The following is a 72089-nucleotide window of genomic DNA, read 5'->3' as shown; positions in this document are numbered from 1 at the left end:
GGGTGGGGGGGACGAAGATCCAACAAGCTGCGCAGTGTGGCCAAAATAAAAGTGCTAACACAGATTTTAAAAACAAAACCCAAGAGATAATCACTGCTAATATTTTGATGTAAAACCTTTCACTTTTGTCTCTTCGTATATCTATATTATGATAATAGCTAACATTTATTGGACACATGATGTGTACTATTTTAAAGCCCTTGGCCAGTGATGGAGCTGAGATGTGAACCAGCCAGCCTGGTTCTCCTTCAGCCCCCCTCTCTTTCACACAAACACATTATATTTAGGTTTTCTTTTATTACTGTTAATATACATGTACAGATAAACATGCATGCACAATAGATTTTCTTTCTTAATATATCTTTTTTCCCACTTAACCGTGTATCATGAACATCTTTCCTCTGAATAGCTTAAATATTGTCAGTTTCAAACTGCAAGGCTCCTAGAGATCATCAGGACTTACTTTAGATTATTAAAGATCCTCACACTATAGTCTAAAGTTATTTCATTATTAGATGCTTTCCTGCGACTCCTAAATTTTAACTTTATTCTACTTTGTTCATTCATTCAACAACTATTTATTGAGCACTTATTAGATGTACCAAACACCAGAGCAACAGTTTATGTCTTCAGAGATTATACATCAAGTGGGGATGACAGATAGTTAATGTATAATTGTGTAATTAATTATTTTATTATCATTGTCCTGAGTGCTCAGAGGGAAAAAAATGCCGTGGAGCATATAACTAGTCTGTTGGTGTCTGACTAGTCTATTAGGGTTAGGAAAGGCTCCCCTGAGGATATGAATTTAAGCAGAAATCTGAAGGAAGGGTAGAAGTTATAAAGATGAGGAGTACAAGAGAGAACAGCCTGAGTGAGGGCCCTAAGGTAGGAAGTAGTATGATTCTTACAAGAAACAAAAATAAGGTCAATGTGACTAGAATACAGAGTGCTAGCAAAAACAATGAGGCTGGTGACAAAGGCAGATCTATTTTATATTTTTAAGAACTATTTCACACTTGGCAGGTAATGCTTATAAAGGGCTTTCTGGGAGACCACATATATTTGAAACTTATCCAAAATAACAAGACCCCGTTTTTCTAGTATGCATTGAGTATTGTCCTTAAGAAGTGTTTGTTTTGCCTTGTGAAGATAAATTGCACACCTTTAATTACATTGATAAATAATCTCACCAGGAACTGTGAGAAATTTACAGCAGAAACTGTTATTCCCCTATAGCTATTTCTCCCTTTCTTCCATGTTAATAGAACCCCTAATCTTCTACTGAGTGTATGTCTACTCTGAATTAAAAAATCTACATTTCCCAGCCTCCCTTGCAAGCATAGATGTAGTCATGTGACTAAGTGCTGGCCAATGAAATGTAAGCAAATGTGTCTTGCAGCAGCTTTGCTCTCTTCCTTAAAGATAGCTGGTGGGCACTCTTTGCCCCTTACTCCATCCTTTCTCCAGGAGAGTGGATGTTATGGTCACTATCTTAGAACACTAGCATTTAGAGGGCCTAGACTTAGGAATGATGGAGTAGTCAGCTGGAAGGAGTCTGGGTTTTTGATAACTTTGTGGACCAGCGCTCCTAGTCCCTGCACTTCCTACTTAGGGATTTTTACAAGAGAGAAGTAAACTTTTATCTTGTTTAACTCAGTGTTACTTTGAGCCTCTTTTCTAATAGTGGAACCTAATCCTCACTGAAATGACAGAATGAAAATAGTTCAAATCACAAATGATTCAAGAAAAATATATCTAAAGGATTAGTACTGATTAAAATGTAAGGGCCTTGGACTTCCCTGGTTGCACAGTGGTTAAGAATCTGCCTGCCAATGCAGGGGACACGGGTTCAAGCCCTGGTCTGGGAAGATCCCACACGCTGCGGAGTAACTAAGCCCATGCACCACAACTACTGAGCCTGTGCTCTAGAGCCCGTGAGCCACAACTACTGAACTCGTATGCCACAACTACTGAAGCCCAAGTGCCTATAGCCTGTGCTCCACAACAAGAGAAGCCACTGCAATGAGAAGCCTGCACACCGCAACCAAGAGTCGCCCCTGGGCAGCAACAAAGACACAACATAGCCAAAAATAAATGAATAAATAAATAAATTTATTTAAAAAAAAGTTGTTTCCTGAAGATGGAAATTTCTTCTTAAAAAAATTAAAAAAATAAAGTAAAATAAAATGTAAGGTCCTCCATAACACTGAACATAATACGGAGCACAAGTTATAAACGGCTTTTCCTTCAAAAGCTCTCTTATGAATGCTCCAAGTGGTTTTTACATTTATGTCTTCTCTACCCATAAGATCTTGGGCTTCCTGCATGTAGGTGAACCTTATTTTCCAACTATAGAGCTCACATGTATAGCATAATGTTAAGGAGGCAGTAGAGTGCAGAGGTTAACAAGTAGATTCTGAGAATCTCTGCCTAAATTTGAATCTTGATTCCATGACTTCCTAGCTATGATATTTGGGGAAATTTATTTTCTTAATATTTTTTAGTCTCAGTTTACTCTTCATAAAAGGGGGAATAATAATTATATTCCCTACTTTATAGAATTATTGGGTAAATAACAGAAGGTAAGTAAAATGCTTTGCAAAGTACCTGACATGTAGTAAGCACTCAATCAATACTAGCAATAATTGTATCTTGTAGGTGCTTAATAAATATTTGTATAATAAATTTTTATGAACATCTGACCCAAAGAGGTTACTTATTTCTTTGGCATTAAAATATATATTTTGACTGTCAGGAATAATCTACTGAATGTAATTAAAAATGAATAAATGGACTTAGTCTAAAATGGACAATAATTATTTCTAGCTTTAAGTTGGCATATCACTTAGTCTCAGAGGAAAGCAAATGACATACTCAAACTGGTATCATTCCAGGAGCAGTAGTGGTATAACCTGGGCTTAGTACCACTGGCTGTTCCTTCCAGGCCAGAAGGGACAAAGAGAGGGAGCAGTAACTGGATCCCAGGAGAGAATCCTGTAGTTGGCTACCTTGAGGAGAGCAGTCATCTGTTGAAGGGCGTAGCCAGCCTGAGGTGACCTTGCCAGGAGCAACCCAGGGTAATAATTAATCTGACTTCCCTATCCTTTCCTTCTCTAATCTCCTGCAAGGGCTTCTCATTGGCCCAAACCAAACAGAAACCAGAGGTGAAGGAACCCCCTCCATATAGTGTAGTCTATTCGAGTCTGCTTCCTGGGCAGAGAGCAGAGTGGACAAGATGAAGAGTGGATTTGGAGGAACAAAAGGGAGGTTCCTGGCACCATGGCAGAATAAGTGTCCTTAGGACGCCTTTGGTATTCTGACTGTAAAGCCAGAGATTGGTTTAGTAATCCAATTGGATGTTATTTAAATATAAACAGCCCATACTGATAGAAAGTGAAAAGAATTCTGAATAGCTTCCAGCAGTAAATACCTTTATTGAATATGTTGATAAATCAAATAAGTGAAACAGCTTGGGTAGGAGGTTAGAAACTCAAATCACACTGAAGATTTGGTAAAATGTATAACGTGAATTTAGGTGACATGGGTGGTGAGACCACTCCATTTGGAGAGTGTGGACTGGAATTCCTATTGGCACAGCAACCATAAAAGAGGGCTCTGTTTCTCCTTTCAGGTCATATAGAAGACTGCACTTCCAGACCTCACCCTCACAACCAACCTGGAAGGCACCCCAAACTGCTTGCGTAAGTTACCCCAGGTTACTTGGGGGTTACTTGTTTCCTTGGGTGTAAGTGACTTTTAGCTCCATAAAGATTTTGAATTAAATGTAGAAATGATGATGTAAATCAAACCCACCTAGTAATATTATTTTCCAGTTAGCATTGAGAATATAACACACAAACATGTGTATTCTATGTTTACATTTAAGTATTTAGAATATATAAGAGAATTTGGACTGTTAACTTTGCTGTTAGATAGCTTTTTGATTCTAATTTTTAAAAACTTTTTATTACAGAAAATTTCAAACACATACAAATTAGAAAGAAAAGTATAATAAACCACCATGTACCCCTCATTCAGCTTCAACAATTGTCAGCTTATGGGCAATTTTGTTTCATCTATACTCCCACCATTGGGGACTTCCCTGGTGGTGCAGTGGATAAGAATCCGCCTGCCAATGCAGGGGACATGGGGTCGAGCCCTGGTCCGGGAAGATCCCACATGCCGTAGAGCAACTAAGCCCGTGTGCCACAACTACGAAGACCATGCTCTAGAGCCCGCGAGCCACAACTACTGAGCCCGTGTGCCACAACTACTGAAGCCCGTGCGCCTATAGCCTGTGCTCCACAACAAGAGAAGCCACCGCAGTGAGAGGCACGCGCGCCGCAACCAAGAGTAGACTCTGCTTGCCACAAGTAGAGAAAGCCCGCGTGCAGCAACAAAGACCCAACACAGCCAAAAATAAATAAATAAGTGAATTTATACTCCCACCATGTTCCTTCTCCTATATCATTTTGAAGCAAATTTCAAGTAGCCTATTATTTCATCTATAAATATCCCAGTAAGAAATGCTAAAAGATAAGGCCTCCTTTCTTCAAACATAACCACAATATTACACAACTTAAAAAAAAAGATGATGATTATTTAACATCATTAAATATCCAGTCAACATGCAACTTTCCAAATGGCTCATGAATGTCATATTTTCTATTTAGTTTGCTTGTTTGAATCAGATCCAAATTAGATCCACACCTTTCGTTTGCTTAATAACATTTTTAAGTCTCTTTAACTTATAAGTTCCTTCTCCATTTGTCTTTCTCTTTTTTCCTTGTACTTATTTGTTAAAGAAACCAGGTGTTTTTCCTGTAGAGATTCTGACAATCTGGGCTTTGCTGAGTACATTCTGGAGCAAACTTTAACATGTTCCTAAGTCCCTTGTGTTTTCTGTAAGTTGTGATTCCAATTTGAACTTGTCATTAGGTGACTGATTTAGGCTTATGATTCTGTGTTGAAGGGTGTGAAAGAATTATATTGTTTGGAAGCAGTATTACAATACTTAATAGAAGACTCACTGTATTAGAATTTTTTTTCATTTATAAGAATTATTTAGGTGCTTGGGAATGTTTGTCAAAATTGAAGGGCTGGAAAATAAAATTGAATATGTTAAATTTACAAGTGCAATTTAAAATGTTTAAACGTAGGTAATTTACTTTTATGAAAAATTCCCTTAACAGAGTTTTATTTTAGTTGCTAGTCTTATAAACAGAATAATAAGATTTGTAAACTGAATTTGAAAGCTTAAGGAAAAACTAGACTTTACTGTCACTACAGTAAATTGAATGTTAATTAAAAACTAATCTGTGAAATATCTCCTTGTGCAGGAAAACTGCCTCAAAGACACCAAAAATACTCTTGTCAGCATAAAGATGTTTTTGCCCTCCTCTCTCAAAAATTATACTCAAACAACAATGAGAACAAGATGGGAAAGTCAAGAGATGCAGGAATGGCTCCTGACTTAGCAGAGCAGAGGAAAGTTAAGCATGCAGGTTGTACCAAGGCTCAAGTAATTGGTAGCACCATATATTCAGGAAGAGGGAGTGAGGAAGGGGCTGAAAACTGATGGAATATTTGAAGGTCAGTATAAGGTGCAGTTAGACCCAAGACTCCCATACACGCCAGCCCATCCTGGTCAGAAATGGGAATCTGAATCTGAGAAGCTGTAGACTCAGGAACACATACCTGGAGGAGGGTAAGGGAGAAGCGTCCAACAGGAAACTGACCAGGCAAGTCCCCGGGCTCCCTTCCTTGCCCACCTCCAGAATGCCAGCATCCTCTGGTCTGCAGCCTTCCCTGTGACCATATGAAACACCTGATGTCCTCCCAATAAATTCTGTATCTGTTAGTCCGAATCAGCTTCTATGCCTGCACCCAGGAACCCTGACTAAAATAACATTTCACACTTACCTTGTATTAATGTCATTAATATATATTTGCATCCATTCTCTCCCAGGGTAATTCCTTGTCTGGTTTGGCTCATCATTTTCCCTGCAGAAACTAATATTGTGCCTAGCACTTAGCAGGCTTTTACTAACTGTTTATTGAATAACTGAGTGAATAAAACCTTCCCTGTGTCTTACGTATACTCTTCACTGTATCTTATGTGGTATCTCAATTACAGAACTTATCACATCAAATATATTAATTTGTTTAAATGTCTGTCTCCCCTATAAGAACATAAGTTCAAGATCAAAGATCCTATCTTGCTCATTTAAAAAAAACATCTCCTAGGGAAGGTCTAGTACATAATAGGTAGAGAATGAAGGAAGGCAGGAAGGAGGGGATATGTGCTAAGCATTATGTTACCGCTGGACACACAGCAAATAAGAATATGGGTGGATAAAAAGGCAACATGACATCAGTGACAAGGCAACAAGATGTGAAAATGATGATGTTAGAGAGAGAATATGTATGATGGATCACGGGATATTCAAAGCAACGATGAGATTGTCCATATTGCGGGCTGAGGTTGCCTTTGGGGAACTGGGATAGAAAGTAAGCAGTAGTTTAAGAAAATGTCAGGTGGTTTTGTGATTAGAAGGTGAGAGGAGTAAGTTTTCTAATTGGTGAATTTAAAATAATGAGCTGGGTCCTCTCAGCCTTGTCTCCTTCCCTCCTTTCTCTTTCTCCCCTCCCTCCCTTTTCCCTCTCTTTTCCTTTCTCCCTTCTATTTCTTTCTCTCCTTCTTCCTTCCTTCCTTTTTTTTTTTTTTTAAAGCAGTCTGTCTTCTGCTCTCATGCATGCGCATCTGCTCTGTCTTGGCTTAAGGGGCCTGCAGTTGTCTGGCTGTGCTAAGTGACTGGGTGGCTGTGCTTGCAACTGGGGAGCTGGTGGGAGGACTATTAATAAGCCCAAATGACTGCCCACTTAGAACTGTTTTCTCCAATCAGCTTTATTGGTAATGAAGGCAACATTTTGGTCTCCATCTCTTTCAACTGGTTATAATTTCAGGAGTGGAAATTGGGTGTTATTTATTGGCCTCCTCAAAACCCAGCAATCTGGAATACTGAACACGTGGGCCAACTTAAACTCCAACTATCTGGAATATCTAACACTTGGATCAAGAGAATTAGAACAGACAGGAGGAAAGATATGGGTATTGGGCCAAAAGGAATTAGAAAAACAGGAACAAGAAATATAAGTCCACAAATATGTATAAAATAGATAACTAATAAGAACCTGCTGTATAAAAAATAAATAAAATAGGGCTTCCCTGGTGGTGCAGTGGTTGAGAGTCCGCCTGCTGATGCAGGGGACATGCGTTCGTGCCCCAGTCTGGGAGGATCCCACATGCCGTGGAGCAGCTGGGCCCGTGAGCCATGGCCGCTGGGCCTGCGCGTCCGGAGCCTGTGCTCCGCAATGGGAGAGGCCACACAGTGAGAGGCCCGCGTACCACAAAAAAATAAAATAAAATTTAAAAAATAAATAAAATAAAATTCAAAAAAATATAAAAGAAATGTATAAGTCGAGGTTGCTCTTGGAACCGTTTTGTTTTCTTGATCAGATCAGATAATATGGGACAGTGACTCTCAAGCTTTGAACCCTTCAGTGGTGCGGGGGGTGGGGAGCTTGTTAAAATCACAGATGCATAGGGCCTGCGACTTGCATACGGAAGATCTTGGGTGGGGCTCCTGCAGCTGTATGTTTAACCAGCCTAGGAGGTGGTTAGCACTCCAAAGTTTGAAAACCTCTGCTTCAGAGTATACCAGATCCCAAATCATTGTACTCAGAAGCAAAACAAAGTTTTCAAAACATTTCTAATCACATTGGAAGCAGGTGGGCAGTTTTCTGCAGAAAGCAAGAGACACAAGTGAGAAGCATATGAGAAATCAGTAGGACTGGAGAGAGATTGGTGATGGTGGGGAGGAAGAAACGTGATGGGAGTGTACTGACAAGAAGCTTGGGCGGGGACAACAGGCGGGAAGAAGTGGGGGAACAGTTTAGGCTGGATAGGCTGAGTAAGCACTTCACAGGTGGAGTCACAGAGCGACTGGAGCCCAAGGACATGGAATGTAAACAGTTCTCTTGGGAACCTGAAAGGGTGACACACAGAGGCATGGGAAAGAGCCTTGCTTTCAGAGTTCCTGTTCCATCTAGGCTTCTGGCCAAGCCTTGAGTCACCATCCTCTGGAATCCTGTTTCCACTGGGAACTGGCACAAAGAGAGGAGTACCCCCCTTCCTCTACCTTTATAGAAACATCGCAGAATCAGTGATGGGTTTTGCAGAATGCCTCCAGTGGTGCATGCACTTAAAGCTCTCTGTGGATGAGATAACATTCAAAAATGCTTTGTACAGCATGAAGCGCTAAACACAGGTCAGCCTTATTACTCCAGTTCTCTTGGGTGTCTTCTTTCCAGAGTCCTTCCACTTTGAGATAGTGCTCCTATGACCCTGGATGACCCCGCTCAGATCCTTCTCATGGGCTGGCATTGTGTTGGTTAACCGTTTGTAAGTACTCAGCTATTTATGTTGAAGTCATGAATATGAGGCAGCAGGTGTTTTTCAGTTTTTTTTTTCTTTTTAAAAATCAGTGTGCAGCCTTTTCATCCTCCCCACCCACTTCGAGTCAGTGTTCAGGAACCCTCTTCTCACAGATACTTCTGCTTGATAGCCCACGAAAGTTTTCCTATGCTGCAAGAAACAATATGGGTATTGCAAACAAATACATCTCCATGAAGACTATTGCTCATAATGGAAACAGGACCTCTATTAAAGGTGACTGATCTATCATTTTCCAAACTATTCTATTTTGTCTCTGCAAAGTATGAGAGAGTTTGTGAAAAAAGCTCTGTTGTCTTCCAGGAAGTCAAGTTGAAAAGTTTAGGAATGAACATAAACATCCTGTGTTTCACTTATGGATCATGAATTTAAGGCAACCATTCTCCAACAGGTGTTTATCTTCATCCTGCACTCATGCATTCATTCCCTTGACCAGTACTTTTTGAGAGCTCTTATGTTGTAGGCCTTGAGCTAGCCCCCAGGGATCCAGGGGTGCCCAAGATGGAAGAGATCCATGGCTCTGAGGAGCTCAGGTATAAATGTCTTAAGACACTACCTGCAGGGTAAACAGTACTTATACATCTGCTATTATAGGGCCAAAGTAGTGAAACTGAAATATTTGTGGGTAGGGGGTGGGGAAGGAACAGGAGGCACTAAATATTATTCTGGGGAGTAAGATTTGCATAGATCAGGATTCCTCTAATTTCTTCAACACAGTGTTCTTGGGCCCTCTTTCTTATATTATAATGCAAAGGCACTTGGAGTTTGAGTCCTGAAGGAAGCAGAGCCTGGAAAAAAAATCATGGCCAAGAATGAGGCCTGATGAAGAGCCAAAAAAAGATTAGCCAGGGGACTTCCCTGGTGGCGCAGTGGTTGAGAGTCTGCCTGCTGATGCAGGGGACACGGGTTCGTGCCCCGGTCTGGGAAGATCCCACATGCCGCGAAGCGGCTGGGCCCGTGAGCCATGGCCACTGAGCCTGCGCGTCCAGAGCCTGTGCTCCGCAACGGGAGAGGCCACAACAGTGAGAGGCCCGCGTACCGCAAAAAAAAAAAAAAAAGATTAACTAGCTAAGAGTTCTGCCTAGCACTGTTCAGTTTAGTGAAGCTATTTGGTCACTCTTATTTATTCCATACCATGGACGAGAATCTTTTGAATTTTGAGTATATGATATAATTCTTTTTCTTTTTTTAAATTATTTTTTCTTTTTTTCCCCTTTAGTTGTATGATATCATTCTTGATCAGCATGTAAAGAGCATTGAACACCTTTTAGATTAGACTGTTGAAATTAGTGAATTGGATTATTTTATGTTTTGAATAGGTAACACATTCGTATAGCTCAACATCCAAAAGGTACAAGAGTATAAAGTAAAAAGTCTGTTTTACCTCTATTCTTCAGCTGTCTAACATCTCTGCCTTGAAGGAATTAGTTTTGTGGATATCTTTATTTTAACCATATTTTATGGGTATAGTAAGTAGGATTCTTAACCAGCTTTCTAACCTGAGAATAAACCCTGCATCTCAGCCATGTGGCAACATGTCCTTCTAGAATATATCCTGTTCTACAGGACTTACATGAATCAGAAGTTCGGATTTTATTTTCCAGATGCGTATAGTGTGAGTTGTTCTCAAGGGGGAAAAGAATGGGAAAGGACATGGGAGAACTGGACAGGTACATGTAAAAGTATGAGATTAGATCACTCCCTAACACCATACACAAAAATAAGCTCAAAATGGATTAAAGACCTAAATGTAAGGCCAGAAACTATCAAACTATTAAGAGGAAAACATAGGCAGAACACTCTATGACATAAATCACAGCAAGATCCTTTCTGACCCACCTCCTAGAGTAATGGAAATAAAAACAAAAATAAACAAATGGGACCTAATGAAACTTCAAAGCTTTTGCACAGCAAAGGAAACCATAAACAAGACCAAAAGACAACCCTCAGAATGGGAGAAAATATTTGCAAATGAAGCAACCGACAAAGGATTAATCTCCAAAATTTACAAGCAGCTCATGCAGCTCAATAACAAAAAAACAAACAACCCAATCCAAAAATGGGCAGAAGACCTAAATAGACATTTCTCCAAAGAAGATATACAGACTGCCAACAAACACATGAAAGAATGCTCAACATCATTAATCATTAGAGAAATGCAAATCAAAACTACAATGAGATATCATCTCACACCAGTCAGAATGGCCATCATCAAAAAATCTAGAAACAATAAATGCTGGAGAGGGTGTGGAGAAAAGGGAACACTCTTGCACTGCCGGTGGGAATGTGAATTGGTTCAGCCACTATGGAGAACAGTATGGAGGTTCCTTAAAAAACTACAAATAGAACTACCATATGACCCAGCAATCCCACTACTGGGCACATACTCTGAGAAAACCATAATTCAAAAAGAGTCATGTACCAAAATGTTCATTGCAGCTCTATTTACAATAGCCCGGAGATGGAAACAACCTAAGTGCCCATCATCGGATGAATGGATAAAGATGTGGCACATATATACAATGGAATATTACTCAGCCATAAAAAGAAACGAAATTGAGCTATTTGTAATGAGGTGGATAGACCTAGAGTCTGTCATACAGAGTGAAGTAAGTCAGAAAGAAAAAGACAAATACCGTATGCTAACACATATATATGGAATTTAAGAAAAAAAAAGTCATGAAGAACCTAGGGGTAAGGCAGGAATAAAGACGCAGACCTTCTAGAGAACGGACTTGAGGTTATGGGGAGGGGGAAGGGTGAGCTGTGACAGGGCGAGAGAGAGTCATGGACATATACACACTAACAAACGTAGTAAGGTAGATAGCTAGTGGGAAGCAGCCGCATGGCACAGGGATATTGGCTCGGTGCTTTGTGACAGCCTGGAGGGGTGGGATAGGGAGGGTGGGAGGGAGGGAGACGCAAGAGGGAAGACATATGGGAACATATGTTTATGTATGACTGATTCACTTTGTTATAAAGCAGAAACTAACACACCATTGTAAAGCAATTATACCCCAATAAAGATGTTAAAAAAAAAAAAAGAATGGGAAAGGACATTAAAAATTATGTATTTATCTAAGAGAATTTCATGCCATCAAATGAATCTCTGCGAAACAAGGTTATACTGTCAAATTTTAAAAATCTGGTTTCCTAAAGAAAACTATACCTGGTTCTTATCAAGATTACAAAAATAATACCCCCTCTAAGTACTTAATATATATTGAAACTTCACAACAAGAACATGAAGTACATTTTATAGGTGAAAAAAACGAAGGTCAGACAAGTTAAGCAAATTCTAAGTTTTCAAATCCAGGCAGGGCTTCAGGGCCCTCACTCTTAATCTGCAGGATACTCACTATCTATTCCAATAGAGAATAGCCAAAAGAAGGCACATGGCAACAATTTTTGTTGTTTATTCAAAATCTTTTGTTCTCAAATTTTAGGATCTATCAAAATTACCTGTGATGTTTACATGCAGAGTCCCAGGCCTCAGCAATAAACTAGAATATTAGAATCTCTGGGAAGGGCTCCAGGAATGCTTATTTTAACCAGCATTGCAGGTGACTGTAAGCATGGTGGCTTGTAAGCATACTGTGATAAATATACCTGTGGCAGTTGGTGTTTTTCGAAGTTGGTCACAACTGTATCTTGTATCACACATACCCAGCTAGTTTCCAGAATCTTGGACTCTTCTTTCAAGAGAGGGGGTCCATGTCCCCTACTTTTCAAACTGGGTGGGCTTTTGTGATGAGTCAACCAATAGATTATGGTGGGAGTGATGCTACGTGACTTCCAAGATTGGGTCGAAAGAGGTGACAGCTTCCACTTTTGCCTGCTAGAACACTCGTTCTTGGAACCCAGCCACCATGCAGTGAGGAAGCCCAAGTAGCTCCAGGGAGAGGCCCACTCGGAGAGGAACTAACAGTCTGTACCAACTTGCCTGCTATGTGAGCCATCCTAGAAGTGGTTCTGGTCCCAGTCAAGCTGCCCAGGCTGACACAGCACGGAGCAGAGATGTGTCTTTCCTGCCAAGCCCTGCCTACATTGCAGATTCAAGAGCTAAACAAATGATTATTGTTCTTTTAAGCACTAAATTTGAGCTGAATTGTTATGCAAGAGCTAACTGGACTAGTACCCTTCTAACCCCATATTCCCTCTGCCTTTCTTTCTATCAGGGCGGGTTCCAGACCCTCTCTAAAATATTCTGGAAGTATCTTTCTCCAATGTCATTTACTTTCCCAAATTCTTCTAAATACAGAAGAACCACTCATTTCAGACTTCTGGTTATTTGAAGTTCTCATTATTGCCTCTGAGTCTTGGTTTCTCATCTAAAAAGCAATAGTAATAAGAAAGCCTACCTTATATACTTTATCATTAAATGAGATAATCCATGTAATTATTTAGCATCGTGCTAATGATAATGTTTTCTCTTATTACTCTTACTAGGTTTCTTGCATTCATATTCTCCATTTCTTTAATGCACTTTTTTTTTTTTTTCTTATAGCTCAATGCCATTTCACAGTCTTTTTTCTAGGCCTGGCATGCTCCCCCAACCAGGTCAGTTAGATTCTTACTCATCCTTTAGGATGCCACTTCTCATTTGAGAAGCCTTCTCTGACTTCTCAAGCAAATAATGCCTCCCTTGTGCTCAAATAGCACCTTGGAGGAATCTCTATTACGGCCCTTAACACACCGGATTGTAATTATTGTTCACTAGTCTCTCTTCTCCGATGGACTCTAAGTTCCTGGAAGGCAGGGTCAGCCTCTTTTTTGTTTTGAGTTTTGGCCACCTGGCGCGGATTGCGGGATCTTAATGCCCCGACCAGCGATTGGACCCGGCCGCAGCAATGAAAGCCCCGAGACCTAACCACTTGACCGCCAGGGAATTCCCTAGGGTCAGCCTCTTTGTATTCTCATCCACTAACATAGCATCTGGCACATCCTTATTCACCATCTACTGTCTGTGCTACTGTGCTAGGAAACACCGTGGCTAAGGAGTTAAGGGGTCCACGTTTTGGCAGACCTGCGTGGGAACAAAACAGCTCCATTTCCCTCATAACCTTGGAAAGAGTGAATGTCTCCGAGCCTCATTTGTAAAGTGGAGGAAGCACTTTAAGATTGCTATGACGATAAAGTAAAATAATTCTCGCAAAAAGCCCATTACAGAGCAAGCAATCAATCATCAGGATGTTAGGAAATGCCTTCCCCAACAATCCCATTTCCGGGCACCCTCACTCTAATCCTCCTTTAGGGCCCCGCACTCTAAAGGTAATCCCTCTTTTAGGGGTTACGCTGGGATCTCTAATCCTCTCCTGGGTCATTCCTCCAGCTCTCCAATCCGCGAGTCAACCACTAGGGCCAGGCGTTCAGAGGCCATTCTTCTTCCCCGCCCCCCAACTCTCTCCAAACCCTTTTAGCTTTTCCTGGTCTAAGGGGTGTGTCAAAGACACCCGATTTATGCGAAATTTAAACATCAGAATTCTGGCTAGGCTTTTCCTGGATAACTTTCGAGACGCACAGTTGGGAGCTTTGCTACTGACTTTCGGTCTTCCCCTACTTGTGAGGAAGGAGCTCGCGGATCAACTTGACCTCAGGCGTTCGGCCAGCGCCAGCCCCGACCGCGCACCCTGCAGTAGTGTTGAATGAACGAACGAACGAATGGGCTACCTCTACGGCCAGGCCTCTGTTACGTCGCCCATTGGCGCGGGCGTGGCCGCGGATAAGAGGCCTGCTGGTCGCAGACCTCAGTCCCACCAGCGCGCACCAGGACCAGCCACTAGCGACGGGGCTCTGTGGGGCTCCGCGCCGCTCCGCGCCGCCCCGCACTACCTCTCCCAAATCCCTGCCCCGCCGCGGCGCGTCACTTCCGCCACCCCCAGGCCGCGGCTGGGGCGGGGAGCGCGGGGGAGGGGGCCAGGTCCGAGGGAAGTCCGCCCGCGCCCGAGCAGGGACTACATTTCCCGGGGGGCCTCGGCGCGGCAGCGGCGGGCGCGGCAACGTTCCCCGGAAGTGGAGCCCGGGACTTCCACTCGTGCGTGAGGCGAGCGGAGCCGGAGACGAGACCAGAGGCCGAACTCGGGATCTGACAAGATGGCCGGGCTGCCCCGCAGGATTATCAAGGTAACCGCTCGGGCCCGCTTCCGGCTACCCGCTCTGCTCTTGCCCTCTCGGCGGACCGGGCGGAGCGGTCCCTCGCTTCCTCCGGCCCGCGGCCCGCGCTGGGAGGCCCGAGGCAGCACGGAGAGGGTCTGGCCGCGGCGGCGAGGGAAGTCGGGCGCTGGGGAGGGGGCGCCGGGGAGACTTCCGGCCGCAGTGGGGCAGCCCGGCAGCGGGGATCGGGGGCTCCCAGGCGGTCGGCCCGCGAGCGGGGAAGGCCTGGCCCGCGCCCTGGCAGAGGGTGGGGCCGCGGGCTTGCGGGGCTCTGGTCTTGGGAGCGGGCCTCCGCGGTCTCTAAGACCACCCCCGAGCGGAGGCCGCGGGCGCGCGGGAATCGCGGCGGGGCCCGGACTCCAGGCGGGGGCTGTGGCCCGACATGGTCCCTCGGCCTCGGATCCGTGTCTCGGCCCGGGCGGGAGCGCGGGGGTGCGGCAGCTGCAGGTTCAGAATGAATGAACCGGGAGGGTGAGGCCGGGCGGGGCCCTGTGCCACGGGAGGCGGCTCCGGGAGGGCCGCGCATCCTGCAGCCGCCGGCACATGCTCGCCCCTGGCTGCCGGGGTTCGGGGGACGTGGGGGCTCCGCGCCCCGCCACTCTCGCTTCCGTGATCTCCTCTTTAAATGCGTTTCCGCTCGTTATCTTCGCGAAGTGAGTTTACTCTAGTTGGCAAACTCTTTTAGGACTGTTTCTGTTTAGAGGAAATAGTTCTAACACGAGACCGAGCGGGGATTGGGGGAGGGGGTGCAGTACAGGTACGGGGGACCTTGTGAAACCTTTTGCCTCTCGATTTTGTGCGCTTTAAATTATCAATACCGTTTTTTAGCTCTTCATGAATATGTTCTTTGACAAGTATCAATGGAACCATGAAAAATTCATCTTGGTTTTGTAAACTCTTTACATAAATATCAAGTCCTCAGACGTGAAATATTTCTTGCAGTCCACGAAGACAAAACCTTTAGGTTTTTTTGGTCAATTTTAGTGAAGGAAATTAGTTGAACCTCTGTGTTGCTCAGTATGCGAGTTAAAGTGTCTAAATTGCAGCATCATTTTGTTTGCTGTAACTCTGAACGTGTATTTAATCTAGTTTGTCCTTTAAGTTTGGGGGGAGATGCATGCTAAGTGATTGAAGGATGGTGTATTGTGTAGTGCGATTGCAATGAAATATATCTGAGATGGGGGTGTCTCTGACCTAAAGGTGCTTAATTTAGAGAAATAAGACGTGTTTTGTAAAGTAGCAAGTTTTAGCAAGTGGAGAAGTAGAACAGATTGTCATTGTGCGCTGGAGTCTAATGATGTGAACCTTCATAGTGTTGTGTAAAACAAAATCTTCATTTGTTGTGTTAAAGATTTGTCTTCGACTCCGTCCAAGGCAGTTTAATGGCTGTGTGTTGGAGGGTACTTAACAATGTGGTTGTAATACAATCACATGGCCCCAGTGGTCATGTTTATTGAGGCCCCACTTGAAAATGAGGGGTGGAAGATAGAGCTGTGTACATCAGATATCCTTGGATTTTTATTTACTGTTATTCAGGTTATCGACTAAGTACCTAGTACACATTGACATTCAAGATAATTCTCCAAAATACATAATGAATGAAAGACTTTACATATTTTTTTCATTTTTGCTTAATGCTGGAGATATTCTGCAATAATATGAAAGTCTTAGATGGAAAAATAAATTCTGTGGGACCTTGTATATAAACTTATAGATATGACTTGAAGCAATAAGTTGAAGTCCTCATAACTCAGTTCATTTGGCATACAATAATTTAGTTTACACCAGGCTTTTGCATTTTGCTATTTAAAACAAGACAGTGATAAGTCATATATACTCTTAATTTAAAGTCTTGTTGATAACATCTCTCTAATGAAAGGTCCCTTGGTTTGGGTATTATCTTGTAAGAGTTCGGTGGTTTTACTTTAATGCCATTTATAGCAAAAAGAACCGTTTTCTCCAATCCCTAGGAAGGATTAAAAGATTATACTATTTTCTTTCTAGTGCCCATGCTTATATTATGTAGGCTTTTTCATAATCTGTGAAAATGTTTATTTTTTATATCAGAATTTAAAAAAAGAAGCTTGTCTCTTCTATGTCAACTACAATACAAGGTTCTGTGTGGAATATAATGGTGGCAGTGGAATATAATGGGGTAGCACTACTGTCCTGAATGATGGGAATGTACCATCTCTCATTGGACAGTGTGATGCTTTCTACCTCAAAATGGGCATTATTTACATTTGCAAAATTCTTCAACCACTTGGTACTTGCAGAAGTCTTGTGAAGTAGACAATACATTATATAGGCTAGAAACCCATTCAAAGGACTTTCCTAGGGTCTTAAAACTGGCAGGAGGCAGAACTTGGATCTTGACCCAGTGTGACCTTCCCCTGCCCCTTGTTATTATGAAATGACGTAATATATGTCAAAGTACCTTAACAACTGTAACCGTACACATAAAGGTGATTTTTTGAATTACTATTCACCCAGTTGCTGTCCCACTCAGATTCCCATTTCTAATCCAGTAGCAAATTCTGTGGGCTCTATTTTTCAAATTATATCCTGAATCAGACACATTTCCCTATCTCTCTGAAACCACTGTTCAGTTCCATCATTTGTTACCTGGCCTACTGTATTGATCTCCTTTTAAACAGCAGCTAGTGTTACTTTTAAAAACATAGATCTTGTTACTTCCCTGCTCAGAACTCCACAGAGGTTCTGCAGCACACTTAAAATCTTGACTTTTTTTCCCTCCTAGCTACAAGGCCCTCCATCCATCTGGGATCTGCCTACCTCTGAGATCATCTCCCACACTTCTCCCCTTGGGTCACTCCATTGCAGCCACACTGTTGCTCTGCTGTACCCTGAACAATAAGAGGCTACGCGTGTTCCATTCACAGGGCTTTCCTCCTGTTTATTGCGTTGCTTGCTTTGTCATAATGTTCAGTTCTTGGCTCACATGTCATATTCTCAGAGAGGATTACCTTAACTGTCCTAAAACACAGTCCTCCCTCCTCCCCCATGGTTGCTCTTTAGCCCCTATTTCGTCTCTTCTGTATAGCACATATCATCACTCAAAGTTATATTATTTACTGTTTATCTCTACTCCCACTAAAGCTCCATGAAAGCAGGAATTCTTGGATGACTTGGGCATTGTTGAAATGCCTAGAACACATAACCTGCAAATCTAATGTCTCGGCTCTGAAATACTGATTGAATGAATGAATGAGCTTCAGTCTCTTTGAAAGAAAGTTTCAGGAGAGTTATTCTATATAATTTGACATTGTTACTGCTCAGTAGATTCTATCTGAATCTGTGCCTGAGCTAAAAGTTTCTAATTCTACCCATAAATTCATTAAAAACAAAACAAATCAATCTTTTATTTTGTTGACTGGGAAATACATAGAGCACCTTTGAAAGGTTCTAAAGGGTACATAGAGGAAAATTAAGACTCATCTGTCCTTCAGCATTCCAGTTTCCCTCCCCAGACAGCCACAACTTTTATTGTATATTCTTCCCAAAAGACCAGAGAGACTTAGTGCATATATGTTAGGCCTATTCCCCTCCTCCCCAAGTAAATGCTGTACCTGATTCCTCCCCTTGCCCCCACCTATGTCTTCGAGGTGACTAGTTTTCTAAAGAGCTGTTTTGTGGAACCTTGTGGTTAGGCCTTAATTTAACTAATTGCATATTGATAACTATTAGATTGTTCCCCATATTTTGCTATACAAACAGTGCTGTAATGAATGGTCTTATATATAGTGATATTTTGCACATGTATGAGTTACACTGAATCTTGGCAGTTACGTGTTTAGCTACAATTATAGGATTTTTTTTTCTCTTTTCCTGGGCAAAACCTCTTTTAGTCTCTAAAAGTGACAGAGCAATTAAAGCTTAAAGTCACATAAGTTGAAAGCCACCTAAAATAAGAGATCCTCCTTAATCTATCTGTCATAAAGAACCGGAGTATTTTGCGAACAAATAAATGAAATCTGTAGTTGTGGCTTGGTCAAAAACAAATTTATTTCAGCTTTACGTGTTACACTGACAGAATGACATTCCTTTAATTTTCTTCTCAAAATTAATCATGAAGTCAATAAAATATAGGCTTAGGAAACAGTTAACTTACTCAAGCAGTTGACTTATTTGATTAAAACCTAGCAAACCAACCTTCTGAAATTAGAATTTCACCAGTCTTCCCTACAATTTATTTTCTCTTTGGTGAGGTTTAGTTTCAAACTCTTAAAAACCTGTTATGAGCTGACTGAGTCTTGAGTTCTGTTTTTTACTTTAATAATTTTTATTTTAAAAAATACAGATTTTTAAAATTATAGTTTATAATAAATTTATTTTATTTATTTATCTTTGGCTGCGTTGGGTCTTTGTTGCTGCACGCAGGCTCTCTCTAGTTGTGGCGAGCGGGGGCTACTCTGTTGCGGTGCGCAGGCTTCTCATTGTGGTGGCTTCTCTTGTTGCAGAGCACGGGCTATAGGTGTGCGGGCTTCAGTAGTTGTGGTGCATGGGCTTAATTGCTCCGCGGCATGTGGGATCTTCCTGGACCAGGGTTCGAGCCCGTGTTCCCTGCGTTGGCAGGAGGATTCCTAACCACTGCGCCACCAGGGAAGTCCCTCTTATCACCATTTAAAAGCCACTCATTTGATATGTATTTTAGTATATAAGGTAGTTTTTAGTAAGAAAAACGATTCAGAAAACTGACCCTTTTTTTAAGCCCTGAGAATCTTTGGCTCATAATGTTTTTTCCCATTTAAAAAAAAAAAAGGCATGAAAACTTACCATGATGAAGATGGACTTGTTATAAATCGTAATTAAAACATTCTTAGGAAGCAGATAAACTCATATAGTAAAAACTTGAGTAGAGGACTTCCCTGGTGGCGCAGTGGTTGAGAGTCTGCCTGCTGATGCAGGGGACGTGGGTTCGTGCCCCGGTCCGGGAAGATCCCACATGCCGCGGAGTGGCTGGGCCCGTGAGCCATGGCCGCTGAGCCTGTGCGTCCGGAGACTGTGCTCCGCAACGGGAGAGGCCACAACAGTGAGAGGCCCGCGTACCGCAAAAAAAAAAAAAAAAAACTTGAGTAGAAACAGTGTAGTTTTTAGCTCTTTTGGTTGTTGTCCCAATTTAAGAGTTTTCTGACCTTCTTCCTAGTACAATAAACCATACTTTTTGCATATGACTCCTGGGGATTCAGATTCTTGACAAGCTTATTCGTGAATCCCCTCGATCTCCACGGATTCCAGGTTAAGAATCCCTGAACTACTTTTGGTAGTGATTAAACTTTCAGGCTATATGGATATTATTTAATATACTACCTAATGTTTTGATTATGGAATGTAGGCATAACTGAAAGTAGGTTAAAAATCAAGTGTTGTTTTTTAAGCTTTTCTTTGTCAAGCACTTTCTTCAGTCCAGATTGATCAGCTCTCACACAATAGAAATTGAGAGTTGTCAAATTATTAAGTACTTCCTGAGTATCCAGCATGCTAAATAATGATATCAGAAATATTATGCATTTGCTTTGTAGTAATTGAGTTTTTTCCCACACTTGTGATGACTTACAGCCATATACAGTAGAGAACACTATCCTTTTCCTTCTCTGATGAGGAGACTGTAGGCCAAAGAAATTGGATGACTGAGATTCCTGGCCTGCAAGTCAGTATCTTTGCTTTTTTCCCTATGCTGTATCTAGTGTTTCGGTTTACCTATGTGTAAATGGATTTAAGAAGAAAATAACTTACGCACCTCAGATTCAAGTAGTATGGATTCTGAACATACATTTGAATGTGCTATCATGAACATTGATGCATAAGCACTGTAGAAATAAATAGCAGAACCAAGGAAATGAGGATGGCATGCAGCAGGAGCTTTGGACATTATGGTTGTAGTCATCACAGTTCTAATGTGGGTGCCTAATTACTATATTATATAATTTTACTTTCTAAAAATGAAATAGATCTGAAAGGCATAATATATGTAGCAATGTTACATCAAGAAATAAAAATTCTTTTTTTCCTATATGAAAGAAATGTAATGTATGAAGGACATCAGCATGGATATACAAATTAGGAGATGAATAATAGGGAATCAGTTAACTTCAGCTAAAATCTTAGCAACTTTTAAAAATGCTTCCCAAGTTTTTTTTATTTTAAATACTAAGTAGTCATCTTCAATTTGTAGATTAAATAGGATGTGGGATCACCATAGTCTGAGAGTGAGATCTGTGGCCCTGGCATCTCTGGTGACAGAAACCGTGTGTGATCGGAAGAAATGGGTAGGTAACTGGTTAAGAGCCCTCAGAGAATCAACAGAAAGCATTCTTTATTATCCATTTTTCCAAGAGCTACACCACACCATTCAGGGCATTGTATGTTTGTTAAAATCCTGGATGTAGCTATTCTAAAATCCCCTAGGGATACTTAGGCATAGAAATTTTTATAGTTCTGAGTTGACCTGTAACTCAGATGTTTCTGAATAATTAAGATTAGGCTATAATTTGAAGTACTTCTAGGCATTGGTTTCAGAATCTAATGTTGACATATTTTTCTTTTTCTTTTTCTTTTTTTTTTTTTTTTGCGGTACACAGGCCTCTCACTGTTGTGGCCTCTCCCGTTGCGGAGCACAGGCTCCGGACGCGCAGGCTCAGCGGCCATGGCTCATGGGCCCAGCCGCTCCGTGGCATGTGGGATCTTCCCGGACCGGGGCACGAACCCGTGTCCCCTGCATCGGCAGGCGGACTCTAAACCACTGCGCCACCAGGGAAGCCCTGCTTTTTTTTTTTTTAATTGTCTATTTCCTCTTCATATTTTCAAACTCCTTTAGTTTTCAGTACCATCACAATATGTCACTGTCAGAGGTTTGGTCTGTTTTGGGCAAATCAGTTTTTATTTTTAAAGTCTACAATCCAGTGACTGAAGGCACTGTAGTGGAGAAAATACTAGAAAGAAATCTAACAAATGTTATCTTTGTGTCTTGAGACTATGGGTGCTTTTTATTTCTTTAGAGCTTTCTAAGATTTCTTTATAGTTTATACTAAGGAAAATGCTATTGCTGTAAAGTCACTGTGTTTTTAGTGACCTTTAAGGACCATTGGGATTACCATCCCCTTTACCCCCTTACTATGGAGCAGGGGCAAAAGTGGCTTTAGTAAGCTAGTAAGAGCCCAAGGCCAAATTTCAATCTTCCATAACATTGCGATTTGTCTGCCTTTTTATTATCCATTCATAAAACATGTTTCAGTTCAATTAAATGGACATTTATTGAATACACAGTATGTATTCACTAAGCCAGTAAAAAAAGATAGGCATCGCTGTCTGGTGAAAAATGGAGCTGTGAAACAAGAAATTACAGTGAGGTGTGTTATAAAAGAAGGAATATCTGGGATTTACCATAGTCTGAGAAAAGGTATCAATATCTGTTGAGGAGTGTTTTTAAACTTGAAGAGCAGTGGGGAGAGTGGACACAGGGAATAGTAGATATGAAAGCTGGAAGGAGAGAGAGGGAGAGAGAAAGAGGGAGAGAGGGAGAGAGGGAGAGAGGGAGAGAAAGCAAGCATGAATGCATTATATATACCAGAGATCCATTATGTGTGGTGGATAGTGTCTTATTGTAGTTTAATTACAGGCTTTTGCGTGAGTGCTGTTTAGTAATATAGTTTACCTTAAGATGGACTGCCTCTCTGGGGTGGCATATTCCTCTCCTGCTCTCCTGGGTCCCTGGATTTGGGGAAGTTCGGGGTTCCAGTGAGAAGGAACTAAAGAGCAGGTGGAAAATACATTTGAGGTATCACTGCATCAGACCATAACCACTCTAATGTGAGTTTTAAACAAGACGTTTTTCATTCAGTAAGCCTAAAGATAGAATTATCTTACACTTGTTTATATATTAATTTGAATTTCGTGTTTTCCACTAAGTGGAGGGTATTTGTACCTACTTAATTTCCTCACTTGTATTTAGAGAGAATAAGGAAAAGTGCTTTCCAGTAAAATTCCCCCTACGTTTGCACTGCAGTTCTTGCTTTGGCTTTTTTTAAAAAGTCATTTCTTTTCACAGTTGGAGGCACAGTGATTTACAGCTATAAAGCTTGAAGTTTCTTACCTTTAGCTGTAAAAGAGCTATTCCCATTAAGTAAATTTTTTTTTCCCCCTGAACGAAGTACTCTGTCTACCCTGTCTTTATTGTTGTGGTTCAGATAAGGGTTAAACTAAAAGTGCTGCAATCTCCGTTCAGGTTCCTGCCACTGACTGTGATTAGAGGTCAGTAAACACTTGGCCAAACCTTGCCTATTTCTTATCAGAATCTTCCCTTAGTTTAATTGGGTGGGCTGCTGATGTCTTGAGTGGTAGGAAGTAGAAGATATTTTCTGTGAATATTGGTCTGTAATCTGAGCAGTTTATGGTAGTGCATCAGAATTACCTGGGTGTTTATAAATTTAACAGTTGCCAGCCCCAGAATTTTTTTTGTTATGTTTTGTCTTAAGATCTCCAGATGATTTTAGTGTGCACCTTGCAGAAACAATGGCCTAGTATATGCTTGGCTTCAATGCAAAGTTGGGTAGAATGTGGTAGAACTAAAATCATACATAAAGCCAGTAGTTTCTCATATAGAAAACAAAAGCATCAGTGGGAACACCGAAGATGTGACATTCTGGATGGGGAAACCCTCCAAGTTTGGTTTAGGGAAAGAAGTTTTTAGGGGGGTGACATTTGAGCTGAATTTTGAAAGATAAGTAGAAAAACGGGGTCGGGGGAGAAGAATGTCATTCCAGGTTAGACATATCAAACTCTAGGAAGATATTTGAGCAGTGCTAAAACTGTAACGTGAGTCAGCACTTCTTCGCTTGGACCACAGACACTTCAAATGCAGTCTTTAATTTGAAAGAGTTTTTTTTCCTTTAGAAGTGTAATTCATGGATATATAGTCATTACTAAAAAGTCAGTATACAAACTGTTACAAACTAAAAATAATCCAGTAATACAGATGATTTCCCCTTCACTTTCTTTTGCTATTCCAGTCTCCACTTCATAGAAAAAATGCTAAAATCTTACTGAATATGAAAGGAAAACCAAAATGCTTCATATTTTTGAGATACAAATCACATATAAAATTCACCTTTTCAAATGTACAATTCAGTGGTTTTAACATTCACGAAGTTGTGCAACTATCACCGCTTTCTAATTCCAGAACTTTTTCATCATCCGAAGAAGAAACCCTCTACCCTTTAGCAGTCCCTCTCTGTCCCTACTCCCTCAACCCCTGGCACCCGTGCAGCTACTTTCTCTATGGATTCACCTATTCTGGACATTTCATATAAATGGAATCATACAATACAGCTTTTGGTGTCAGACTTCTTTCACTTAGCATGTTTTCAAAGTTCACCCATATTGTAGTATGTATCAGTACTTCATTCCTTTTTAAATTTTTTTAGTTGAAATTTTTCTAAGTAAATACTTTTAAGAAATTACAATGCTGAATGAAGCAAAGCAGAAGTTTTAGCAGGTAAAAATCTGTATTGGTTCCCATAAAACTAATCACATTTGCAACCTGCATTTCTTTCTAACGTTTAAGAAGTATCCTTTAGCCTTGTGAGCCGTTGTTATTATTTTTTAAATTGTCAGCAGCCAGTAAATTTTTATCGTTAAAGATTGGATTTGGGGAATTCTTCGGCAGTCCAGCGGGCACTTTCACCACCGGGCCTGGGTTCAATCATTGGTCAGGGAATTAATATCTTGCAAGCTGCACAGCACGGCCAAAAAAAAAAAAAAAAAGATTGGTTTTGATTGCTGGAGAATGAAAAACTTGAGCCAATTCTGGTGAATAATGGGTAGGAACAGCACTGACTTTTATTTTTGTCTTAAGTATTAAGAAACTTTGTGACCTTGGCCAACTCACTTTTCCTGGGCCTCCATTATTTCTAGTTCCTTTTTAAAAAGTTCTCGTTGAGACAAAGCCATGATCATTTAATCCTGGAACTGACTTTCCTTTTTGGCTTTTAAATTGGACTTTAAGCAATTCTCAAAAAAACAAAAAAACAACCCAGGACAAATGCTGAGTAGTAGCAATATTCTGAAATTTTGAATAGCTTTCCAGTATAGCTAATATGAAGGCCTGTATCCTATCTGCTATGATAGTTTTAAAGCCTTTAAATGTTCATGTTCTCTTGGGGTTCAGACCTTGGACCTTTTCTCATTATATATTCTCCTGAACACATTTATTCATTTTCTTGGCTGCAGTCAGCATTGATCAGTGATTCCAAAATCTAATGGTGAGTCTCAGGTCTCTCCAAGTGCCTACTTTTTATCTCCACTTAGATGTCTTGCACACATTTTAAAATCAACTTTATTTTACAGTGGAATGTATTCATTTTGCTGTCTCCCCCTCCCTTGCATTAGTACCTTTGGTGTTTCTTTTCTTTATTAATTACATTAACATTACCCAGTTGCCTACAATTTACTTCTGTTTCCTCTTCTCTCCTCCCCGCTCTTCTCTCTTAGACATTCAGTCATAAGCCGACTGAACCTTAGAAATGCCTGTCCTTCTTCTAACCCATTCCTGTCTCCCATCCTCTCAGGTTCTTACCCTCTCCTGCATGTTTTTGCAGTAATCGGAGAACAAATCTTTTTGTCTTCACACACACACACACACACACACACACACACACACACACACACACACACACACACACACACACACACACACACACACACACACACGTGCTGTTTCTCTCTCTTCATTTTCCACATTGCCACATTATTCTAAAAACACCCAATGTGATCACGTTACTCTCTACTGTGTTCAGGCTAGAGTTCAGATTCCTAAACTTGGCATGCAAGGCTTTTTCACAACCTGGTCTTTTCATCTTAATTCATTGCCATCTCCTTCCCTGTCTCCCCTCTCCTATACAACGTCTGATACTGATGGTGTTTACCAGTTAAAATGATGTATTTTCCAACTTTTGAATTATGCCATGTTGGCAAGGGAACATCCTTTGTATGAAATGTGACTGCCCAGCACTCTGTGTTGGTTGGGATTGGGTTTTTTTTCTCCTTCTGAGACAATCTTGACTGTAGTCATCTTGCTTATATTCCTAGTATGAAGTATATTGTGGTACAGAAACTAGAAATACTATTTTCTGCGTGAAAAGAAAATCAGGGATAAAATTTAAGTCATTTGCTTTATTTTCTGAAATCCTGTAAAGGCACTCTAGGAAACAAATGTTGGACGTATTGTTAATTGAGTCATCATAGTGAAAAAAACTTTTTTTAATTTTTGACAAATAAAAATTGTGTGTATTTAAGGTGTACAAGGTGATGTTTTGATATATGTATACATTGTGAAATGATTACCACAAACTAACATTATCTGTCACTTTCCTTACTTACTTACCTTTGTTGTTTTTGTTCTGGTGGTCAGAGAGATCTCTTAGCAAATTTCAAGTATATAATACATTACTATTAACTATGGTCAGCATGCTATACATTAGGTCTTTCATCTTCTAACTGAAAGTTTGTATCCTTTGATCAATATCTTCCCTTTCCCTCCACCTTCCAGACTCTGGTAACCACCTTTCTAATCTGTTATTTTGAGTTTGACTTTTTTTTTTTAAGGTTCTGCACATAAGTGACATGCCTATTTGTCTTTGTGTCTGGCATATCTCACTTAGCATTATGTCTTTTGGGTTCATCCACATTGTCACAAATGGCAAGATTTCATTCTTTTTTAAAAACTGGTGAAAAGATATTTTAATTTGCTCTTTGTAGCCATCAGAAAAATAAAATATTTGACACTCCTTGGGTCAGGGTTTTGAGCGCCATGTATACTTTTTTAAAAAGCCTGTATACCCTTGCCCTCATGGTTCTCATACATACACACTAGCCTTTTGTTTTCTACTGCTTAATTGATAATAGTGGGTTAGTTGTAACAGGGCCATAAACATAGGAGTTGGAGAAGACCAATGTCATCTCCATTTGTTGTAGGGATTGCACTAGCAGATTTTACTGTATTAGTATGCAATGGGACTCTGATAGCCAAGAACTCAGTCCTACTCAGCAGGCTTTCAGTCCCTAAGCCCCTCAGGTGTGGATATAAAAATGCAGATATTTAGGTCCACTATAATGAAAAAAGAAAGTAGGTCTTGCATATGTTCCCTCTTATGAGTAATCAAGTTATAGCAATTTTAATATTTTAAGAGTGCACAAGTTACAGCAATTTTAATATTTTAAGAGTGCACACATACACTTCTTTACTGCAAAGTGCTACTTTATTTTTTTCTTTTTTTATAAATTAATTTAATTTATTTATTTTGGCTGCATTGGGTCTTCGTTGCTGCGCGTAGGCTTTCTCTAGTTGCGGCGAGCGGGGGCTATTCTTCGTTGCAGTGCGCGGGCTTCTCATTGCAGTGGCTTCTCTTGTTGCGGAGCACGGGCTCTAGGTGCGTGGGCTTCAGTGGTTGTGGCACACGGGCTCAGTAGTTGTGGCTCGAGGACTCTAGAGCGCAGCCTCAGTAGTTGTGGCGCACGGGCTTAGTTGCTCCACGGCATGTGGGATCTTCCTGGACCAGGGCTCGAACCCGTATCCCCTGCATTGGCAGGCGGATTCTTGACCACTGCGCCACCAGGGAAGTCCTGCTACTTTATTTCTTTGGTTGAATCATTAAGCCAATTGGGGTTATGTATTTATGTAAATAAATTATGACCAATGTATGTTAATTTTTAAATTTATTTTTATTTATTTTTATTTTTTTGCGGTACGCAGGCCTCTCACTGTTGTGGCCTCTCCCGTTGTGGAGCACAGGCTCCGAGCGCAGGCTCAACAGCCGTGGCTCATGGGCCTAGCCGCTCCGCCGTATGTGGGATCTTCCTGGACCGGGGCACGAACCCGTGTACCCTGCATTGGCAGGCGGACTCTCAACCACTGAGCCACCAGGGAAGCCCTGTATGTTAACATTTTAAACATTACGAGTATTAGTGAGTACACTGAATATCTACTGTGTTCCTTGTACTGATTGTTGACAGGTCCCTCTATTGTTTATGGCAGACTAAAACAAATACTCAAGATAATTTTTTCTGCTTGGTACATATCAGCTACTTCATTTTGCCATTAGCTGGCATGTGTAGTAGAATGATTGAATTCAAATATTTGACTTTAGTAAAATGAAAGCCAGTGTATGGCTGGAGCAGGAGGAGAGGGGTAGTATAGAAACACACTAACATTCATTAAAAAAAAAAAAAGAAGATTGTATTTTTTAAAGCCCCAAATGTTGCAGTCCAAGTCCAAAGATTCACCTTATAATTATAAAATTGTAGGTGTTTACATTATCATACTAGTTAGTCTCTCTTATTTATATCACAGAGTTAATCATATAACTTCTGTTGGAAAACAGAAAAATGTGATTGCGAACTACAGAAATATTGCCCATTTTGCTCAGTATCAAGAGTCTTATTGTTCTTACATCTACTGAAAAGCTTTATAATGGAAGTGAGAAAGACTGAGAAAGGTTATTTATATCCTCTGGCAGGAAGATCACTTTCCTTAATCTTGATTTGTGCAGCTTACCTTTTTCTTTAGATTCATTTGATGCCCAAATATGTGAAATTGTTGCCTCAAAGTATTACCAAGCTGTGTGCAGAATTGCTGGACTTTAAATATTTATTTTTAAATAAATTTATTTATTTATTTTTGGCTGTGTTGGGTCTTCGTTTCTGTGCGAGGGCTTTCTCTAGTTGCAGCGAGCTGGGACCACTCTTCATCGTGGTGCACGGCCCTCTCTTGTTGCAGAGCACAGGCTCCAGACGCGCAGGCTCAGCAGTTGTGGCTCACGGGCCCAGTTGCTCCGCGGCATGTGGGATCTTCCCAGACCAGGGCTCGAACCGATGTCCCCTGCACTGGCAGGCAGATTCTCAACCACTGCACCACCAGGGAAGCCCGGGACTTTAAATCTTTTATCAGGGTACTGGAGAAGTATGGTTGGGGAGAAGTTGGTTGGATAGTGATTGGGAGTCTCAGAATTCTCCCACGTTTGTGAAATTCTGTTTGGGTCATTCACACTTGGGTGAGGCTTACTTAGAACACATTATCAGATTGTTCTCTAAAGAGCATCTAGCTGAGGTCCTCTGCTTTGAAAGACGAGGAAAGGTGGCTTTTAGTTAGTATAGGGTTGGTCCTGACTTCTGTGAAACTCACTTTGATACCAATAAATCACCTTTGAATCCCGAATTTGATTATTTTCTAGTTGTTGGATATGGGCACTGTGGCTTCTGCCTGTGTCAAGTGGAAAGGCTCCCAGACATCTGTGGGCCAAGGTGCTTGTGTGGGCTCCCTCTAGACTTGTCATTTCCTTAACTGGCACAGCTGCCCTCTTGCTTCCCAGCTGTCCTTTGTGTCTTTTGCTGAGTAGAGGGCCAGAGGGGTGGGGTGGTACTAGGTGGAGTGCAGGCGGCTGGGCTGATCCTTACTCTGTCAGTCTGTGAACACCTGGGAGCTGTCACATATGTCAAGTTGTTACTTAGGTGACTGAAAGATGAAAAGAGAACTTTAAGGTATTGTGGAGCTAGCAGCTATAGGAAGCAGCTACATCTCCTAAGTCTGGGGGGAGAAATGAAGAGAAAAAGTTGAAGTTATTAAAATTTAGAAACTTGAGAGAAGGAGCCCTAGCTGGGATCCAGACCTCTGAAGAGAGTCTCGCCTTCTTGTGGGGGAGCCTGTGGGGCCGTGCAGGGAGAGGTGCTGTGACAAACTGGCTCTCTCAGTGTGGGATAAACTGCGAATTGGATGAATTGCTGCAGGGATGTTGGGTGATGCTCACAGGCACTTCAGGTGGACAAGAAGCCTGGAAGAGGCAAGTCCCCTCTAGCAGCTTTAGCACTGCCCACCTCATTTGCTGAGTTTAACAGGGAGCCCCTGGCAGAGCAGAAATGTGGTTTGCAGAGTCCCACCTCCAGAATCACAAAGTATAGAAGGATAAGTGAGAGATACTTACTTTACATCTGGCACAGATATAAATTTCCCAGTGTAGAGGGTTTTGGTTTCTTTTTTAATTTTTAAAAATTTATTTATTTATTTATTGGCTGTGTTGGGTCTTAGTTGCTCCGTGTGGACTTTCTCTAGTTGGGGCGAGCGGGGACTAATCTTCATTGAGGTGCGCGGGCTTCTCATTGCAGTGACTTCTCTTGTTGTGGAGCACAGGCTCTAGGTGCACGGGCTTCAGTAGTTGCAGCACATAGGCTCAGTAGCTGTGGTGCACGGGCTTAGTTTCTCCACGGCATGTGGAGTCTTCCCGGACCAGGGCTTGAACCCGTGTCCCCTGCATTGGCAGGCAGATTCCTAACCACTGCACCACCAGGGAAGTCCCCAGTATAGACGTTTTAAACATAGAAAGCTGCCTGACCTTCTGGTCCAGCCCATGACAGGGAAGGGCAAGAAGCTCTTGAGATATGGCAGTATTTGGCTTGACTTCAGTCCTACAGTATTAGGAATTTATAGTTTTTTAAAATGTGTGTATTTGTTTTGATTTTTTTTGTAAGTATTATATACTACAGAGAAATGCCTTTGTACCAAATCACTGGAATCCCCCACTTTTTTTGGCCAGCCCTCAAATCTCAGGAAAGACAGAACTGCATACCTTCAAGTGGGGATTAAAGAGAGAAAATGCCAAGGGGGACAAGTTCCGCCTGCCTTTGACTCTGCATTAGCCCTAAGGACAGGGCTTCATATACTACCAGAGCAAGTTAAGAGACGTATTTTCTCTTTACACCTTTTAGTTATAATTTTCTCTTTACACCTTTTAGTTATAAACTCTTTGTCATTCACCTAACGTGAAGGCAGAGGTGTGAAGCACTGCTGGATGCTGAGGATTCCAGGCTCTAATTGTGATGTGTGAAAAGAACCCTTGGCTCTAGAGTGGACTTCTACTGGATAGGCTTCTGTGTGCATTTATGAGAATTAAATGAAACAATGTATGTGAACATCCAACTCAATTTTAGGGATTAATCCAGTTGTCAGTCCCTGCACATTGGAGTTTTAACTAAATTTATCTAGCTCTCCAGTTCTTTAAGCTCTGAAAGTCTAATGTCCTGCCCAAAGTTTGGCCATTTATTAGTAGTTTAAGGTCTTGAAGTTTCCTTTTTTTCTGTGTGGTTCTGGGATTTTACATGCTATTAACTGAGACAAGAATCCATTAGTTGCAAGCGTTTTGCAAGTTTAGTGATTTTTATTGAGTTAGGAGTTTAGCAGCAAATGGTGTAACTCACCTTGTTGGCTCTCGGTTTTCTCTTTTCTCATTTCTCTCCACTTGCATTGCTCCGCTGCTTAGATTCTCTAATGCCTGGTCAAACTGTGCAGCTCCTGCCCCCAAATCCTGGCAAGTACGCAGGTGAATGAAGAACCCTGTTTCCCTAAATTAGGACCCAGTTCCTTCCCTCAGTAAGCTTAAGGCACGGTACATACTGTACTTTTTTTTCTTTTAAATCAACTTTATTAAGGTGCAATTTGCATACAGTTACACACACTCATTTTAAGTGTACAATTTGAGTTTTGACAAATGTATACAGCTGTGAAGCCCATCTCAGTTAAGATTTAGAACATTCCATCACCCCAGCACAGCACTTAAATTAAAAGATCATACTGTTTTGAAGTGTGTTTTCACTTTATATAGAAGGAATATTTTTCTACACTGTTACATTACAGTATCTTTTTTCTTTGTTGTGATCGTTATTTCTGGAGGTGTACTTTTGAGCACATCCACAGTTTTTCTTTAGGATAGGTTCCAAGAGGTGGAATTCTTAGAGGTTGGCCAGCGTGTAGTCCCACCAGCCAAGTATATGAGATCCAGTTTTCTCCACAGCACTAAATAGCATTGTTTTTTTAAATCTTTGACTATTCTGAGTTTTAAGGATTGTCTTGATAATGAGACATTGTTACTTTCAAAATAGGGTTACTCAAAATGCACAATTTCTTTAGATGATTTTATTTTAAAACTTTTTTTTTTTTGGTCTTGCACATGTTACAGAATTCAACAAAGGGGGGTACTCATTGAAAAGTGTCTCCACTTTCAGGTAATTCCTTTCCTCAAAGAAGCCATTGTTTACTTGGACAATTTAAATCAGTTATTTTATGGTTCTGTAGCCTGTTTTTTTTATTGTTGTTGTTCAGATGTATTTTTACATAATATATTAGCTCACATTGCCAGCAAGCCCTAAGTCTAGCATTCATATTCTTTAGATGTATGGTTGCATTGTTTCAGAGACTCAGGCTATCCACATGAAGTGGATGAATTTGACCAGTATTACTGTACACAGGTGCTGTATCATATAATACTTCTGCCTTAGTATGTAAATTTGTGCTTATTTCAGTTATGTTAAAATCTGAGTTGTCATGGTCATTTTCTCCTGTGGCTCAGTAGCACAAGACAAAATAATCACCTGAAATCACAGAAGAATAAAAAAAACTTATATGTACTAAGTTATACTCCAGCTGGATCTCTTAAGATTTACTTAACTTTCAACCAAATTGATAATCTTTGAAATATTAAAATCCTTAACCTCATGTTAATTTGGCTTCTTGAGAAATTTCATTCCAAATTCTTCTAAAAACCTTGAGGTAGAGGACTGAATCTTTAATATGTCAACCAGTTAGTACTGAGCAAATGATCATTATTAAAGTTGAGGAAGATGACTATTGGATCTTCACAGTTGCTAAAGGGGCAACAGAAACTTAAGCCTGCTATCTCTGCTGCTTAGTATTTGGTCCTTTAAGTGCACAACCTGTAGGGAAGGTACCAAGGCCAAAGCTTTTGAGCAAAAAGTTTGAAATAGTTTGTGAAGATTGGATTTGGAATTTTTAAAAAAGTCCTTTTTTTTTTTTTTTGGCATGCTCCAGCCATATACAGCCACCATCTGGCTCCTTAAAGCCTTGGGCCTACCATTTTTGGAAGTTCTTGGATCCTCTTTACCCAGTCAGTAGTAGTTAGATCTGTTCATTCAGCTGGTACAGAATGTGAGACAGTGTGGTGCTCAGCATTGGGACTGCAAACATTAGACCTGGGCCTTGACCTATAGGAGTAGGTGTAGTTGGGAGACCAACAGTAGGGTGGCGAAGTGTGTAAGGGATGGCCTTCTACAGAAGGTACACCCCTGCTTCCCAACAATTTTCAGTAGCATTTGAGCTTCCCTGGTGGCGCAGTGGTTGAGAGTCCGCCTGCCGATGCAGGGAACATGGATTCGTGCCCCGGTCTGGGAAGATCCCACATGCCGCGGAGCAGCTGGGCCCGTGAGCCATGGCCGCTGAGCCTGCATGTCCGGAGCCTGTGCTCCGCAATGGGAGAGGCCACAGTAGCATTTAGTCAGTTGCTTACCTCTTAACTGTCAGTTGACTTTCAAAATTGTAGAAATGCTGCTTTGTGGGCAAAATAATGTTTTATGGCTTAAATGGCTTAAGTCTACTTCCTAATTCTCAAGAGCAAAAGGATTTTGTGTATATGGAGATGTGTGGTTATGTGTGGAAGGAGTACAGAATCTGGGGCCAGGCTCTCTGGGATTGATTTCTAGCTCTGCCAAATACTAGCTTGGACATCCTCACTTGATCTCTCTGCTTCTTTATCTGCTTAATATACTAATCTAGCTCTAGAGTGGTTGGGAGAGTTGGATTGCATAGAACAGAGCCTAATGTAATTCTGACCCTTTTTTAATATTGCTTACTACTGTTTTCTGATTTTGCAAAGATACTGCCTCACTCTAAGAAGAATGAACGTATTTTGTTTGGGAAACCTATGATTGTCATTTCATATTTGTTCAACAAAATAGATAATATTAAACATAACTCTGAAATGGGGCATAGATTTTTTTTTTTTTGGCTGCATTGAGTCTTTGTTGCTGCGCACGGGCTTTCTCTAGTTGGGGCGAACGGGGACTACTCTTCGTTGCGGTGTGCATGCTTCTCATTGCAGTAGCTTCTCTTGTGGAGCATGGGCTGTAGGCGTGCGGGCTTCAGCAGTCGCAGCACGTGGGTTCAGTAGTTGCGGCACGCAGGCCCTAGAGTGCACGGGCTTCAGTAGTTGTGGCACATGGGCTCAGTAGTTGTGGTGTATGGGCTCAGTAGTTGTAGCTCGCGGGCTCTAGAGCACAGACTCAGTAGTTGTGGTGCATGGACTTAGTTGCTCTGTGGCGTGTGGGATCCTCCTGGACCAGGGATCAAACCCGTGTCCCTTGCAATGGCAGGCGGATTCTTAACCACTGTGCCATCAGGGAAGTTCCATGGGACATAGATTTTTAAAGCATAGTGAACACCATTTGTCAACAGTGGGTAGGGAAATGGGATGTTTGGGGTAAATAATATATTTTGATTTTATTAGAATTATCATATATGTAGTCAATTTTCCATGTGTTAGACAATACTAAACTTTATTTTTACAGGTGCTAAACTGAAGTTTTATTTTTAATCCAGAGTATTTAGGATTTTGTGCTGCACAACTTCAAGGGGTGTCATTCATGCAGACTGTGATGTGAATGGTCCTCTCCTGGAGCTGTACAGTGTGGCAGACTTGTTAAAGGATGCTTATTTGGGGGAGACAGACCCTAATATCGGATTGCTTCCTAATTTATCACACAGTTGCATGCAGAGTGTGAAAAAAACTTAATTTTTCCTTTCTGGTGGTTTGGATTTTGGACAAAATTATGTCAGTGACACAGATGGATTGAGAATTCAAATCTGGACCAACTGTAACTTGTTTTTGTTTGCTTCACTGAAAATTTTGACTGCTGAGCTTCCATCTGTCTTCTTGTCTGTTAATATCAACAGAGGCCTTTCCTATTAGTGGAGTCCTTAGGCATTTAGCACTTAAATTTTGCTGTGATTGCCACATTTGAAACCTGAAATAACTAGTAATCAAGGAAAAGGATTGAATAAATAATATATAGGAGTTGTAGAAGTGTAGCCACTAGCTGGTAGGCCAGGAAAAATGCCTGTTTATGTCATATGGTTTGCAAAGAATATTGATTATCTATAAAGCAACCAGGAAAGCACCGTGCAGGGACATAATAAGTGAAAAAGTGTAAACACATTAAACTGTTTTTAAGCATTTTGTCTTTGTCAGAACAAATACAAATATACTGGAATATTAACCGGATTTTGGTTATTAGGAGTAGAGCGATTTTAAGTTGATTTCATATGTATTTTTCTTTAATAAGCAGGTGAAATAAACTTGGGGGGAAAAGCAGGTATCATTCGCAACAGATTTCTTCCTTATTTAGGTATTAAGCATTGTCATAGATACTGGGGATACAGTATATTCATTTATATCCCTTCCCTCAACAGGGAAGATGAAATAAATACTGGGTATTGAACAGTAATTACAAGGCTAAAGCGTATTACAAAAAGGGACCGTCCAGTAGAAGGAAGCATATAGCAGTAAGATTTAACGCATTCCAATGATGAAATGTTTAGCCAAGTTTGGTGCTAGAGAGAACCTTTGAAATGTTCAAGGGACTAAATTTTAGTAGATTGGGGAGGTAAAAGAGTTTGTAAGGTTATATAACAATTTAGCACAATTAGAACTGGGATTAAGTTCAGATTCCTAGCTCTAAAGTTTTTTCCCTAGTAGGTACACGAGGATGCCTAGTTGAAGTTAGCTCTCTAACGTAAATTAGCTCCCTCTTTAAAGGCTCTTAAACTAGGTAGAAGTTCTTCTTCTTTTTTTTTTTTTTGCGGTACACGGCCCTCTCACTGTTGTGGCCGCTCCCGTTGCGGAGCACAGGCTCCGGACACGCAGGGTCAGCGGCCATGGCTCACGGGACTAGACGTTCCGCGGCATGTGGGATATTCCCGGACCGCGGCACGAACCCGTGTCCCCTGCATCGGCAGGCGGACTCTCAACCACTGTGCCACCAGGGAAGCCCGTAGAAGTTCTTTGATAAAGAAATTAGCCAGCTTCACTGCTCTCCTCCTTTGACCCCATTTAATTCCAAAGAGATAGCTGCTTCTTAACCTCTTCATTTTACCCGCAGTCTATTAGCTCTTTTTTTTAAAAAATTAATTTATTTTATTTTTAGTTTTGGCTGTGTTGGGTCTTTGTTGCGTGCGCAGGCTTTCTCTAGTTTCAGCGAGCGGGGGCTACTCTTCATTGTGGTGCACGGGTTTCTCATTGCGGTGGCTTGTCTTGTGAAGCATGGGCTCTAGGCACGCAGGCTTCAGTAGTTGCAGTACGCAGGCTCAATAGTTGTAGCTGGCGGGCTCTAGAGCGCAGGCTCAGTAGTTGTGGCGCTTGGGCTTAGTTGCTTCGCAGCATGTGGGATCTTCCTGGACCAGGGATCGGACTTTTGTCCCCTGCATTGGCAGGCGGATTCTTAACCACTGCATCACCAGGAAAGTCCCCAGTCTATTAGCTCTTAACCTTTCCTTCACTTTCTTTTCTAACTTAGACTTTGTTTTCAGCAAAAAATGGAAGCCAACTTTGGCTATTTTAATCTGCAGTAGTATTTATTGAGTTATGAGATATCTAACACAGTCTTTAGGAGCGCCAAAGAGAGAGGCAGTCAGGAACAAGGCTCGGACTCACATCACGGACTTCACTGTGGGCATCGCATGCAACACACACTACAGTGTGATTGCTGATGCCAAGTACAGGAGGCTGCACTTGGTTGTCTAGAGGTAACTACTGCTGTGCCCTCCAGAATGGATCCTTATTTCTTAGCTTCTGATGCACAGGTTTTTGACTGAGCCTAGGTCTCACATGCTAGGTTGCAAGAGAGTTAGGAAATAAGACTAAAGCTTCTGTTGAGGGAGGTGAGGATCCATGAAGGTTGGGGAGTGTGCTTCCCAAAAAAGGGTGTTCTAGCTGTTGGGTAGCCAAAAGCAATGATGAATGTCTACTACGAACCTCATTTTGCCTTCTGCTGCCAGGCAGTCCTTCTGTGTGACCACAGATAAGTTTTTCTATTTTCTACAACAGTTACTTCAAATTTTCGCATTCTTTTTTTTTTTTAAATTATATAGTGGTTATGTTTTTAAAATATTTATTTATTTATTTTTGGTTGCGTTGGGTCTCCATTGCTGCGTGCCGGCTTTCTCTAGTAGCGGTGAGTGGGCGCTTCTCTTTGTTGCAGTGTGCAGGCTTCTCATTTTGGTGGCTTCTCTTGTTGTGGAGCATGGGCTCTTGGTGTGCGGGCTCAGTAGTTGTGTCTCACGGGCTCTAGAGCGCAGGCTCAGTAGTTGTGGCGCATGGGCTTAGTTGCTCCGCGGCGTGTGGATCTTCCCACACCAGGGCTCAAACCCGTGTCCCCTGCATTGGCAGGCGATTCTTAACCACTGCGCCACCAGAGAAGTCCCTCACATTCTTCTTAAGCTCCCAACCTGAACATTGCACTAAGGAAGAGGAGCGAAAGGTATGAACAAATGGGGAATTTTTACCGTTGCTTAATAGTGGATAGATTTACAGACAACTGTCTAAACTCACACATAAGGGCCTTAAAATGAATTATCAACTTCAAACAATGAGTTAAAACTTTGAGAAAGAAAGAAACCCACAATCTAGATCATTTCTAACTTAAGATGAATTTTTTAAAAAGTACGTGTTCACTGGTTTTTGCTAATGTATCACTCATAATTAGTGTTCACCATACAGGAACAGGCATTTAAAATTTTTCCCTGTTTCCATTCAGGATGAATTCAGAAGACTTTCCCTCCCCCACCTGTTAAGTTACACCCTCCCTACCAGAATCTTAAATATGCAAGTTTTTTTTTTTTAAATGGGTTTATTAACAGTGCCTTAAGTACCTTGGCACAATAGCAATCCCACTGATGAAGTGTTACTAAGTTATTAGGTCCTCTCTTCATTCAGAGGTGTAAAATATCATTCCTAAGACACAGAATTCATTAAGATGGACAGTTGAAGTATTCAAATCACTAAAGACTTAGTTTTGGAGCTGGTGCTAAAGTCATTTCAAGCCATGAAGTGTTATGGCATCATCAAATAAGAAACCAAGAGAAATGGGGAAACGTAACTTCTATCAGTCTACTAATTACAGTGCTGGGTATTCAAAGGACATTTTTACCACCAAGAATTTCATGAGTGCTATATGAAGGAGTAGTTGATACTGTCTTTAACTGTGATGCCAATATTTAGAAATCTTTCAAAAAAACAGGGAAAAAAAGATGGAGATGTAAAGTTTCTGTCTTTCCAGAAAACTTTTAAAGTGTCTTTAGAAATAACCAAGAAAAAATATGCCCCCAATCTAGTCCTGTTGTTCATATAGTGTCCCTAACTCACACCTGTACCTACTCTAAGACCTTGAGATACCCATTCTAAAATGCATCTTCCAAAAACTGACTTTTGGGAGGGGGAAGGGTAAGCTGGGACGAAATGAGAGAGTAGCATTGACATATATACACTACCAAATGTAAAATAGATAGCTAGTGGGAAGCAGCTGCATAGCACGGGGAGATTAGCTAGGTGCTTTGTGACCACCTAGAGTGGTGGGATAGGGAGGGTTGGGAGGGAGACGCAAGAGGGAGGAGACATGGGGACATAATGTATACGTATAGCTGACTCACTTTGTTATACAGCGGAAACTAACACAACATTGTAAATCAATTATACTCCAACAAAGATGTTTAAAAAAAAACTCTGACTTTTGTGTATATTTATACTCACATTGAAATAAATTCCTGGGGTGGGAGGGGGCAAGGGACTCTACTTTACTCTTACTTAGAGTTAGTTGATGCCACAATACCATGAGCAAAATAAGGAATTAATACATTTGTTAGTAAGTTCATATTTCAAAGTCACAGAACATTTCAGAGCATAATGGTTTTTGTAATATCAGAGACAGAATGGCTTACCATATAGCAGATAGTTAGGGTCACACGCCCACGCGCAGCAATGAAGACCCAGCGCAACCAAAAATAAACAAATAAATAAAAAATAACCATTATTAAAATTTAAAAAAGAATGCAAAAATTGGTCTATACCAATTTTTAAATCAAATATAGCAGATTTTTTTCCCTACCCTATTTATCTTAGTAAGACTATATACTTCTTCAGTTGACAATCCCAAAAGAAAAAAATTAGTGACATGGCTTAATTTACCTTTTTCATGAAGTACTTCCTCATGATTATGAAGCCCTTCCTTAACTTCTGTGCTATTTATTGTCCTACCAAACATTTGATATTTACTGTTTGTATTAATTGTCTTTCTATTTACCATTGAGATTAAGAAAACAGGCTCTGAAGCTACAGTGAGTAGAGCCCAATAGCCTGGATTTCAAACCTGGCTCTGTCACTTGCTAGCTTTGGTTATACTGTTAAGTGGTCACTCTTAGTTCCTCATTTTCCTCATTTGTAAAATGGGTCTGAGGATTAAATGAGTTAGTAATACATTTAAAGCACTTAAATTGGTATTTGACCTAGTTTTTTTTATTACTTGAGCTTTTATAGATTCTCTGCTGATCTGGGAACATTGCTTGATAATTGCATAAAGTCCCTGACCTTTTGGAATTTACAGGCTAGTGATGCGGGAGGAAAAGAAACAGATTGCAACATAACCTGATGCGTTTAGGGGGCAAAAGAATTGGGGGTAGTAGACAAGGAAGACAAGGAATTCAGCCTAATAGTTTTCCTTGTTGGATGCACAGTTTGTTAGTAGGATTTTCAGATTTTTGTCCATTGTCACTGATTGGAATAATTGTATGTGCCGTTCCTGGGGTAGAAGTTACTAACTGACAGCAGGTATAGTAATCCTTCTCGTCAGCTGTGTGGGACCTGAGTGTGCATGCATTTACTCCTGGAAGAAGCCTTTATTTAGCACTTAACCACCACCATTTGCTAGCTGGAGTTCCCATCTTCCAATAGTGTAGGGTCTGACAAGTAAACCAAGTTATTGTGCTAGTTATAGTAAGAGGAGTGGAGGTACTAAGGTGCCGGAAACTGGAAGTATAGGGAGATGCTTCCAGACAAATTCAGACCTGAGAAGTAAGTTGGTTGGATATACTTAGCCTTTGAAAAGTTCTTCTCTGGCTCCTAAGTCTCCATTCCTTTTCACTGAACTTAACAGAAGTATTGATCTGGTCTTGGGTTGAGGAGAAAAATTAGAATGGAGAGATTTCTTGCCCAAGTCATCCCACCCTATCTATTGGATGTTACTCCAAGTGGAACACAGGAGTACTTTCCTAACTGTTACTTATCAGTCTGACTGGAAATAAAGCTTTTCAACAAAGTGATATCTTGGTATCCAGAGCCTTTGAAACAGTTACCTCCATTTTTCCGTCTCTGAGTGTACCACCTAAGAAATTATGAGATTTAAGTGTGTGGGAGTAGAGGGAGAAAAAGGAGGAGGGTGTGCCTTTAGAATCATTATTGTCATCTAACTTTAGGATAAGCATTTTAAAAAACAGTGAATTAGGGTAAAATAATTAACTTATATGATTGTCAGATTTTTCATTTGCCAAGGAAAAGGGGTTGATATAAGTAGATGATGTCTTATGTCCACTAGGGGGTAGTGTGAACCATAAAAATTAAAATTATTTCTCACCGATTAACCCTTATTTCATTGTGAACTTGCCTTGTTTGAATTAATTTTTCTCCATGCAGTGTTTTTTTTTAATTGCTACAAATCATTTTCAAACACAATCTTGTGACTGTAAAAACAGTAATACACATTCCCGCCATTAGTGATTCAGATGTCTGACATTACTTTTTTTTTTTTTTTGGCCGTGCTGTGTGGCTTACAGGATCTTAGTTCGCCGACCAGGGATCAAACCTGCACCCTTGGCAGTGAAAAGCCCCAAGTCCTAACCACTGGACTGCCAAGGAATTCCCTGACGTTACCTTTCATAAAGAATTTTTTGAGGGGAATATAGTGATGCTTTAAAATTTCTCTACCAAATTTTACTCACTATATGAAGTAAGTTAAATTATTCTTAATGACCTGTAAGTAAAATCATCACATAACAGGATTGTCTTGTGTTTCACTGTCCTATATGGTAGCTACCAGTCCCATGTGGAGATTGCAGTTGAAAAGTGTCTAGTTCAAATTGATATGTGCCCTAAGTATAAATTACACACTGAATTTTGAAGACTCAATATAAAAAAAGATCATAAAAGACATCAATAATTTTTATATTGGTTACGTGTTGAAATGCTATTTTGAATATATTGGGTTAAATAAAATATTAAAATTAATTTTACCTTTTTCTTTTTACCACATTACTTTTAAAAAATTAATTAATTTATTTTATTATTTATTTAGCTGCACCAGGTCTCAGTTGCAGCACGTGGGATCTTCGTTGCTGTGTGCAGGATCTTTAGTTGCAGCATGCGAACTCTTTTTTTTTTTTTTAATTTATTTATTTTTGGCTGAGTTGGGTCTTCTCTGCTGTGCGTGGGCTTTCTCTAGTTGCGGCGAGCGGGGGCTACCCTTGGTTGCCGTGCACGGGCTTCTAATTGTCGTGGCTTCTCTTGTTGCGGAGCACGGGCTGTAGGTGCATGGGCTTCAGTGGTTGCAGCACGTGGGCTCAGTAGTTGTGGCTCGAGGGCTCTAGAGCACAGGCTCAGTAGTTGTGGCGCATGGGCTTAGTTGCTACACGGCATGTAGGACCCTCCTGGACCAGTTATCGAACCCGTGTCCCCTGCATTGGCACACAGATTCTTAACCACTGCGCCACCAGGGGAGTCCCTGATAGAGTTATTGAGTCAGATCTTAGGCGAGATGAGCTAAAAGATCCACAATTGCAGTTTTGTGTTTCAGAGAATATTCTAAATGGGGAAAACTCTAATTGCTGTACATATAATGTGTTGGGGGTATATACAGTTAATAAGTGGGACAGCTTTTCCTACATGAAAATTACCACTCTTTTTCTAAGAGTGGTTTATTAGCTAAAATTTTACTGTACATAATTCATTGCCTTAAAATTTGTAAGACCTTACATTGTTTCATAGTGCACACAAATTATTACTGAACCTAAAAACAGGAAAAGTCCTAGTTAATGGAGTTTAGTTGATTGAATGTCAAGTGTTGTCATTACTGTGGTGTTATTCTGGGATTTGCTCTTTGAGTCCCAATAGATCTGTTGATAATCAGATCAATTTGATGTTATTTAAATCCTTTAAAGTATTTGTAGCATGAACTGCTATATGCATTCTGTAAGATGACATAGTTTCCTTGCGACCTAATCTTGTTGCCACTTAAATTCATGTTGTCCTTTTATGTACTTCCTTTTCTACTTTTTGTAACCAGTTTTCTAAACTAGTCTACATTACTTTCTATTCTGCATGGCCTAACCTAAGTTCTACCTGGGATTCAGTCCCAGGATTGCTTTTAAACAAATAGGATCACAAAATGCAACTACAGGTTATTGTTTTCTTTAAAAACAAACACTGTTATTTAATAAATCTTGAGACTTGTTACTGTGCTTTGTTCTTACCCTAGATTCTTTTTGAGTTGGTTATAATGTGACTGTGGCCCTCTTATGTGACTTCATTTGCCAAGTCCTTTTACAGTGTTACCTCATTTGCTCTTCATAGCACCTCTGCATGAGAGGTAATGTTAACTATATAGATGAGGAAGCTGAGGCTCAGAGCAACGTAAATTACGTGCTCAAAACTGTAGTTAAGCAATGCACTAGTAATTTGAACCCATTATTTCTAGACTTGAAGAATACTTCACTGTCTTTCTACCAAAGGATAGGATAAAACTAGAACGTGTTTCACAGTTATAACCATGTGTGAGAGTAGTAGCAGGAAGGATTTTATTTCCTACCCAGTTTTTGCCTTTTTAGGGAAAAAAATCGACAACTTCTGTGGGAGAGAATTGTTCCATTTGGTTTGGATTTTATTCTTTTTTTCCTCCTGTAATTTATGCTGTGGGTTTGGGAAATCAGTGCTGTGTAGTCAAATAATTATGCATCTGTTCATTATATCAAAATCCGTTAGGACTTGAGAGCATATAAAAACTATTTCAAAATGTTTTCGATACCCAAGAGCTTATTCTAGAATGTGTTCCGATTAAATCTGATACTTGATCAGGCCACATGATATATTTAATATGTACGTTCTTTAGAAAGACTGTCTGATTTTGAGGGTGAACTGAAGATGAGGAGAATGCCCTCTCTGCCTCTGACAATGTCTACAGAGAGTGATTTTGAAGCTATTTTGGGATGTGATCTTGGAGGCCCTTCTGGAAGCTTTTTATAGCTTTGAATAGAGCTACTATTTCGTTTAACCAGGGAATGGTGTTTTGGGGCTCTTGGACCCCAGCTTTCTCTTTTTTTCCCCCAGTCTCTCTCTTTATGGCTTTCTAAAAATATGAAGACCTGGGGTAAAAACCAAAGGAGGATGGAGCTGAGGAGTCAAAATTCAAGGAATTTTACCATCCACTTCTTTTCTCATTCCTTCACGCCTGCTGTTCATCCTGATATCTTTACTTTTTCTCTTTTGTTCTAGTTACATGTTGGAGGACTTCCCAAGATGGGAGGCTTCTTTATTGCCTCTTGAGATTTTTAATGCTCCAAAAAATGTTTTACTTTGTTTGAATCTAAAGAATATTTTGCTGAAAGTAGTGTATATCATTTCAGTTTTTGATTTGCCCTTGCATTGCCATGATTAAAACAAAACAAAGCAAACTAGTCTTGAATTAAAGTACTAAAAGCATTACTTTAAATGAGTTTAACACATTTTGGGAAAGGATTTGATTTTGTATCTGCATCTTGTGACTATTTCAATATATAACCGTGCTGACAGAGAAATCTTTTTTTAGTATATGCACTGCAGGCTGTAGAGTGAAGTAGTGTAAGGTGTATAATTTTTCTTAAATGAAGGCAGTGTGAATACAATATTCTCATTCATTGATTTTCATACCTAAATGTTTAGATACTGCAGTGTTCTAAATGTTTTTGACTACACATACGTATTCAAAGTGTTGAAAATACATTACTAATATATAAAACTACATGTACTATTATTGTCAGTTTGTATATTGAATATTAACATTTTTCTGGCTAAATAATTTATAAATATAAATTAGATTACTTCTTCCCACACCTGAGTGGATTTTTTTTTTTTTTTTTTTTTTTTGCTGTACGCGGGCCTCCCACTGTTGTGGCCTCTCCCGTTGCGGAGCACAGGCTCCGGATGTGCAGGCTCAGCAGCCATGGCTCACAGGCCCAGCTGCTCCGCGGCATGTGGGATCTTCCCGGACCGGGGCATGAACCCGTGTCCCCTGCATCGGGAGGTGGACTCTCAACCACTGCGCCGCCAGGGAAGCCCCTGAGTGGATTCTTTTTCTTCTTGTGATGTGCTCATCCTGCTTTGAATAACATTAATGTTAAAGATGAAATTTCTGATTGTTTATTCCTCGTTCTTTGTAACATTAGATAGATTCATAAATCAGTAAGATATTTACTGAACATCTATGGTGCCAGGCACTGTTCCAAATGCTGAGGATATAGCAATAAATAAACACAAATCTCCCCTTCTGTGTTACTTACATTCCAAACAAAACAAGTGAGATGTAATATGTTCAGAGGCCCTGGAGATACAGTTGGTGGGGCGGGGGGAGCAAGGATAGAGGGGGAGGGTGTGGGATAGGGTGGAGTGGGGTTTGCAGATTCAATTATGGAGGCTTCACTGAGAGAAAACACATTTGAATGGAGATCTTGGGAACTGGGTGGGTGAGCTCTATAGAAAGTTGGGGGAAGAAAAGTGAGCACAAAGTACCTGAGGGAGGAGTATGCCTCGCAGGTTGAAGAACTACATAGAAGCTAGTCTGGCTGGAACAAAGCAGATGAAATGGGGGGATAGGGTGGCAGAAGCATAGCTGAAGATGGCTAAGAGATAGGTGGAATGAGGGGATCACGTAAAGCTTCTTTTGGGGGGCATTATAAGGACTTTGATTTTTAAAAGTTCTGTGGAATACAGATGGGGGTTGAGGGTCAGAAGCAGGTAGAACAAGTTAGTTGGCTGTTGAAGTCTGCCAGGTGAGAGCTGATGGTGGCTTGGATCAGAAGTGTAGCAGTGGAGTGATGAGACTTCTGTCCAATTCCGGGTAGATTTCGAAGTTCAAGCCAACAAAATTTGCTTATCAGGTTAGATGGGTGGGGTATGAAGGAAAAGGTGGATCAGTTGGAAGGATGGATTTCTGGTTAACTGACTCGAGGAAGGCTTTGAGGAGGAGCAGGTTGAGGGTGGGGAAAGGTCATGCTACATTTGGGATGCGTATTAGACATTTAAGAGCAGCTGTTGAGCAGACAGTTATGGATAGGAGAGGCATGATTCAGGGAGATATCTGTGCAGGATATGCTTTTGGGGCTTCAGCATATATGGAGTGGATTGAGTATTTAAATTCATTGGACTGGATGAGATCACTCTGGAAGTGTGTAGGCAGAGTAGAAGACCTAGGACAGAGCCCTGGCGCACGTCAATATTGGAGTATTGGGGAGGTGGGAAGAAACTGCAAGGAGCTGCTGCCATACAAGTAGGAAGAGAGCCAGGAGAGTGTACAAGTAGGAAGAGAGCCAGCTGCAAGAAGCTGGATGAAGCCTTGCAGACCAAGGAGAGGGCAGACCAGCTGGGTAAGACATTGTGTTTAAGTCAATTAAGATGAAGATTAAGCTTTAGCCGTTTGATTTTACCATGTGGGAATCACTGATGACCTCAACAAGCAGGTTGGTGGCTAGAGCCTGATTGGAGAGTTGTGTTCAAGATAGGAGGGGAGGAGAGAAATTGGAGACATCCAAGTATAGATAACTTTCAAAGAGGAGCAAAGCAATGGGGCAGTAGCTGGTGGGGGAGAGTCAGGTCAAGGTCATTTTCTCCTTTTTTGGGCGAGAAATTACAGTAAGTTTGTACAGTTTGGGGAAAGATCCAATAAAGAGGGGAAACTGATGATTCAAGAGAGGAAAGCGATGCTAGAGCAATGTCCTTGAGTAGGTGAGAAGGAGATAAGATCTAGAGGAGAGGTTGGTTTTAGCCAGTGACAGCCATTACATCCTTAGTAACAGGCGAAAAGGTACAGAGCACATGGGCACACACATGCGGGTTGGTATACAAATGCTACAGTGGGAACTTAAGGAGGTTTCTATTTTCTCATGAAATACAAAGCAGAGTTACCAGCCAAAAGTGAGGATGTGGATGGAGATATTGGAGGTTTGAACAGAGAGGAGGAAGGATATTACAGTTATTTAGGAGAGAGGGAGAAAGATGGAAAAGAGAACTAATGATATGATTGCTGAGGGAGCAGGAAGGGTCCATTTGAGTCGTTGTCAATTTTAGAGACTAATCAGCGTGGTTGTGTATATTTCTCTAGCCCTGTTTAAATGCCTAGGCACTTGTACTTATTTTGTTCCATTATATTTTTCAGAGGGGAGATTTTTCAATGGCTTTAAAAACTAATTTTACTTTTTAAACAGCTTGGTTTTGGTAAAGTTTAAACAGAGCAAGTTACTTTACCTATGTAGTAATTCTAGTGTTTTTTTTTCTTTTCCTTGAGTATAAGATCAGTTTCATTAGTCTAATTTTATTCTCAACGTATTTGTAGACATTTGTAGCTGGAATTGTATATGATATCATCAGTATTTGCTTGCAGTTGCTTTCAGCTGATTGTGATTATTTATGTTTTTTCCTTTGAACTTTGCATTTTATTAAGCTAAATAAAAACTATTTAGGAGATTGGAGAGGTTCTTTTATGTCCAATTCCAAGAGATAAATTTTCTAACTTTTATTTTGATGTTTAGCAAAATGATATTTGTTTCACAGATGTGTTATGTTTTTCTGTTGTAGGAAACCCAGCGTTTGCTGGCAGAGCCAGTTCCCGGCATTAAAGCAGAACCAGATGAGAGCAACGCCCGTTATTTTCATGTGGTCATTGCTGGCCCTCAGGATTCCCCCTTTGAGGGAGGGACTTTTAAACTTGAACTATTCCTTCCAGAAGAATACCCAATGGCAGCCCCTAAAGTACGTTTCATGACCAAAATTTATCATCCTAATGTAGACAAGTTGGGAAGAATATGTTTAGATATTTTGAAAGGTAAGTGTTATCTTTATCATTATATGCTATTAAGATTTCTCCTTTTTCTCTTAAGCATTCCCTTTTGAGAATCTGAATATTGTAATCTTACCTTATATAATATGAAGACCACAGAACTCTGTAGGAGGGAAATGCAGCAGTTCTGTGGCTGTTTTTTTCATGCTTGGTCATTCTGGGCCTGTTGCCTTCGTAGATAAGTGGTCCCCAGCACTGCAGATCCGCACAGTTCTGCTATCGATCCAGGCTTTGTTAAGTGCTCCCAATCCAGATGATCCATTAGCAAATGATGTAGCGGAGCAGTGGAAGAGCAACGAAGCCCAAGCCATAGAAACAGGTATTTAATGTTCATTCTCTTTCACTCCACTTCCACTTTAAAAAACAACCTGTACCTTTTTTGGGGGGGGTGGGTTGGGCGGGGGCTGCACTGTGCTCAGCTTGCCAGATCTTAGTTCCTGGGCCTAAGGTCTCCTGGGCAGTGAGAGCACCGAGTCCTAACCACTAGACCGCCAGGGAATTCCCCTGTACCACCGTCTTAAAAACATCATTTAGAGTCTTAACAAGAAAAAGAAAAAATACATTAAAAGGAAAAAAATCAGATCTTTCTTATAGTATGTAAATAACCTCTTAACAAAAGATGTTCAAACGCCATCTTATAGCCTGCTACATGACTCCCAAATTTAAAGAGGAACTGTAATTGGGAGATCTTGGACTCTTGCATAACTACACATGATTTAACAAATACCTGAGTGCCTGCCATTCATCTAGCAATACTTAAAGATAATGGAAGACCTTTAAGCTTCTTTGAGCTGTTTTTGCAATCTGTTTGATTAAACTAAACTATGTGTCAGTTTTTAGTTAGGGAGTTTGAAATCAGTAAGCTTCTTGCTACAGATTTTAACATAATTAATGAGGAGGATTATATGTCTAGAAATGAAGGAGACAAAAGAAGACAGCTCTTTTCATCCTGTTGAATTTTGTAGAACTTTAAAATTCTATTGTAGTGTTTTGGTAATTAGACACATAGACAATCTTTCTGCCCTGATCCAGATTATAGAAAATGGCATGAATTTAAGGGATTACAGCATGCTGTTTCCATAATTTACTTAATACTGTTTGTTTACTTTTTATAGAGTTTGGAAAGGAACATATTGAAGTAAGTAAAGTAATAATTGCGTGTTTGTTTTTGTCTGCAGCTAGAGCATGGACTAGGCTATATGCCATGAATAATATTTAAATCGATCCGATCATCAAGTGTGCATCACTTCTCTTGTTCTGCCAAGACTTCTTCCTTTTTTGTTTGCATTTAATGGACACAGTCTTAGAAACATTACAGAATAAAAGCCCCAGACATCTTCAGTCCTTTGGTGATTAAATGCACATTAGCAAATCTATGTCTTGTCCTGATTCACTGTTGTAAAGCATGAGCAGAGGCTAGAAGTGTCATCTGGATTGTTGCGAAACGTTTAAAAGCAGTGGCCCTTCTCTGCTTTTATTCATTTCCCCATCATGGTTTGAGTATAAAGCACTGTGAATGAAGGTAGTTGTCAGGGTTAGCTGCAGGGGTGTGGGTGTTTTTCTTTATTATTATTATTTTTTTGGTGGTGGGGGGAAGGTAGTTTTATTTTAATTTTATGGGCTCCTTTCCCCCTTTTTATGGTGATCTGATTGCATTGGTTAAAAGCAGCTAACCAGTTCTTTAGAATATGCTCTCTAGCCAAGTCTAACTTTATTTAGACACTGTAGATGGACAAGCTTGATTGTTTGAACCAAAATGGGAACATTAAACAAACATCACAGCCCTCACTAATAACATTGTGACTTTGCTGTCAAGTGTAGAATCCTCCCTTCAAGAAAAAGCTTGTGACCATTTTGTATGGCTTGTCTGGAAACTTCTGTAAATCTTATGTTTTAGTAAAATATTTTTTGTTATTCTACTTTGCCTTTGTACAGTTTATTTTACTGTGTTTATTTCATTTTTCCCAATGTGACAATCGTATTTAAAAATTAAAACTGATGGAACATTCTCTTTTGGTCTTCAACGTCTGACAAATTGAATGGCGAGAGGAGGATTTTGCCAGTTTCTTTTCACTAATGCAAAATTTGTGTTAAGATATATCACTGAATGGAGTATTTATACGCTGGCCCTGAGCATGCCTAAAGCATCAGTATGTGACATTTTTTACCTCCTAGAAATTTGAAATAAATGTGTTTGTGTTGTCTGATTAGTTAGATGATCATTGGTGTCTTGCCACAATGTTTGAAAATTACTGTAGAGGAGAGAGAGTCACAGCACAGCCACACTTGTGACTGGCTTTATGTGGGACTTTCACATGTGCCACATTTGTGTCTGGCATTTGCATTATGACTTTGCTCTTAGTTCTTGTCTCAGAACTTCATGTGTGACCACTGGTGTGTGTTATTAGGAAACACCAATCTGATAATCACTTGGGGTTTGCTCAGGCCATTTATGAGTCTTTCTTACAGACCTGCTGAGCAAATCTCAAGCAGCCAGCTTGCATAAGTGTCATCAGAAAGGTTTCTCCCTTAGAGGGCATCATATCCTCAATTAATGATTCTTACTGTCATCCCTCTAATATTTGCTACGGGAGCTCCTTTTATTCTTTAATTTGATAATCAACTCTTTTTTCTGCATTGACAGAGTTCCTCCCCCACAAAACTGTTCTTTCCCACCCTTCCATATCTAATTCCTGATTCTTGTTATTTTTAAGACATAAATGTAGTCAGTCATAAGTATGTAAATGTTAACCTGTGGGTTGGAACCTTTGTCTCTTGCAGTTTAAGGTAATGGATATTGTAGCCCATCTGAATTTTCCCCCCTCTTATTCTCGTAACTTCTGGAGTTTTTTCAGAATGTGGTGTATTTTATTGTGCTCCTATGTAAGATGAAGAATTATCTATTAAAATTACATTTTCAACATAAAAAAGTTTTTGATGACTGGTAACTGATATCCTTCCAAATAAATGCATTGCTTGGAAACAAATGCTAGTTTAACTCAGAATAAAATTGTTCATAACCCTAATATTGTAAATTTAAAGACTTAAGAGCAGTTGTCATTTATAACAATTCTTGAGCTGTTTAGAAGTTGTCTTGCCGCTAAGGAAACTGAATCTCATTCTGGGGCCAAAATGAGTGAACACTTCAAGCAGTTAAATAGAGATCAGCTTTATTTATTGCAGATGGCACTACTCATGATGATAGCTAGTATTACATAGTGATTTACAAGTTATAAAATTCCAGATTTAAATCTGTTGCTCTACAAAATGTATCTAAAATAGGCCTCTGAGTTTTTGAGTTCTAGAAATACAGAAATGAAATAATTCACTGTTTTTATTTCAAATACATGAATTCCTAATTTCATGGCATCATGGTTTTTTCCTTTGTAATTTTGATAAGAGTCCCCATTGTTTTGGTAATACTTCCTTTCTCAACCAGTGAGATGAAACAAGAACCAGTGTGTTGAGCTTTCTTAGGATTTAAGGGGCTCTGGAAGAGTCCAAGATAAGAGTTCGAAAACTGAGAGCTACATCTGGCTTTGGGGCCTGTTTTCCTTGGCCCACACAGTGTGGTTGGTTAAAACATTTTGAATTCAGTGCCAACGTTTAAAAAAATCAGGAGACTCACATGAAAATCCAGAATTCTGGTAACTTGAATGATCTGAACTTCTGGCAGCAGCAGACATGACCTGGCTTATGTAGGGTACCTTCTGGGAGGAGCTGAGTAGCAGCCATCCTAAGAAGAGCTTATCATTCTTCTCTTAATTCAGTGACTCTCCAGCTGGTTAGAGTCCTCTCCCAGCCCACCTGCTCCTTTATGTAGTTCTTCTCGCTCGTAAATCTTTGATTTTGTAACTACTAAGCTTATGGGCACAGTTATTCGTCAAGTAAGAGTGCCTAATATGTGCCCAACACTGTACTACTTGTTGGGGATGATTAGGTGTATGAGACTGGCATGGGACGTTCCTTTGTGGACCTTCTAATCTAATGGGGGAGGGGGGCATGGACAAAGAGCAGTTTCCACTCTGATGATGAAGGGAATTAAGCACTTGGGAGGGGCCGCTCTTCTGGATTCAACACCTCCAGGCTGGGGAACAGCATGTGCAAAGCCCTGCGAGAGGAAAAGAATCTGAATATATTGATAAGTGCTTCTTGAAAGTCAACTGTGCCCATTCAGAAGCTTTTCTGAAATCCTGAGGTATTAATAGGAGCTTTGTTTTTCATGTGATTTTTAAATTTTGTTGTCTCCTTTGCTGTGATTTGCTTCCACACTAGTTAGTCTTGGTCCTCTCAGAGGCTGTCTAATGAGATCTCAGATTTGAAATTATGTAGAACTTAAACCCTGTTCTACACCAAGAACACACTTTTAATACAGTTTCAGAGCATTTAAAAATAAATCAATACACAGCAGCCATAGGTGCTATGGTTTAGCACTATTAAAGGAGAGTGTGGCGGGGAAATCTGGTATCCTTTAAGACATAAACACAATTTTAGCTAAATGGAACTAAATGGTATCATGGGAATGATAGGAATCGGATTTATTTTTCTATTTGATGGTTCAGGAATCTTTTGGCTACTTACTCTAGCCACATCAACTTTTTGTTAGTTGCAGTAGCAAAGGTTTAAAAATACAGCCTTACCTACAAAAGGTGGCAAAAAAAAAAATGCCATGATTATAGGGCAGCTAATTCAACAGTCTATTTAAAAAAAATATTTCATTGGAATAATGTATTTGGGGGCTGGGGGCAACATTTCATTTAGCTATTTAGCATGCTGCTTAGTTTAAGAAATATCAGGGGTTTATTTTTAAATGACTTGATCACAAAAGCAAAATAAGTTGACTGTAATAACTTGAAATATTAAGAATAAAAATCTGTACTCCACCATCCAGACTGGTGATACTTTGTTTCCTTAACCAAATCCCCCACCCCCTGAGTTAATTTCCATTTTTATCATTGAGGTTGGAAATTGGGAGGATTTGTTCCAAGAGTTGGCTTTGCTACAGCTTTATGTTACAAATTGGACAAGTTCCCATTGGCTGCAAAACTGGGAGTTGGATTAAAGTTTTTCCTGTTAAGTATGGAACTCAACATCAAGAGTCTGGGTCCTCCCTTCTCCCTGCAATTTCACCTTTGCTACCCTTTAGCTGATCTCATTTCGTATGTGCCAGTTGGCGTAGCATTTCGAAAGCGTATGAATGCAGACTTGCTAACCAAGCTGAGCCGCTGTGGACTTGATGTAGTTGTTTCTGGTTGGTTGGAGAAGCATATGGTAATTGTCTGAATATTTAGACCTTCCTTGTCTCGTAGCAGAGCAACTGAAATCCCATGATCTCGTAGACGTACATTTTATGGTGCTCATTAAGGAGCTTTAACATTGCTCTGCTAAGCATTTTTACCTATGGGACAAAAAAAGTTTTAGAAATTATGAAAGATTTGATAACTCAGGTTCCTATCATGTGGAATAACTAGCACATTTCCATTTTACATATTCCTGATCCATACTCACCCACCATGTGACTCCTTTTGAAATAGTTCATGATCTAGATTAGTAAATCCCAATAACTCTTGTTTCATTATAACCTAGCAAGTTTACAAAGTATTCTGGCTTAGGTTCAACAGTAGACTACTCAAGACGATTTACTCAGAACTGTCAAAAGCAGGTTAGACACGATATGTTGGTTACACTAAATTGGAACTTGGTGCTGTTTTCCTTATGTTTCGGCAGGAAGCATCAGGACTGTGAGTAACCAAAAGAGTAGGGCCAAATTCTTGTAATCCGTGTTTTTTCATTCTGAAACGGTAAATATTTTGGGCTCTGCAGGCCATAAGTCTGTCTCTATTACTGAACTCTGCCAGTGTGGTGAGAAAGGATCCATAGACAATTTTAAACAAATGGGCATGCTGTGCTCTTCTCTAACAAAACTTTAATTTTCACATGTCACCAGGTATTTTTTTTCCAACCACTAGAAATGTAAAAAACATTCCAAGTTTGTGGACTATACACAAAACAGGCTGGGGACTCCATTTGGTCTGTAGGCTGAATTAACCCCTACCTCCTTGGCAGTGATTGATTATTCCACTGCTCTTGTGTTAGAACCGACGGAGATGTGTCTCTCCTCCCCCTTTTAAAAAGTGATACGGGGCTTCCTTGGTGGCGCAGTGGTTGAGAATCTGCCTGCTAATGCAGGGGACACGGGTTCGAGCCCTGGTCTGGGAAGATCCCACATGCCGCAGAGCAACTGGGCCCGTGAGCCACAACTGCTGAGCTTGCACGTCTGGAGCCTGTGCTCCGCAACGGGAGAGGCTGCAATAATGAGGGGCCCGCGCCCCACGATGAAGAGTGGCCGCCGCTTGCCACAACTAGAGAAAGCCCTCGCACAGAAATGAAGACCCAACACAGCCAAAAACAAACAAACAAATAAGCCAAGCATTTGAAGCCCTTTAAACAAAAAAAAAAGTGATACGTTACTGTTACTCCAATAACGGAAAAGATTTGTGGTGCAGATTTCCTTTTTCTGCTTTGATAGTAATATATATTTTGATAAGTTATATACAGGTTGGGCACTTATAAAACCCAGTTTTTTCATTTGAGATTATTGAACATTTTCACACTGAAAATTTCTCAGAACGTTCACTTAAAAACTATACAGGATTTTATTTTTTTGGCTGCGCCTCTCGGCATGCAGGATCTTAGTTCCCCAACCAGGGATCGAACCCGTGCCCCCTGAAGTGGAAGTGCAGAATCTTAACCACTGGACTGCTAGGGAAGTCCCTATACAGGATTTTTAAAGGAAATCTGAAATCTGTACAGGCTCCTTTAAAAAATGTGACCTTAACAGGTAATGCTGTATTCTTTTTCAATTAGCATTATTGAAAGGACCTCCATCTGTGGCAGCACATTTCTTTGGTAGCTGTATAGTGTCTATCAAGTAGATGACCATAATTTAATCCCCCAGTTTGTACATTTAAATTGATGCCAGTTTTATAAATAATGCAATACACATCTTTGACCATATTTTGATTTTGCAACTTGTTGAAGTATTTTTGTTGACTAGATTCCCAGAAGTGGAATTGGTGAAAGGGCTATATGCATTTAAAATTTTGATAGTTACTACTACTGTTGCTCTCAAAAAGGCCATACCGGTTTACTCTGCATCCTTAACCTGAATGCCATTTTTATGTCTATAATATTCCATTATATGGATATATTACTAGTTAACCATTACCCCTTTGGGCCTGGGCATTTTATTTCCACATCTCACCACTTTGGTTGCCTTATCTTGGTAGGTACATCGGTGTCCACATTCCTGGAGATTAGATTCCTAGTGTAGTAACTTGATTAAAAGGTATTTTATTTCTTGATGCACAGTAATAGCCAAGTATTTTTAATTTCACTAATTTGATTAAGGAATGAATTTGAGTAAAAATTGAGAAAAGCAGTTAAGAATTACTGCTTTTATTATGCTATTATAATGTCTGGCACTGGTGTTTAATTAGAACCAGGAAATGGGATGTCCAGAGGGTAGTATTCCACATATTGGGAAGAGTAACTTTTGGGATAATTAGTTGAAATCGCATCAAAGTAGAGGAATTTAAGACTAGCTTCTGGGGACTTCCCTGGTGGTGCAGTGGTTAAGAATCCGCCTGCCAACTCAGGAGACACAGGTTCGACCCCTGGTCCAGGAAGATCCCACATGCAGCGCAGCAACTAAGCCCATGCGCCACAACTACTGAAGCCCACACGCCTAGAGCCTGTGCTCACAAGAGGAGCCACCGCAGTGAGAAGCCCGTGCACTGCAATGAAGAGTAGCTTCTGCCTGCCACAGCTAGAGAAAGCCCGTGCACGGCAATGAAGACCCAACCCAGTCAAAAAAAAAAAAAAAAAGCTAGTTTCAGAGTAAATTAGGGTCTTTGACATAATGCAATGCCAAGCTGGCCCTTAGAAGCCTTCTCATCTTACTGCTAGAATTTAGCCAATGGCACTAGTCAGGAAGGTATTAAAAATGAGAGAAAGTAGCACCAGGGATGAGATCACTTTTCAACCTTTGTTCTACAATTCCATATAAAAATGTATGTATAAAAGTATTTGATGGGGATCACATTTTTATATAAAATTTTGCTTTTGAAGATGGTACCTGTATGTCTTAAAAAATAGATCTAACACGTTGAAAGACATTTTCTGATGTATAAATAATTATCACTCATCTCTACTTCACTAGAATATAAGATCCTTGAGGGTACAAACCTGTTCTGTAGCTCTAATGCTAGGCATAAAGAAGGTGCTGATTACTGTGCAGCTAATGGTAAACAGTTGCATTAAGAATTTATGAAACAAGGTATTGGATGGAAACTTCGAGACAATCAGCTACACAGCAACGTTCCAGCTGTCACAAATCCATTACAAATCATACTTCGATAAATACTCAACTAGTGTTTAGTCTGTGTAAGAGATATGTAGAGAATTCTTGTATTCCAACATGAAGACAGTAGAAAATGCCAAGTTTTCTCTTTTCCTCCAATTTAACAATCCTAATCAAAAACCAAATGAGATTTGAGTAGAACTTTTATGTGAGGATTCTAAAGCTCATCTTAGGTAAATAATATTTTGGGTAAATATAATGGCCTCACCAGTCACCCTTTTAAAACAGAGCTGTAATAATTAATATGGGGACATCCCAGGTGGTCCAGTGGTTAAGACTCCACACTCCCAATGCAGGGGGCCCGGGTTTGATGCCTGGTCAGGGAACTAGAGCCCGAGTCCAGCAACTAAAGATCCTGCAGGTGGCAACGAAGATACTGAGTACCGCAACTAAGACCCAGCGCAACCAAAATAAATATAAAAAAAAAAAAATGTGATGGTAGTGTAGAAAGTGTCTGCAACATATTACAGCAAAATACTCACAGAATAAGCCAAGAGCCCTTGAAAATTGTTAAAATAATTATAACACAAACCCCATTAGGAAAGGGGACTAGCAATAAATAAGACAACCACAGTGGCATGACTGGTGTCCAATAAGATGGAAAAAACATACATTAGGAGCGTAATGGCAACACCTTACTGGTGAGCTGTTCCTTTTAACTCAGTTCCACTAGTAAGGATCATAAAAGGGAAGTGTATAAATGAACTACTACTAAGAGATAATTATATGGCCACCCATGGGAAAACAGTAAAGTTGTTACTGTAGAATGCCAGACAAGTTTTCACTTGGACAGTGTTAAGATATGTTAAAAAAAAAATTCATTCCCATTTTTTATTTGATGTTTCCAAATATAAAAAAAGTCAAGATTCTTACACCAATTATCTCAAATGAGACCATGCAAAGCAATTTAAAGTGTATACAACAATCATTCCCCCTTCAGTTTTGCTGCTTTATACAACTGTATGATCAACAGAAAATTGAATGGCATGTGCCTGGTTGGAAAATTTCACCGGTTTACAAACAAACAAACGAACAAACAAAAACCCAACAACACACATGCAAGATAGCTGCTACTTTGTGTCTGCGAATCAACTTACAAACTTTTTAAAATTTAGGAGCCACACGGAACTGAAAATTTTAGCTGCCCAATTTTATCCAACTACCCCACAGAAAGCACAAATGACAGTCCCAACACTGTAAACTTTTAAGAGTTGAGATAGTAGACAGTATTTGTTATTTATAGTAGATTCAACTGTTGAGTCTGCAAATGTAGGCTTTTTTCTCTTAACAGAAATAAATCTCCTTAGCGCCTTTCCTCTAATTTTGCTAGGCTGGGTTCCAAAAGAATAGTGAAGAACCCTTCATGTGAAATTTAAAGTGTGACGACTGAAATATTCTGATGCATTATACAAATTTTTGCTAGTTGCATAGTAAAGACAGGTAGTTTGCTAAATGGCACTGAAGAAAACCCGACCCAGTGGCACTACTTAGTCCAAATGTTTCTGACCAAAGAAAATTATACAACAATATTTATAGGCTCACTTTTAAGAAATGGCTGACATTAATACTGTACATATTTTACATGTCAAATACATAGTCCAAGGGTTTATAAAATAAGTTCATGCATTATTACTTCTAATATCATATACAAGATACCCAGCCCTCCCCCCCACTCCCAGTACTTCTGACAACATTTCAGGTGTACACAGTCTTATATACAAAAACAATCCAGTTTCTCTGCTGTGTTAAGTATATAATTTAAAGAAACTTCAGAGATCACTGAGGAAAAAACCCTTAGTCCATTGAAGATTGATACAAAGTGTCAATCTGTGGGATTTAAAATGTTTCCTTTTAAAAAAACACCCAGAATACATAACCTCTGTACAAAGAAAAATATAAAAATTCTGGATGATCACGTTTGATCACACTACATAATTTAGAATGAAATAGCAGTGGTTAAAAGTTTTTCTACTTCACTCATTCCTTTGACAGCATTAATTTGTGAACTAATATTTATATTTAGTTCAGCTGCATTTATGGCACAAGATCTCATTTTCAAAACAGTGGCACCAATTTTCCTTAAGTGTAACAGCACTCTATTTTTAGCAGCAATTATATTTTTAAAGGTTAACAATTTATAGAACAAATGTATAACTATGCTTATTTTCTACTTTATATTCCACCAGTTACAATTATTTACAAGAAGCTAACGAATGTCTACATATGGAATCATCTTTCACTTGCCCCACCTCATTTCTGACTTGGTCAGGGAAGTATAGGTGTTTCAGACAAGGTATTTATGTGTTTTAGATGGGATTCTTGGATTTAAGTGAATATAAAGACAAGTGTAAGACAAAGTAATTCTTAATTCAGGTATGTTCCAGTGCCCCAATATTTAGTTATATGATAAATAGTACCTACTAACCAGCTGTAAAAGATGAGATGTTCTAAGGTGCCTTAACAATCTAGGTCTGTAACAGCTGAACAAGAGGCCATTTCACTCAATTGTGATGCAGTCAGCACTGACTGGCATTTAAGGTGGTAACCAGCAAGTTTAACTAAAGAGATGTCACTAAATTAAAAAACTGGAAATATGTTTTTAAAAGCAATTTACATTGAGGGAAATGTGGTTCTCATGTATTCTGTGTAAGGAGAGATTATGGATGAAGGGGATTGGCAATGGAGCATGCTAACTCAAATTCCATGAATACAGTTTTCGTGATGTTATGTACTACATGCATTTTGCTTACTGTACCTGCCCTAACAATCACCAGCTCTACAGAGTTAAACTTTGTGTTAAAGAACTATTGAGTTTTAAGGGAATTGGCCATATCAGGTAGTTAGGGACATAATACCGGTTGTGAAAATTGAGACAAATGAGTTGACAAATTCCCGAAAATAGGGCCATATAGAAATAGTCCAAATCTGGAATCTATGAATCAAAATTGTGATCCTATGAAACAAGTTTTTGGGTTGATGGACTGCTTTAATATCAAGAATTACTGTCATAAATTACCACAACAGAAGGATTTGTTGAATATGTTAATACTGTGAATGAGAAAACAATTTAGGGGAAAAATATACCCACGAATAAGCTGATCTGACAAAAACCACAGACTGACATCAAATGGACAAAAAACTGAAAAAAAAAATGCTGTGAAAATGCCAACCAAAATAATAAGGTTGGTGGGCTGGGGGCACAGTTAAGGCATCTAAAAAAAATTCCACATGGCTTTGGCTTATTAAAATATTTTACACTATTTTTTTTTTTAAAGAAGATTTGAAAGCATCTGAAAAACATGCAGATTGTTTGAAAATCCTGCATGGCAAATTCAGACAGTTTGCAAGCGTCATTCAGATGTTTGCCAAGGATAATAAAGCCTCTGCCCACGAGACTGCACATGGTGGAAGAGGTCCTTCCAATTCTCTCTATCTTACACTAGATGGCAGCCCAGAGGTCTGTGCAGCAGTTACAAACAGGGTGTTATTATCTGGAAGGGAAGGGACTGTGGAATTTCCATTGGTTGGAGAACAACCCAGCTTTAGTTTTTCCAGGTACTCGGCATGTACAGGCTTATGACACTGGAGAACTTTGATGGCATCTTCTACTTTGAACCACTCTCTCTTTCTTCCTAAAAAACAGTATGAAATTGGTTACTAAAAATAAAAAATAATGAGGTCAATTTTAAAAAGCTATACACTATTAACAATGCCCCCTCAACTGTCTCCACAAATAATGACTATGTTTTTGGGAATGGCTTAGACAACAATATATTGGGGAACAATTTTAAGATAATTCAAATTTGGAGATGTATATTGATCTTCTCTAAAAAGTAACCCAAAATAATTTAAGATGAAAACTGAATACACATATGTAGTATTTGAATTAAGAGAATTCAGATAGCAAAAGGAAAGGGAATTTACCTATATTAACAGAATCTTCCCAGTCTTCTAATATTTCAGTGACAGTAAGAACATAAACATATGTTCTGTGCTTTCGGTCTTGGTTCTGCTTGAATGTAAAAAGAAAAGCATTTTAATCTACAAGACCTAGCCATATACACATTTTCGTGTGAAAAATTCAGTGTGGCATACATTAGCATAGTCTATTTGCCAATATAGGCAAGTATACTCAGTCACATAACCCAGCCTAAAAGTGAGTTTATATGAGACAAAATATTTAAAATGGTGAAATTAGCTCCCAATACTAAACTTTTAGCACTTTGATTTCTGTCCATTAGACAATTTTCATGAAGAAAATCTTAAGATTGGAATGGAATCTATATTAAAAGAACTGCATTCCTGTCATCTTTATCCTAGGTCCTATTCCTGTGGGCTAATCCCAACAGTCTTTTGTGACTATGGAAACTGCTTCCTTTAGGACCTCTGTAGAAGAGCAAATAGCCCCAGTTCCTTTAGAACATGCCTCTTAGAGGGTCACAAGATGCATACAGAGCACAGCCCTATTAACCTAGACCAGGGCCTCTCAACCTTGACCATCTACTTCATCACCCAGGATGAAAATTTTTTTTAAGAGACACTGATTCAGTGAGTCTGAGAGGAGGCCTAAGTATTTAAAAGCTTCCAGGTGAACTATGCGCAGCAATGGTTGAGAATAATACCTAGGATAGTCCATTTCTGGAATGTTACATTGATATTTTAGTCCTATATGCCCAAACTCAATTTTTAACCGTATTAAAACTGCTGCCTAGCCTTGTCTCTAGGTTCAAAATTAAACCCAAGTTGGCCTTAAGATGAAGGGGCTCATCTTCATCTTGACTAAAGTTAGCCTTGTTTGCTATAGTCTAAGACTTTAGATAATTGCCCTATTTTTTTTCTACCACAAATCACCTGAGCAATCCACTCATTCAGTGTCTTATGTCTTCGAGAATGAAAGAAAACTCGCAATATGTTTTCCAGTTTAACCAGGAGATGGTGCTATTTAACTGGCTAAAGCAAGTGCTGAATTCTGCAAAATTTTGAATAGTATCTTAAGAACTTTATTCTTAACAATTACTGTATTCTGGAAGTCATCAATTCTATCAAGTGCTGTACAATCAGAATTTTTTCTGAATCCCTGTAAAAGACTTAAAATTAAAATCTGTAAGGACTGTATTTACATAGTCCTACCAGCAGGACTAAACTAACACTTAATCTTGGGGGAAAAAAAGGTCACAATGTGTCTGATATACTATGTATCTAGGTCTGAATTTTGGATGAAAATATATTTGAGAACAGCTTGGGTCTCATGACCTGACCTCATTTCTCCCCACCTTCCACAGAATACCTGTCACTTCCAAATTTCCTCTCCACAAATTCCATTCTGCCTTCAGTCATAACAAATTATACAAGAAAATTCTACGCTTCTAGTATCTAGTCTGTGTATCTGAGTTCTGCATCCTCATGGTGTCCTTTCAGGATACCATGATACCTTTCAGGATACCTTTCAGGATACCATGTCATTATGTATATCACCCAATGTTACATGCTGAAGGCAAAGGGTACATTTCAAGACAGTATCCATGAGAAACGTAAGCCCTTAGGTGATACTGAGGATATCACCTCCTAAAAAGTCTATACCTAAACTGTATACAGTGAACCAAGAGGTAAGTCTGTCTATATCAGCCCCACTGTATTGTCATATAAAACAAATTACCACTGTAATAATGCTGTATAAAATTAATGGTATACGAAAGTTAAGCAGCTTTTACTTCCCTCCCTCCTAATCCTTATGACTTGCTTGCCTACTGATAGTTTTAGAGGAATGTCTAGTTCAGGCTGCTGCCAGAAGTAGGAAATGTCTGGTTCAGGCTGCTGGCCTGTTAGGAAGGAAGAAATCATTAATTCTATCATCAGCAAGATGAGGATTACTTTTGTAACTCACCTCAAATATGCCCAGGAGTCTGCCCAATTTTCCTTTGACTCCAGCCTATTAAAAAAAGATGAAATGTAAAATTTTTACCTCTACATAACAAAATTTATATGCAAGTTATTTTCTTTCTATGTGTTACACTTCCACTGCACAGTCCTGTTCCTTTTACCTAGTACTGTGACATTGGAACTTCAGTGTGTGCCCCATTCAAACCCATACTGCAAAATAACAAACTGGCACATGCTGTCTCCTAGAGGATGCTCATCCCTTAAGACCCGTCTCTAGGAAACCTTTCCAATTATGCACCAACACCCAATGAGAGCCTTACCATTCACTTCTCATTTATGCCCTAAATGCTGTTCAAGTTTTTATGGCACTTGATCTATGCTGTTTTGCCCCTGGGTAACAGCAAGTTCTATCTCTCATCAGGTGTGAGAAGACAGGCAGGCCAAGTGTGCTTCTGTGCACGTGTGTGCCCTTATTTTACTGAACTTTAAGAATAAGCCAGTAAAATAAAAGCAACTGGCTTTTTTATTCATTTGAAAAGGAATTGTAGCATATGAGGAATGTCTCTGTGCATTTTTGCTCAGTTAATACAAACCTTGCTCTGGGGCAAGGCCATAATGTTATATGTTGATCACCTATCAGACTTACTGTCTATTTTTACCAGGTAGAAAAAAAAATCTTCTTAGCAAAGCACTAGCTGTAGTCACATGCTTTAAAATGTTGAATTAGACAACCAAACAGCACCTGTGGGATCTGCCTGTCTTCTTGCCTTCTCCCCGGTGTACGCAGCAAAGTGCCTTGTTTGTGAATCTCACCCAGAACGTGCTACTCTTCATCTTACCTCTTCATAAACCTCCCTCACGGCAGCACCGCCAGGCTCCTCCTCGGGCTCCATTCCTCCTCCTGGGACAATCCATTGATCTGGGTACCGACTGCTGCTCACCAACAGCACCTGCAAGATCGACCATAATTGTAAACCCCAGCCCCAGAAGCACATTCACATTCATTTCCCCATGCTACAACAGCAGAATTGGGCAATTGCAACAGAAACGGTATGACCCACAAAGCCTAAAACACTGTTTGGCCTTTACAGGAAACTCTGCAAATCTGGGTCAAGAACAGCATTAAGATTGAAATGTGCACACACTTAAAAACAAACAAACAAAAACAAACACTATTATCACAGAGTAGTATCCTATTAGTTCACTTTTTAATGGTATCTGAAACAGGAAATATATATTCATCCTATAAGTGAAAATTTGTGTGCCAGGTTAGGTTAGAATTCACCGAAGTTGGGGGGGTGGAGAAAGGCTATGATAAATAACCAAATAATGTTCATGAAGGTAACATCTTGACCAACTTGAACAAAAATGTCTGCAAAATTACCTTAGTATATTGCCTTCAAGTAAACGCAAAGAATTCTCACCAGAAATCAATCAACTGAGGGCAAAGCTTGATCCTCAATGCAGGTTCTGGTTTTCTGACACTGTGCCAGCTGTCTGCCCAGCTTCCTCCCTACTGCCAGAGGAACGGATGGCCCTCAGGAGTTCACAGCCAGCCCAGAATTCACCTACTTGAGTAAGTTGCCAGAACTCAACCTTCCCCAAATGGAAAGTTCCAGGCTGACAGTAGTAGTTTAGCAAGTCCCACACCTTTCCCCCAAACCTCTAAAACAGGGTTGGAAGATGAGGGAACACCTGTCCAGGTGCACAATCCCCCTCAACTTGAAAAAAGCAGCACACCTTTGCCTATGGACACACCATCACCACAGAGCAGTGGATCAACTAATGCTCCAGTGATCTGAGCTCCGTTTCTCTCATTCTCGATCTGGATAGGACTCTACTGCTCCTACCAGCATCACTCCTCCAAGTATATAACTGGCAGAACAGTGGCAAGTCCAGAGAAAGCACTGTAAATTAACCCAACAGTTGACAAAGCCTTAGCTAAAGTACTAATGGCTGACACTGAGGGAACCACCAAGTCCAAATATAGCAATTTTGGTAAAGTAAAATGTAAGACAGCCTTAAATTTAAGCTTTCTTAAGTATTAGCAAATAGGGCTTATGTATCAAAATTAGAAACTAAAGAGCCAGAGTAAACAAATCTAGCAAGAACTAGAAAGCACAGGTTTCAACTTGAAGATGTTTATAACTCTACTGATCATAAAGAAGATGTGTTTCATTTCTTGATGCACATGGTGATGGGTACCAGTGTCGTCCTCTGTAAAAAGAAGTAACTATCCTTTCAAGACTGTTGAGTGTTAGTATTAAATACCTTAGATCCTAGACTAAATACTCACTGTTGGCCATTACTAGCTCTTCTGCTTTCCCACCAATTGAGTTGAATTAGCCTATCAAGACAAGCTTGTTGGGATGTCCCTGGTTGCACAGTGGTTAAGAATCCACTTGCCAATGCAAGGGACACAGATTTGATCCCAGTACAGGAAGATCCCACATACCGCGGAGCAACTAAGCCCGTGTGCCACAAATACTGAGCCTGCGCTCTAGAGGCCGCGAGCCATAACTACTGGGCCCGCAAGCCACAGCTACTGAAGCCCGTGCGCCTAGAGCCCATGCTCTGCAACAAGAGAAGCCACTGCAATGAGAAGCCAGCACACAGCAACAAAGAGTAACTTCTGCTCTCCACAACTAGAGAAAGCCTGAGCACAACAAAGACCCAACCCAGCAAAAAATAAATAAATTAAAAAAAAAAAGATAAGCTTGCTTCCCAAATTTTGCCAGTTGTACTTGTTTTTATAATTACTGACAGTTAATGATAAATGACAGCAAGAAGGAATTACCAAAAATGGGTCTGCAAAGATTCATTAAAAATGTGTTATTAAAAATTGCTATCAAGGACTTCCCTAGTGACGCAGTGGTTAAGAATCTGCCTGCCAATGCAGGGGACACGGGTTCGAGCCCTGGTTTGGGAAGGTCCTACATGCTGCGGAGCAACAACTACTGAGCCCATGTGCCACAACTACTGAAGCCCGCGAGCCTCAACTTCTGAGCCCACGAGCCACAACCACTGAGCCCATGTGCTGCAACTACTGAAGCCTGCACACCTAGAGCCCATGCTCCGCAAGAGAAGCTACCACAACGAGAAGCCCGCACACAGCATGCAGAGTAGCCCTTGCTTGCTGAAACTAGAGAAAGCCCGCATGCAGCAACGAAGACCCAACACAGCCAAAAATAAATAATAAAAAAATAAATTTTAAAAAATTGCTATCAAATTAAGTATGGATGAGATACTAAAAAAAGACTACAAGAAGGAAATTTTAAAAATCCAGAAAGTTAAAATTCTACTCTGTACAAAGCGAACTGCAAATCAGATTTCACCTTTGTATTTTATTCAAAAACGAGACTTGCCAAGAATCTACGGTATTCAAAGACTCTGACCCTATTATCAAGACTGGCAAATGAATGTAAGTTTTTAAGTTAAAACAAAAATGTTTAAGGCACCAAAGTGTTATATCTTACATCAAGGGAGAAGTAAATGGTAACCACCAGTCCTGACCACAGAGTTGGAAGCCTCTTTTCCTGGTTACTAGGTGTGAGTTAGGGATAATCTGGTTTCTATTATCCAAACAAAATTCTTACTACACAATGCTATGCTCTCTAAGCAACCTCCTTGATTACCTTCATAATGGAACAGGACAGTGCAGGTGGCTAGCCACCAGAAAAGTACATCTTCATTTAGTAAATAGGGAGTTTCAAAACCATCAATATTTATAATGTTTGAGTTCTGAAAAAATGAAATTCAGTGTCATATATCTAGGTCAATGACTATTATGTTCCTATTTGACCAAGACAGTCTTTAAGAACTAAATTACATAAGGTTAATAATGTTGAAAAACAATTAGTACAGTCTGTGCCTGGTTTTGAACTAACACTTAAGCTTCCGATTTAAAACCAAATCTTTATCTACAGGATATCACTATCATATGACTAAGCTTTTCTTCCAAATGATTTAGCTGAAATCAAGAACTTATGATGCTGCAAGAGTCTCTTGACATTCCAAAGTGATTAAATTTGATTAAACCATTAACTTCAAATGTATCTTTTAAAAAAATGGTCAATTTAAAATGAGTAATACCTAAGGTATACCAACTAAATGTTTAGATGATCAGCATCTAAACAACTAACTTAAGAGATCTGATAACGAGCCTTTGGTGATGGTACAGATTTGGAAACCAGTATGTTATTAAGTACTTGCCTACTCATCCTGAGTACTTTATTTGGAGTTCAAATGAGGTCAAGGCTACATGGGGGGTGGGGGGGGGAAGGAGGATGGTGATTAAGAAAGAGCAAGAGGGCTTCCCTGGTGGCACAGCAGTTGAGAGTCCACCTGCCGATGCAAGGGACACGGGTTCGTGCCCCGGTCAGGGAAGATCCCACATGCCGCGGAGCGGCTGGGCCCGTGAGCCATGGCCGCTGAGCCTGCGCGTCCGGAGCCTGTGCTCCACAACGCGAGAGGCCACAACAGTGAGAGGCCCGCGTACAGAAAAAAAAAAAAAAAAAAGAGCAAGAACTGAGGGATATATTCCATAGACAAGAATAAACAGAATTATGGCAGAGGTCTGCCAGGGTAGAAGAAACAAATCTGAACACCATAAGCAGAAACAAGGACAATTAAAACCCCTTCTACACATTGGAAGAATCAAAACCTATAGAACCATATCACAAAGCATTATTATGCAATATCTCCCTCTCACCCCCTGCAAAGCCATCTAAACATTCTATAACATCCCCAATGTAGTAGATCTATAATGTAGCTTTAGCAATGCTAACTAATGCTCTAAGAATGGTGTTACTAAAAACAAACAAAAACTTCTAGAGAAAAGGGTTCTCAGACTATCCACTTCCATCTATACTTTGTCTCAAAATAATGCTTATCACAATTTTAAATTCTATGGTTGCATTAACTTTTACAAACTTCTTTCTTCCCTCAGACTTCCAAAAAGGATCCATAATTTTACAGGCTCCAAAAATCCCAGGTTGCCTCTTAGACGTCTGTGATGCAAAATCTGAGAGAAAGTGGTGAAATTTGCTGGAGGTTAAAACAATCTACACTGTAAGGAAGTGAGAGAGAGTGAAGGGAGTGGGGATAAGGTGTAAAAGACAAAAGGGATGAGGGTACAGAGCAGTTGCTATGAAGTAAGTCTACTGATATTTGCCACTAAACATATATATGGATATGAATATATTTATACTTATATATTACCGTTATTTATTAAGGAAATGACCAATGCTTTAAAAAAAAAGAACAGTATTACTGAAGTAACAAAAGATAGGTTACAAAAGCTTATTCAGTAAGAGGATACATCAACAGCTGACAGATCCATACATGGTCATTCACAGGTTTTAAATTCCGTTTCAACTACTTTTCTAGGCATATAAGATTTTATGCACCCAACAAGTTGACAGTCTGTCACATTAGTGACAAGATGACAAAGATGAAAGTAGACATTTTAACCTTCCAGATAAGCCAAAGCTGAGACCAAAGGAAAGATTTATAAAAAGGAGGCTAGTCCACCCACCAAGTTGCAGTGCTGGACTTGAATCACACTCAAACCCCAAAGCCAATGGCATTAGAGTGGTGAAAAGTGAAGACACTTCTTCCCCTGATTCAACCTGACCACCTTCATATCAGCATTCCTCCTACTGCACTATCAGACCTTATCCCTCTTCATGTACTGGGCAATTTATCAGAATAAAACACTATTCACCTGGCATTGTTGAGAAGTCATTTCTCACATTTGTCTTTTTCTTAGATACCTAATGTTTTAAGATTTGGAACAGAAGTATTCTTCACTTTTAGTAGCAACAGTATAGTCATAGTGGTCCACTTGGAACCAGTCCTGAGTCTTGCTGGACAAAGCTTTGTCTGTGAATTGGAATAACCTATAATATAGATTCTATACCCTATATTGCCCAAGTCCTCCTCACTGGGGATGCGTAAAAGCGTGTAACCTAGAAAACGCTGTTCAATGTCTATATAATGCAGTCATGCCCTCAGAGGCTGGAGGTACATGGGATTGTTAGTTCCCTACACCCAAATTGCCCTTCGTGTTTCAGCTTTTACCCTTAGAACCGCTCTGGGTCATGGCCCCCTGCGGCGAACAACTAGTCACTACAAACTACCGCTTCTTTCCTAGAAAAAACAAAGCTATCCAGAGAACCCCTCAAGTGATGCCTAAATCTAAGAATGAAGAATTTTATTTTGTGAATTGTAGCTATTTAGAAGCTGTTTTGGGGTTGTTGTTCTTTCTTCCCACATTATCATGAATAAGGATAGCATGAATGGTTAAAACAAGTTCTACCGTACTTAACTGTTTCATAGGCATTTAGCCAAAATTAGGCCCGCAGCATATTAGGAACACCTACTACACACATACACATTTTAAAAGATAGTAAGTTACAAAAATAGTTATTATATCCACTAACCACTACCAACTGCTATTACTAAGCAAACTAGTACTACTTTTTTGGGCTATAGAGGCAGAGTGCTATAAGGAGATCAGAAATAACAGTGCATTGTGTTGAAAATGTGTTTAACCCAAATTAGATTATATGGATTGGTAGATAATGGTAAGTTGGGTTGACCATGACTTTTTCTCCTAGCATGTTAATGTTCTGAAGTGCTGAGGTAAACTTTTACAAAAGCAGAGAATGCCTTGGCGCTAAACCAAAATCACAAGAATAAAACCAGAGGTGAATCGTACAGAAGTGCCTTCCCTTGAAGGAAGTGGCTGGCTGAGTAGGCGAAGTAGCCCTTCTCTAGGTCTGGGAGAGCTGCGGGCACGGATGAAGAGGGCTGGTGACATTTTCCTGGATTTAGAAAAGGCTACCTTTGGATAGTTAATTCTGATGAAAGTGGTTTCCATTTGAAGCATCTTCAAGGACTTAAATCTCTGAGGAAGTAAGAGTCCCAGAATATATGTCTGAAAAGGATTGTTGATCCTAGGGGTTAAAATACTAGTAGGGAGAAGTATTAATATTAGTTTTTGTTTATGAGAGCTCTGGTTTTAGAGTTCCGTAGGCTTTGAGACTCTACTCTTCCCAGCAAGTCTTAGTTTTAGTGCATGATTTTGTAGAATGCAGACATTTTGGAAACATACATTCTGCATTGAGATTCTACTATCTGTAGAATGCAGCCCCTGGCTCAGGGAGCTTAAAAATTAATTGGGGGCTTCCATGGTGGCGCAGTGGTTGAGAGTCCGCCTGCCGATGCAGGGGACACGGGTTCGTGCCCTGGTCCGGGAAGATCCCACATGCTGCGGAGCGGCTGGGCCCGTGAGCCATGGCCGCTGAGCCTGCGCGTCCGGAGCCTGTGCTCCGCAACGGGAGAGGCCACAACAGTGAGAGGCCCGCGTACCACAAAAAAAAAAAAAAAAAAAAAAGTTAATTGGAACAAAAAGTCCAAATGGAAGTTCTTAAGACTCTTTGTCTATGTTTCCCACTTGCAACTGTGCCTGGATTCCATCCAGGATCAAGTCATTTCTATTTCTCTCTTTAGAATTCTAGCCTATTTTGCTGCCAGATCATTCTCAAACTTGAATACATCTAAAATCAAAATATTCCTTGTCCAAAAGTAAGAGTTCCTTTCTCGCCTAGCAACTCCTTAACCTTACATTTAAGGTGCTCATTGTTTTTCAGCCATTATTTGTTCTATGCTATCCTAAGCTGCAGCTTAACTAGACCACAGCCCCAAGTCTTACTGTTTGTGAGGCTTGGTTCTTCCTTTCCCACTCACTGAAATCCAACTCCAAATGACTTACGTTGAATCTTAACCCTGGAGTACCTGATGGTACTTTTAACCTTATTTTATTTCATTTTTATCAGTTATTTGTCTAACCTCCTGCTGTACAGCATGTTCCTTACCAGGTGACACTTTTCATCTTTGCATCCCTGTTCCAACTATCATATCTGCAAATATGTTCAATGGAATCCATTTCGGGTTACCTTTTGTGAATGTATTGTCCACTTTCACTGCACAAGCAGAGTATCCCAGCTACTCTATGGAACACTTACTTGTTGCCTTGACTGGAAGCCCAACTGTCAAAAGTAAGGGTGGTTCCCCACAGAAATAACTAGCTGGAGAGAGGATCAAGTGAATATGAGATTTAGAAATAAAGGGGCTCAAAATGATCTGCCAGCTTCTGTGACCTCGAGACAAGTTACTTCTGCTGCCTAATTTCTTCCTATACAAATGCTAATGCTTATTATTTAGCTCACAGGGCAGAAAGAGATACAATGGGAAAGTACATAAAACCACACCCAAAAGAATAAAGACTCCTGCTGTTAGAACATCTTTCCTTCCTACAATAACCTATTCTAAAGTAAGGTCTACTGAGACCCCCTTCAGTACAGACAGCCAGACTAGAATACTGCATAGCTTTTGAGGGTCAAACGGCAATTACTATTTTATTTCAACTTACATTCTATAAACACAACTACAGAAATGAAGATCTTGAAGATCTAAACCAGACATTAAAGAGCATATTCTCTAACAAACCGATTCACTTGGTCTCACAACCTCCAGGTTGTCAAAGTTTTATGCAATGAACTTATCCACTAAATTCTCCAAATCTTGCTCTTTACTTCATTTTATAATGGCACTGGTCTCTTGAGTCGACCAGAGGCTAGGAATTTAGCATTTATTACAGTAGAAACAATTTCAAAGCACAAAAACAACTCATTTATTTGCTAAGGTTAACTTCTGAAGCTCTCCTCAGACTTTGCCTTACCATTCACACAATACAGATCATTTCAATTTCCTCCCATTTCCCATATCTTCCCCTGGGAACTTTTGTTTTTACAAAGCCTGAATTCCAAGTTCACGTTATGGCAAGACTTCAAAGTCACTACTTTCGCAAAGTCTTCCAAGCTCAGCCTCACAAAATCTCACTCATTCAAGCAAATCTCCGTGTGCCCAGTCGCTAGGGACTGAGCCCTGTGTTAAGAGCCCAGCATCAGGAGTAAGGACCCGATGCTGAATTCCGACTCTACCACTTCCTAATTACGTCATTTTGGGCAAAGTACTTATGCTCTGCAACTGTCTCCTCACCTATAAACCTGCACTAAGAGGATTAAATGTAACAAACTTAAAGGTCTTCAGGCAGTGCCCAGCACCTAGTAAGCACCCAACTAAGAAAATAATTACACAATAGGGAGCCAATCAGGTAAGATTCTTGACCTATCTTGATCACTTCTGGCTACTGTATTATTTTATATTCAAAGTTTGCCTTGTCCTAACATGGTCCTTCCCTCAAGGACCTTCTAATCTTTTTAACAGAATGCACTTAAAGCTTGTTGACTTTGTAAATGCTAAAAACCTTTCCCTCTCTACTTTCTGGCTCTCCTAAATAGGCCCAGTTCAAAGACACCAATTTCCCTTGAAAACTCTTCTGGAATTTAAGTTTAACCACTTAGAGACCCCCAACTGAGCACCGGATCAGCACTAAAGGGCTTGGTTTCTTTTCAAAAAATAAAGGCAAGACAAGAGTTTGAAGAGCACCATTCTGAGGCACTTTGATCTTTGTTAGCATAGTAAGAACAACTAAGCCACTGAGAGTACGCTATGTCATACTCACCCTAACTACAGGGACTGGCAATAAGGAAGCCATTAAATTCCCGTCTCCAGCTTTAGCCTGTAATTTTATTGGACATAATTGGTTATGGAAGTAGAACTCAGAATGTTAATGCTTTCCCTGTCTAACTATTTTAGAAGTGGCAATGCTGAAAGATTTTCATCGGCTACCAATCGACTATTATTGCTCTATGGAAATTTAAAGCAGTGAACCATTTTTAAATTAAATAAATGTAACAAATAAATAAAAACTGTTCTCCAGGAAAACCTCAACGGCCTCACTATCAACCCAATGCTGATGGGTGAATTACAGAAGACTGACTGCTGCTTCCTTTTAGAAAAAGACTGCTTCTCTCCAGACGTCAAGCCAAACATAGCAAAGCAGCTCTGATAAATATGCAGAGAGCTAGAGATTACTGTCTGAAAATGGCAACTTTGCCCAACTCTAGTCCATCTTCTCCCTTCTGGTGTGACTCCACATTTTTCACTACCCATCATTCTATAGCCAGAAAACTTTCCAAGAGTAGGCCTTGTTTAAAAAAAAAAATCAAGTATAAATATGCCAAGTGCTTGGAAGTTAAAGGATCCACTTGAAAGTGGAAATGACAAAACTAGATCGAATGAGTTTTTATTTTAAAGCACGGGGACTGGATATTCCATAATCATGCCTACATTTATCTGAAACCGCAAACTGCTGTAACGGGAGGAAAATGTAACAGAGGCAGAAGGGCTTGGGCTGCAACACTCACGCCATGGCTACCCTCTCTGTTACAACTCAAGGTTTTATCTTGCTCCACGCTCAGTTCGCAGGTTAAAGTGGTAACTCCCCCTAGGCGGGACCTAGACGGCCCGGGACCTTTTCGGGTGCCAGGAGGCGTCTCGGCCTCCTGTCCTAACCACGACCCAGTGGGAGAGCATAGGGCTGGGCGAGCCCCTTTGTTTCCACAATCAACCCAGAGAAAGGAAGGAAGGAGGGAGGGAGGGCGGGAGAGAAGGAGGGAGTGGGCGAATCCCTTCCAGCCCTGGGGCCAGACGGAGGGTCGGCTGGGAAGGGGATGCAGAAAGGGAAGGGCAAGGGCAAGGACCCTCCTACTCCGGCCAGCCCGAACACCCACCCCAACCCCGCCCCGGCGCCCCCGAGGAGGGCACCGAGCGCGCCGACCGCCCTCACCTCGTCCTCCTGCTCGCTCCGGAAGCACAGGCACGCAGCCCGCTTCTTGAAGCCCTCGCGGTCATAGGTCCGCGTCTGGTTGGGCTTGAACTTCATCATAGAGGCGGGCTCTTGCTGCCGCTGCTGCTCCGGCCGCCGCCGCGGGGGCCTGGCCGCCGCCACCCGGCCGGGGAGTGGGGGCGAGGGCGAGTCGGGGAGCAAGAAGGCGAGGCGGCGGCGCGGCGAAGGGCAGCGAGGCCGGGTCAGTCCCGGAGCCGGCGGCCGTTCCGACGCGGTGCAGGGCGCGAGCGCCGGTCACTGGAGCCCGGGTGCCGGGGAGG

At 40.4% G+C, this 72089-nt stretch overlaps 2 protein-coding genes across 3 annotated transcripts in view; one reads left to right on the top strand and one right to left on the bottom strand.

Moving 5' to 3' along the window:
- The first annotated feature begins 14498 nt into the window (after window positions 1-14498).
- On the top strand, window positions 14499-48717 carry UBE2N (ubiquitin conjugating enzyme E2 N). Its single transcript, XM_060025357.1, has 4 exons — window positions 14499-14641; window positions 46447-46693; window positions 46887-47027; window positions 47887-48717. The coding sequence occupies exons 1-4, from the start codon at window positions 14612-14614 to the stop codon at window positions 47925-47927; spliced, it is 459 nt and encodes a 152-aa protein (XP_059881340.1). The 5' UTR covers window positions 14499-14611; the 3' UTR covers window positions 47928-48717.
- A 6656-nt stretch (window positions 48718-55373) lies between these two features.
- The window catches only part of NUDT4 (nudix hydrolase 4), a 16900-nt gene continuing 184 nt past the window's right edge, over window positions 55374-72089 (bottom strand). The window contains exons 1-5 of one of the 2 annotated variants that reach the window (XM_060025355.2): window positions 71770-72089; window positions 61850-61960; window positions 61015-61059; window positions 59055-59142; window positions 55374-58762 (exon numbers count right to left, since the gene is read on the bottom strand). The exon at window positions 71770-72089 is cut by the window's right edge and continues 184 nt beyond it. In XM_060025355.2, the coding sequence (XP_059881338.1) occupies window positions 58560-58762; window positions 59055-59142; window positions 61015-61059; window positions 61850-61960; window positions 71770-71868 (546 nt within the window). In that variant the 5' untranslated portion in view covers window positions 71869-72089 and the 3' untranslated portion in view covers window positions 55374-58559. The remainder of the gene's footprint in view (window positions 58763-59054; window positions 59143-61014; window positions 61060-61849; window positions 61961-71769) is intronic. The other variant, XM_060025356.2, reaches the window with a different exon arrangement.

This window comes from Delphinus delphis, chromosome 11 (assembly GCF_949987515.2).
Source record: "Delphinus delphis chromosome 11, mDelDel1.2, whole genome shotgun sequence".
In the NCBI taxonomy this organism is placed as follows: Eukaryota; Metazoa; Chordata; class Mammalia; order Artiodactyla; family Delphinidae; genus Delphinus; species Delphinus delphis.
The sequence above is the reverse complement of the archived record's forward strand: the minus strand, read 5'-3'. Positions and strand labels throughout refer to the sequence as shown.

Coding starts and splice junctions, on each gene's coding strand:
- UBE2N (XM_060025357.1), top strand. CDS start 14,612: ATGGCCGGGCTGCCCCGCAGGATTATCAAG. Junction 46,694..46,886: donor ATGTTTAGATATTTTGAAAG/GTAAGTGTTATC, acceptor TTGCCTTCGTAG/ATAAGTGGTCCCCAGCACTG. Junction 47,028..47,886: donor AGCCCAAGCCATAGAAACAG/GTATTTAATGTT, acceptor TTTTGTCTGCAG/CTAGAGCATGGACTAGGCTA.